General features: G+C 37.0%; 1 protein-coding gene across 1 annotated transcript; it reads left to right on the top strand.

The window, feature by feature from the left end:
• Window positions 1-11,449: 11,449 nt before the first annotated feature.
• Window positions 11,450-55,746, top strand: LOC308435253 (vomeronasal type-2 receptor 116-like; the record flags this gene model as incomplete). Its single annotated transcript, XM_080935933.1, has 7 exons — window positions 11,450-11,488; window positions 15,769-15,944; window positions 33,372-33,663; window positions 33,993-34,796; window positions 35,543-35,770; window positions 37,562-37,685; window positions 54,830-55,746. 7 exons carry the CDS (start codon window positions 11,450-11,452, stop codon window positions 55,744-55,746), a joined length of 2,580 nt encoding a protein of 859 aa, XP_080792059.1.
• Window positions 55,747-72,089: the final 16,343 nt, after the last annotated feature.

Genomic DNA, 72,089 nt, shown 5'->3' with positions numbered 1-72,089 from the left:
TTTAAAGAAGAAACAAGAAAAACACTCAAGGAACTCAAAGAACTAGAGGAAAACAGAACCAAAGAGATGAAGGAATGGAAGAGGGAATTTAAAAAGAAAATGGAAACAATAAAGAAAACGCTAAAAGAGACAACCCTAGAGGTAGAAAACCTAAAAAAGAAATCAGGAGTCAAAGATGCAAGCATTTCCAACAGACTCCAAGAGATGGAAGAGAAAATCTCGGGATCCAAAGGCAACATTGAAAACATAAAAAAAAAAAAAAAAAAAAAAAAAAAAAAAAAAAAACAGTAAGAGGAGATGTAAAAACCAAAAAGCTCCTAACCCAAAATGTCCAAAAGATCCAGGACACAATGAGAAGACAAAATCTGAGGATAATAGGAATAGAAGAGGGCAAAGAATATCAAGTAAGAGGCATATTAAATATCCTCAAAAAAATCATTAAAGATCCCTACCCTTAAGAATGAGATGACCATGAGCATAAAACAAGCCTAAAGAACTCCAAATACATTGGACCAGAAAAGAAATTCCACCTGACACATAATAGTCAAACCACCAAGTACCCAAAGCAAAGAAAGAATACTAAAAGGAGTAAGGGGAAAAGGTCATGTAACATATAAAGGCAGACCAAGCAGAATCACACCTGATTTCTCAACAGAGACTATGAAAGCTAGAAGACTGTGGACAGATATCATGCAGACCCTAAGAGAGCACAAGTGTCAGCCCAAGCTGCTATACACAGCAAAACTCTCAATCACCATAGATGGAGAGACTAAGATATTCAAGACAAAACTAAATTTACACAATATTTGACAACAAACACAGCACTACAATGAATTATAGGTGGAAAACACAATACAATCAATGAGAGGAACTACATCCTAGTAAAAACAAGAAAACTCCTAAGCAAAAAAATCTAAAGAAGAAAGTCAAGCAGGCACAATTCTACCTATAAAAGCAAAAAGAACAGGAAACAGCAACCATTATTCCTTAATATCTGTTAACATAAATGGACTTGGTTCCCCCAATAAAAAGATATAGGCTAACAGACTGGAAACATAAACAAAACCCAGCACTTTGCTGCATACAGTAAACTCATCTCAGAAACAAAGATAGACACTATCTCAAAGTAAAAGGTTGAGTAAAAACCTTCCAAACAAATGGCCCCTAAAAGGAAGCTGGAGTGGCCATTCTAATATTGAATAAAGTAGATTTTGAACCAAAAGTTTTCAAAACAGATAAGGAAGAACACTATTTATTCATTACAGGGGAAATTTGTCAGAAGGAACTCTCAATCCTTAACATATATGCTCCAAATACAAGAGCACCCTTATTCATAAAAGAAATCCTACTAAAACAATAAAAAATACATTGCACCCCACACAAAAATAGTAGAAGACCTCAATATCCCACTCTCACCAATGGACAGACATTGGAAACAGAAACTGAACAAGGACACAGTAAAACTAGCAGAGGTTATGAACCAACTGGAATTAATAACTATCTATAGAACATATCTGTCGCGTGCCTCACTTCCCGCCAGCAGGAAAAGGCATACAACAACAGGATTCTTCTGCAAACAAACTTTATTGTACAATACTCTGAGCAGGGGACCCACGTGGAAGTAAAATGCACTACTTATATATGCCCAGGAGACTCATGTCGCTACCTGATTGGTGCACCCTCCAGTAACTCATTAGCATGCCCCGAGAGTGGGCTGTGACGTCTGTGGCACATGCACACTATGTCTCTTGGACTCTGTTTGCTGAGTCATTGGCAGGAAGCCGGCGCCATGTTTGGGTGTGGCACAAACGGCTCTCAACATCTCCCCCTTCTCTCTTAAATAAAACATAAAACATGGCCAATCAACCATCAGGCTCTTGTTGGACCTTTAGAGTTCAAGACCATGATCAGCAATAATTTTGGGTAAGGCACCTTCCTGCGTGCAATGGGAATGAGCCCTGCAGGGTGCAAAGACTGCCTATGTGTAGGATACCCATTCCTGGTGCAATGCCTCAAAGGCTCAGGGTGCAAGGGCTATCCAGACACAGACTCAACATTTATCCTTAAGCATATCTTGTAATTTTTGGTAAGGCACCTTCCTGTGTGCAATGGGAACAAGCCCTGCAGGGTGCAAAGGCTGCCTATGTGTAGGATACCCATTCCTGGTGCAATGCCTCAAAGGATCAGGGTGCAGGGGCTATCCAGAGACCCATCATTTTTTCTTACGCATAATAAGCCAAACAGAGGGAGAGGTGCCCATTTCGAGTGCAGCAAGAGCTTGTGCTATGACCACTTTGTCACGTTATTGTTAAGTACGGAGTTTGCACACCATCTAGAGCAGAAACACAGTCTCTCCGTACAAAAGAATGCCAAAAATTACTTGATAAGGCAAGAGTTCTATAATCCCCTAACCCTGCTATCTCAGTGTCTAAGGGCAAGTACGGTACATCAAAGGTTTTAATGGTGTCAAACAAAGGAGGAAATAGTTTTCCATTAAGGCAAATGGGCATCGGTTTTGGAAACACCAACAGAATCTCCCAACTCGGTTCTGCTTGAATCGTCATGCAGGACAGGCTCATCAGAAGCAGGTGGAACAACTTCTTGTTCTGGTAGCACTCGACATGTTAGATGTTCTGGGATCCAAATAAGGCTTTCTTCTCCCTGTGGAAACACACAAATAGCTCCCCTGGATCGTATTAAAATAGAATCCGGGCCTTTCCAATTACCAGTGAGGACATCTTTCCATTTTACTAACTCTTTAGGTGGGACAGGCCATTGTCCATGGCGCTCGGCAGCTGAATGGGCATGAGCATCCAAATTTTTAAAAATTTAAGGTAAGAAGTATAGTAGAAATGGCCAGTTTGGGTGTAGGGGGCACATCTTCAATTTCCCCTTTTTGTTTGTTTAAATAAACCTTTAGGGTGTGATGAGCGCGTTCAATGATTCCTTGACCCTGAGGATTATAAGGCAATCCTGTCAGGAGTGAAACTCCCATGTGATGGCAAAATTGCTTGAATTTTTCTGAAGTATAGGCAGGACTATTATCTGTTTTTAACACTTTAGGTATGTCCCGTGCACTCCACGTTTCAAGACAATGAGTAATAACATGAGAAGCCTTTTCTCCCGATAAAGGAGAAGCAAAACTGACTCTTGAACAGGTATCAATGGACACATGTAAAAGATACTGAGATAATTGTTTAGGATAATTTGCAGCTTTAGTAAAATTTTCATACTGAATACTGGTCACACATAATCCTGAGAACTTCCATTGGCAGCCCAGCTGGGCAACCTGCCACAATATATCCATCCATTTTTGAACCAGATCAATTCTCTAAGGTATTATTATAAACAGTTCTTATATTAGGAGAAAAAGTAAAGGTCCTTAACTGCCCAATGTACTCCCCGAGATTGACAGCCAATCTAAGGAGGCAGGGCTGAATCTCTTCTTCTTGTACAAAAGGGTGACCACTTAGGTTGGGCTGGAATAGACAAATTACCCTTTGGCTGGGAAATAGGTCAGCAACCGGCAATCCAGGTGGCATCAGCCTATCCAGGTTTTTTGTATAATTAGCAGTGACTCTATAAGTTCGGACTGACTCTGCCAACTCTTTAACTTGCTTATGCTCGAGGCAGTGATCATCCTCGAAAAAGGGAAACATTTGCCTGAGGGCATGGCGTGTATCCGGTGAACAAAAGAACTCACACTTCCTCTCTGAATAAGGCGGAAAAGCAGAGACTGCTTTAAAAGCTTTCAGTTTCTATACGGTTCTCTGCCTCAGCTGAAACCACTCCGCCTCAAATTCTCCTGCCTCCTTTTCTAGATCTTCCTCCTCAGATTCAAATAATTTAGCCTCTAACTCTTTTTCTGCCTGCTCTAAAGCTTTTTGCTCTTTTAGCGGATACAAAGTATCCTCTCCGGGAAACTTGTACTTCCTTTCCCAGGGCACAATCCTCTCCTCTCCCGCGGGGCTGTCCAGGCAGTCCTTCTGCCTTTCGGTTTTCTTTCACTTTCATTTTGAAATTTGCTCCATTTCTGACTTGTTTTGAACATGCCTCTTGGAGCCTACCTGTTTTACTTTTTGTTCCTTGCGCGCTCCCTATTTCATTCCGCTCCGTTTCTGACCCACCCTTCTTGGTGCTGCGTGATAACTTTTTGTCTAGCTAACCTCCACAACAGCATTGTTACAACAGTTACCACAAATGCAAGCAATAATCCTTCTACTGCTGGAGAAAATCCAAGAAGAGACATGCCTCCATTTTTGGCACGCTGTCTTGGCGCCCCATAAAATCCAAAGAGGGACATGTCTCTCAGAGCTTACCTATTTACCTTTTCGAAGTTCTGAATCCACTTCAGTGAACTGAAGGGTCCCCTGGCGCTCCCGGATTTCGGCACCATTTATTGCGCACCCCACTTCCGGCCGGCAGGAAAAGGCGTGCAACAACAGGATTCTTCTGCGAACAACCTTTATTGTACAATACTCTTGATCAGGGGACCCACGTGGAAGGAAAATGCACTGCTTAAATATGCCCAGGAGACTCGTGTCACTACCTGATTGGTGCGCCCTCCAGTAACTCATTAGCATGCCGCAAGAGCAGGCTGTGACATCTGTGGCACATGCGCACTACGTCCTTTGGGCTGGAAAACAGCTCTGTTTGCTGAGTCATCGGCAGGAAGCCGGCGCTATGTTTGGGTACGGCACAAATGGCTCTCAACACATATCATCCTAAAACAAAAGAATACACCTTCTCAGCACATCACAGCACCTTCTCGAAAATTTATTTTTAAAAATTTTATTTTTAAAAGCAAAGATGAAAGTACAACTTTTAAGCATTTTTGCATAAAAGTATACGAATGCATTTTTGTCAGTACTTTTTTTTTTTTAAGGTTTGATGGTGTGCATTAAAATCTAACTAGTTACAATTAGCATAAAGTACATGTAAAACCGGAAAAATGCAGAATTAGACAAAGTTTTCATGGTGTATAAGGATTAAGCATAATGTTTTTTTCTTTTCTTTTTGTTTTCTATCCTTGAACTTCAAATTGTCTATTAGTTGTTTCTGGGGTGTTCAGAGCTTTCTGGGGTTAGTATCCAATTATCAGTGACTGCATATTATGTCTGTTCTTTTGTGACTGGTTTAACTCAGAATGATATTCTCTAGATGCATTCATTTTCTTACAAATTTCATAAAGTAATTGTTTCTGATAGCTGAGTAGTACTCCATTTTGTAAATGACAAGTATCTTTGTAGCCATTCATCTACTGAAGGACATCTGGGTTCTTTCCAGCTTCTCAGCTATCAGAAACAATGACTTAACCAAATTCTTAAGAAAATGGTTGACTCTAAGGAATATCATCCTAAGTAAGATAACCCAGTCACAAAAGAACAGACATAATATGCAGTCACTGATAGTGGGATGCTAACCCCAGAAGCTTGGACTGCCCCAGAAACAACTCACAAACTGTGTGAAGTTCAAGAAAAAAAAACATTAGGCTCAATCCTTACACACTAAGAAAAGGTTGACTAAATCCGGGTTACATCCTGTTTTGCATGTACTTTTTGCTCATAGTAAGATTTTAATGCAGAGTATCAAACCTTAAAAAAATGCTTCAAAATTTGTACATTTACCTTTGTTTTTTTTTTAAATAAATTCTTCAATTAAAAAAAAAACAATTTCATTAAGTCATTGTTTCTGATGGCTGAGTAGTATTCCACTGTATAAATGTACCACAATTTTTGTATTCATTCATCTGCTGAAGGACATCTGGGTTCTTTCCAGCTTCTGGCTATTATAAATAGAGCTGCAATGAACATTGTGGTTCATGTATCTTTGTTGTATGTTGGAGCATCTCTGGGGTAAATGCCCAGAAGTGGAATAACTTGGTCTCCAGGTAGTACTATGTCCAATTATCTGAGGAACTGCCAGAATGATTTCCAGAGTAGTTGTATCAGTTTACATCTCCACAAGCAGTGGAGAAGTGTTCCTCTTTCTCCACATCGTAGCCAGCATCTGTTGTCATCTGAGTACTGGATCTTGGCCAATCTGACTGGTGTGAGGCAGAATCTCAGGGTTGTTTTGATTTGCATTTCCCTGATGGCTAAGGATGTGGAGCACTTCCTTAGATGTTTCTCAGCCATTCAATATTCCTCACTTGAGAACGTTTTGTTTAAGTCTGTACCCCATTTTTGATAGGATTGTTTGATTCTCTGGTGTCTATCTTTTTGAGTTCTTTGTATACCTTGGATATTAGGCATCTATCTGATGTGGGGTTGGTAAAGATTTTTTCCCACTATGTTGGCTGCCAATTTGTTTTCTTGACAGTGTCTTTAGCCTTACATAAACTTTGCAATCTCATTATGTCCCATTTATCAATCTTTATTTAATCTTAGAGCTCAAGCCATTGGTGTTCTGTTCAGGAAAATTTCTCCTGTGCCTTTGAGTTCTAACGTTTTCCCTACTTTCTCATCTAATAGTTTCAGTGTACCTGGTTTAATGTGGAGATCTTTGATCCACTTACACTTGAGCTTTACACAAGGAGATAAGAAAGGGTCTATTTTCATTCTTCTGCATGCTGAGTGCCAGTTGGACCAACACCATTTGTTGAATAGGCTGTCCTTTCTCCATTGAATGTTTGTAGCTCCTTTGTCAAAAATCAGGTGACCATATACATGAGGGCCTATTTCTGTACCAGTACCATGCAGTTTTCTACACAATTACCTTGTAATATATCTTGAGTTCAGGGATAGTGATTCCTGCAGATGTTTTCTTGTTGTTGAGGATGGATTTCACTACTCTAGGTCTTTTGTTATTCCAGATGAAATTGCACATTGCTTTTTCCACCTCAATGAAGAACTGGGTTGGAATTTTGATGGGGATTGCATTGAATCTGTAGACTGCTTTTGGTAAGATGGTCATTTTTAAAAGGTTGATCCATCCAATCCATGACTATGGTAGATCTTTCCATTTTCTGAGATCTTCTTTGATTTCCTTCTTTAGAGGTTTGAAGTTCTTGTCATACAGGTCCTTCACTTGCTTCACTTGAGTCACACCAAGGTATTTCATATTTTTTGTGACTATTGTGAAGGGTATCTTTTCCCTAATTTCTTTCTCCACATGTTTGTCCTTTGAGTATAGGAAGGCTGCTGATTTGTTTGAGTTAATTTTGTATCCAGCCACTTTGCTGAACTTGTTTATCAGCTGTAGGAGTTCTCTGGTGGAATTTGTGGGGTTGCTTCAGTACCCTGTCATGTCATCTGCAAATAGTGATGTTTTTACTTCTTCCTTTCCAATTTGTATCCCTTTGATTTCTTTTGCTGTCTAATTGCTCCAGCCAGGACTTCCAGTACTATGTTGAATAGGTAGGGGGAGAGTGGGCAGCCTTGTCGAGTCCCTGATTTTAGTGGGATTGCTTCAAGATTCCCACCATTAAATTTGATGTTGGCTGTTGGTTTGCTATATATTGCTTTTATTATGTTTAGGTACGGGCCTTTGATTCCTCTTCTTTCCAAGACTTTTAACCTGAAGGGGTGTTGAATTTTATGACATGCTTTCTCAGCATTTAGTGAGATGACCATGTGGATTTTTTCTTTGAGTTTGCTTATATGTTGGATTACATTGATGGATTTTCACATATTAAACTTCCCTGCATCCAAGGGATGAAGCCTGCTGGATCATGGAGAATGATGGTTTTGATGTGTTCTTGGATTCGGTTTGCAAAGATTTTGCTGACTTTTTTTGCATCAAAGTTTATAAGTGAGATTGGTCTGAAGTTCTCTTTCCTTGTAGGGTTTTAGTGTAGTTTAGGAACGAGGGTTATTGTAGCCCCAAAAAGGAGTTGGGTAGTGTTCCATCTTATTCTATTTTGTGGTATAGTTTGGAGAGTATTGGTATTAGTTACGCAATAAATGTCTGATAATTCTGCACTGAACCCATCTGCACATGGGCTTTTTTTTGGGGGGGGGGTTGGGAGGCTTTTGATGACTGCTTCTATTTCTTTAACTGTTATGGAATTATTTAGATGGTTTACCTGGTGTGATTTAATGTTAGCATCTGTTATCTGTCTAGAAATTCATTGATTTCTTCGAGATTTTCCAGCTTAATTTAGTATAGGCTTTTATAGTATGATCTGTTGATTTCTTGAATTTCTTCAGTTTCAGTTATTTTGTCTCCACTTTCATTTCTGATTTTGTTAATCTGGATACTCTCTCTTTGCCCTCTAGTTAGTGTGGCTAAGGGTTTATCAATCTTCTTAATTTTCTCAAAGAACCAGCTCTTGGTTTCATTGATTTTTTGTATGGTTCTTAATGTTTCTACTTGGTTGATTGATATTTTCTCTGTGTTTGATTATTTCCTGCCATCTACTCCTCTTAGGTGTATCTGCTTCTTATTGTTCTAGTGCTTTCAGCTGTGCTGTCAAGCAACTAGTGTAAGTTCTCCTCAGTTTCTTTTTAGAGGCATTCAGAACTATGAGTTCTCCTCTTAGTACTGCTTTCATTGAATCCCAAAGATTTGGATATGTTATGTTGTCATTTTCATTGAATTCTAGAAAATCCTTAATTTCTTTCTTTATTTCTCTTTGACCCTGCTTTCATTTAATAGATTATTGTTTAGTTTCCATGTGTATATGGGCTTTTTGTTGTCTTTGTTGTTATTAAAGACCAGCCTTAAACCATGGTGATCTGAAAGGATGCATGGGAGTGTTCCAATAGTCTTATATTTATTGAGGCTTGTTTTGTAACTAATTATGTGGTCAGTTTTCGAGAAGGTGCTGTAAGGTGCTGAGTAAAAGGTGTACTCTTTTGTTTTAGGATGATATGTTCTGTAGATATCAATTAATTCCAGTTGGTTCATGACCTCTGCTAGTTTTACTGTGTCCTTGTTCAGTTTCTGTTTCCATGATCTGTCCATTGGTGAGAATGGGATATTGCGGTCTCCCATTATTATTGTTTGGGGTACAATGTATTTTTTTAACTTTAGTAGGGTTTCTTTTATGAATTAGGGTGCTCTTGTGTTTGGACCATATATGTTAAGGATGTAGAGTTCCTCCTTACAAATTTCCTCTGTAAAGACTAAATAGTGTCTTTCCTTATCTTTTTTGATAACTTTTGGTTGAAAATCTAGTTTATTCGATATTAGTATGGGCACTGCAGCTTACTTCTTGGGGTCATTTGCTTGGAAGTTTTTTTTCCCAACCTTTTACTCTAAGATAGTGTCTGTCTTTGTCTCTGAGATGAGTTTCCTGTTTGCAGCAAAACGCTGGGTTTTCTTTATGTATCCAGTCTGGTAACCTATATCTTTTTATTGGGGAATTGAGTCGATTTATGTTAACAGATATCAAGTAATAGTGGTTGCTGTTTCCTGCTATTTTTGTTTGGGATGTAGAATTGTGCCTTCTTTTGGTTTTCTTGCTTAGGAGTTTCTTGCTTAGGGAATCTTGTTTTTACTAAGATGTAGTTCCCCTCGTTGTATTGTGTTTCCCACCTATAATTTGTTGTAGTCCTAGGTGTATAGTCAGATACTCTGTAAATTTAGTTTTGTCTTAGAATATCTTATTCTCTCCATCTATGGTGATTGAGAGTTTTGCTGTGTATAGCAGCTTGGGCTGACACTTGTGTTCTCTTAGGGTCTCCACGATGTCTGTCCAGGATCCTCTAGCTTTCATAGTCTCTGTTGAGAAATCAGGTGTGATTCTGATTGGTCTGCTTTTATGTTACATGACCTCTTTCTCTTCCTGCTTTTAGTATTCTTTCTTTGCTTTGGGCACTTCACATTTTGAATATTATGTGTCAGGAGGAATTTCTTTTCTGGTCCAACCTATTTGGAGTTCTAGGCTTTTTTATGCTCATAGACATCTCATTCTTAAGGGTAGGAAAGTTTTCTTCTACGATTTTGTTGAAGATATTTACTGTGCCTCTTGGTTGATATTCTTCACTCTCTTCTATTACTATTATCCTTAGGTTTGGTCTTCTCATTGTGTCCTGGATCTTCTAGACATTTTGGGTTAGGAGCTTTTTTGTTTTTGCATCTTCTCTGACTGTTTTGTCTATGTTGTCTTCCGCCCCCAAGATTTTCTCTTCCATCTCTTGTAGTCTGTTGAAAATGCTTGCATCTGTGACTCCTGATTTCCTTTTTTAGGTTTTCTACCTCTAATGTTGTCTCTTCTAGTGTTTTCTTTATTGTGTCCATTTTCATTTTAAATTTATTCTTCCTTTTCTTCATCTCTTTGGTTCTATTTTCCTCTTGTTCTTTGAGTTCTTTGAGTGTTTTTCTTGTTTCCTCTTTAAAAGCTTCTATTTCTTTATGCTTTTCCTCCCATTCTTGTTTAAGGATCTCTATCATCATGTTGAGGTATGATTTTAGGTCTCAGTCTTCTTTTTCTCAAATGTTTGGCATTCTGCTGTTTGCTGTGATGGGAGAGCTGGGTTCTGGTGTTCCCACGTTGTCTTGGTTTCCCTCGAGTATGTTCTGTCACTTTCCTCTTGCCATCTTGTTGTCTGTGTTTATACGTGGTCTTGTTGTCAGTGATTGGTTATCACCTCTCCCTTGTACCTGGCCTGTGTCCCTTCATCTCCACATGTTCCTGGTGGCAGATAGCCTGAGCGCCTGTTCTGCATGCACAGTCTGCCGGCTGGAAACACACAACTCTGAAGCAAGGTTCCTGCTCCTCGGAACCAGTCGGGGGGGCACACTTTCCATGTGCTTGGCAGTGATCTCTCTGCTCCCCGGCTTCTCAGAATGCCTTCTCACCAGCCTGTATCCCTGGATCTCTGCTGTTTCTGCTAAACTAATCGTTTTAATTATATTTTTATACAGACTTTCATCAAAGAATTCAAAGCAGGAACTCAATCCAGGTGGGAATCTGGAGGCAGAAGTAGATGTAGGGGCCTTGGAGGGATGTTCCTTATTGGCTTCCCCTTCATAGATTTCTAAGACTCCACTGTCTTATAATATAGGACTGTCAGCCTTTGAGTGGCATTACCTGTAAATATCTGTGCTAAGAAAGTTCCCTACAGACTTGCCTGACCTCACTTTCCCTGTCTCATGGTGGAATTATCTGTGTTGAGGTACCACCTGGTTTGAGCCTCTGCCTTCCCTCAATAAACTATAAATAAAATGGAAGCATACTTGTCCTTCTCATGTTGCTTTGTCATGTTATTTCATCGCAGTAACCCTTGTCAAACTGGCAAAATTCAGTCCACTGAAAATGATGTTTGGATTGCAGTGTGATAATCACGGAAGTTATACTCACTGTTGATGGAATTGCTAACTGGTGCATCAATTGTGAAAATCTCTGCTGAGGTTTCTCAAAAAGGAAAAAAAAAATGTCTGCCATATGATCCAACTCTACTTCCTCTTGCCATATCTCCCAAATGGGGATAGGGAACAACCTACTTTAAATATACTAAAAAAGCCATGTTGATTGTGATTCTAACCTATTGAAACAATCTAAATGACCTTTAACCAAGGAAAAGATAATGAAAACATAATGGTAAGAAAACCAACATTGAAATATCAGTTAAGTGTATAGGAAATTAAAACATAACTTTACAGATAAATGGATGGCACTATATAAATCAGTTTATGTAACATACTGATTCAACTATTTTCAGCAGTTTAATTGACGGTTTATATTCAGCTATGGGTAGAGATTTGTGAGGTTTACACATTACACTTTGTGATGTCAACCAGATAACACACTGTACTAACATTGTGAAGATCTTGTTCATTAATCCATATTCTTCAAATTTCAGGAGTTCTTTAATCAAAAAGAATTAAATATTGGGTCTGGTCTTGGTAACCTATTTGAGAATTTATGTATTTATTTCCTTGTTTCAGAGAGCATGATGAGCTGTCTCCAGCAAATACCTAAGTCAGAATTGAACATTCTCAAATTCTAGCATCAAAAATCATGATCCACTGCCCCTCAGAAATACCTGCACTAATTTTAACATATACACTCACATATTCACCCACCACAACACACAAATGCACACACAAACTCTCCCACACAGCTAAATAAATCTGATAATAAAGCCTAGATTCTTAACATGGAACAAATAAAAATTGATGTGGTTAGCATTTCTTCTTATGGCAAATCTGTATAACTTTTATAATTCCTAAATAGCATATTTTCTCATTAGAAATATTATATTGGTGCTATTTACTACTAATATGGTTTTGCAGTGTTTATGATGAGAATGGAGGTGACTATAAATACAGCATGGATATTCTTATGGCATTGTTAGAATTAGAGTAATTCTAAAGAGAAACAATGGCTGTTGACAATTTGTCAATTTAAACAAACCTTCTATTCCTCAAATCCAAGTAGAAACAAAGGGGCATCCCACTAAAATCAGGGACTCCACAAGGCTGCCCACTCTCCCCCTACCTATTCAACATAATACTGGAAGTCCTGGCTGGAGCAATTAGACAGCAAAAGGAGATCAAGGGGATACAAATCAGGAAGGAAGAGATAAAAACATCACTCTTTACAAATGACATGATAGTGTACTTAAGTGACCCCAAAAATTTCACCAGAGAACTCCTACAGCTGATAAACAAGTTCAGCAAAGTAGCTGGATACAAAATTAACTCAAACAAATCAGTAGCCTTCCTATACTCAAAGGACAAACATGTGGAGAAAGAAATTAGGGAAGATACCCTTCACAATAGTCACAAAAAATATGAAATACCTTGGTGTGACTCTAACTAAGCAAGTGAAGGACCTGTATGACAAGAACTTAAAACCTCTAAAGAAGGAAATTGAGGAAGATCTCAGAAAATGGAAAGATCTACCATAGTCATGGATTGGAAGGATCAACCTTTTAAAAATGACCATCTTACCAAAAGCAATCTACAGATTCAATGCAATCCCCATCAAAATTCCAACCCAGTACTTCATGGAATTGGAAAGATCAATGTGAAATTTCATATGGAACAACAAAAGACCTAGAATAGTGAAATCCATCCTCAACAACAAGAAAACATCTGCAGGAATCACTATCCCTGACCTCAAGCTATATTACAAGGCAATTGTGCTGAAAACTACATGGTACTCGTACAGAAATAGGCATGTGGATCACTGGATTAGAATAGAAGATCCAGAAATGAGCCCTCATGTATATGGTCACCTGATTTTTGACAAAGGAGCCGTAAACATTCAATGAAAAAAGGACAGCCTATTCAACAAATGGTGCTGGTCCAACTGGCACTCAGCATGCAAAAGAATGAAAATAGACCCTTTCTTATCTTCTTGTACAAAGCTCAAGTGTAAGTGGATCAAAGATCTCCACATTAAACCAGATACACTGAAACTATTAGATGAGAAAGTAGGGAAAACCTTAGAACACAAAGGCACAGGAGAAAATTTTCTGAACAAAACACCAATGGCTCAAGCTCTAAGGTCAAAGATTAACAAATGGGACTTAATGAGATTGCAAAGTTTCTGTAAGGCTAAGGACATTGTCAAGAAAACAAAATGGCAGCCAACAGAATGGGAAAAGATCTTTACCAACTCCACATCAGATAGAGGCCTAATATCCAAGGTATACAAAGAACTCAAAAAGCTAGACACCAGAGAATCAATCAACCCTATTAAAAAATGGGGTACAGAGCTAAACAAAACATTCTCAGCTGAGGAATATCATATGGCTGAGAAACATCTGAGGAAGTGCTCAACATCCTTAGCCATCAGGGAAATGCAAATCGAAACAACCCTGAGATTCCACCTCAACATCAGTCAGATTGGCCAAGATCCAAAACTCAGATGACAACAGATGCTGGCGAGGCTGCGGAGAAAGAGGAACACTTCTCCTCTGTTGGTGGGGTTGCAAAATAATACAACCACTCTGGAAATCAGTCTGGCGATACATCAGAAAATTGGACATAGTACTACCTGAAGACCCAGCTATTCCACTTCTGGGCATATACCCCAGAGACACTTTAATACACAACAAAGATATATGCACCACAATGTTCATAGAAGCTCTATTTATAATAGCCAGAAGCTGGAAGGAACCCAGATGTCCTTCAGAAGATGAATGGATACAAAAATTGTGGTACATTTACACAATGGAATACTACTCAGCCACCAGAAACAATGACTTAACCAAATTCTTAAGAAAATGGCTGCATCTAGAGAATATCATCCTGAGTGAGATAACCCAGTCACAAAAGAACAGACATAATATGCAGTCACTGATAGTGGGAGGCTAACCCCAGAGGCTCGCAGTGCCCCAGAAACAACTCACAGACTGTATGAAGTCCAAGAAAAAAAGAAAACAAAACAAAAAAATAGTCATGCTCAATCCTTACCCACCAAGAACACATTGACAAATTCCAGGTTGTACCCTGTATTACATGTACTGTCTGCTCATTGTTAAAATAAAAAAAATATTCTTTACACACCAAGAAAACTTTGACTATTTCCAGGTTGCATCTTGTTTTACATGTACTTTATACTCATTGTAACTGGTGGGATCTTGATCACACTATCAAACCTTTAAAAAAAAAAAAAAACAAGTACTAACAAAAATGTATTATATACTTTTATGCAAAAAATGCTTAAAATATGTATATTTATCTTTGTTTTTTAAAATAAAGTTGTTAAAAATAAAAGAAACAAAGGGGCAAGAAAAAAAATAATGTACCAATATTTATTGATCATTACCATAAGAAAGTCATTGCCTATACATTTATGTGCAGTTCACACTTTACAGTTTTCACTGTGACCAAATTAACATGAAAATAAGACCAAGTCTACATTTTAACACAAAGTTATTTCACTAACCTAAAGCTGTCTTATAAGTTGGAAAATATTCTCTGGTTATAATTTTTTGTTTAATAATTTTATGTTGGATACAGATATTCTCAGCAGTCATTACATTCTTTGGAGAAATGTCGGAGGGGGTTTACTGATATATATCAAAAGAGAAAAGATCGTTGATAAAGTATAGAGAAGATACTGAGGACAAATTAATTCAATGTTCCAGCATGCATAAACAGAACAATATCAAAATAGGTCAAAAATAAGATGAAATTAATAACATGATTTCTATATCAAAATTGAGTTGCAGATCTAAAGGGATAAGTTCAACTTGACAGTTGGTTACTCAAGAATGAGAGGGAAAAGTTTCTGGAGCAGAAACCAAACATATTTATATGCAGATATGCATAAATCACAATTACAATTGTCTCTGAATCTTCAGAAACATACTTATCATAATATCATTAATAATAAACATGTCATTTTAATACAGCTTGTGAATATCTATATAGGCCTTTCTTTGCCTTCTCATCTGTTTTCAACCGAGACTTCCTCAGATGTAATATGTGTGCATTATCCTCAAGGGCTTTCATGTGAGTTTTGTTATAACTCATTTTTTCCAAATGCACAGAAAGGGAATCCAACCCTGGCATCATTCCGTGTTGGAGGAAATAAATGGGATTGTGTCTGAAGAAGAAAATAAGTCATCCTGCACAATAGCTTGTTTTTCAGTTGCCTCAGATGCAGTGCCTGAAGGAGACTGTGCTACAGAACTCCCAAGGGGTGAAGAAAAAAAATCCTTGAGATTATATCAGGATAAATAGATAAACCTATTCACTCCTAAACAACATTATAAACAGACATTCAAGCAGTCATAAAAAAATCAAATATATATATATTTGGTTATATATATATATATATATCACCACTCCAAGACTTATGACTTGGCAAAACAGCCTATTAATATAATGTTCTCCTGGCTTTTTATCTTCTGGTTTCTGCAGATGCAAACTGTCATATGGAGCCTTGTAACCCCTTCCTGCCTAACCAAATCAAAATATCAGTTACACCAGGATGGAGATGTGGTGATTGCTGCCTTTTTTCCTATTTTTTATTTGTTGCCACTAAATCTTACAGTAGATTGGAAAACATCTTTTAACACAGACAAGGATGAGTTAAAGTAAGTGTTTTGTATTGACCAGGTTTTTAACAAATATTCGTGTGCCCTGGGTTAAGTGTGGAATTAAACATGATTGCGTGCATTTACCATTATGAGTCTGCATATCTTCACTTCCCAGATCCTCTCACTAGTTTTGTTTTCTAGTTGACTGTTTTGTCCTCCAAGGTGGTAATAGAGAGAATTAGTTTGAGTGGGTTTTGTTCCATAATTGAAAGATGTGACTTGTCAACCTTTTTCTGTCAACAATTCCTCTAATTCCTAAGACTCTTAGCACACATGTGCTATCACTGTTCTGAAAGGTCTGTAGGGAGCAACTTAGCACAACATTTCAGGGAACTGTCGAATTTCTGTTATGAATCTGTTAGAGCCGATAATGCTTTTTTAAAATCTGTGGCTTTTTGGAATACCTCCCCAAGTTCTACTGTGATAAATGTTGCCTGCATCTCCTGCCTCTAATTTGGGTGCAGTAATGTCAGAATCAGAAATGTAACCTCCCCACTCCTATTTTGAATCCTTACCATTTTTAGAGTATGAAATGTATATATTTGCCCCACTTTTGATTTCAGACATTTTAACCAATTTAATCTACTCAAAACGTAAGATCACCTTATGCAGGTGCTTGTTTTTATGAATGTATTCTGACAAAAATATTTTCTAAGATTATGTTCACTCAAAGCTCTTCTTTAGATACCTACCCTTAACTCTGCAGGAATAATAGATCTAGGAGGACATATTGTTTCGGCTTTCTTTGTGGATTTAGAAATAAGCATATGAATTTATTTTTGAGAGAAATGAAGTGAATTTTATATCACACAGATATATCAGTCACTTTTTAAAATACATGAAATAAGATTTGAGAAGAAGAAAGGATTCTGGTCTGAACACATTAAACTAAAAGGACAAATTTAGGGTTCATTGTGAGGTCTCTTGATTGAAAGCTGTTGAAAGAGTAAGGTGGAATTTAGGAAATATAACCCCGCAAGACTTTGGTAACACTTGGGTATGGTGATGGGTCATGGTTCAAGGCAGAGGAGAAAGATACATCTTAGAATTAAAATATCATTAGATAGGATCATTTTTCACATTTTGTCAGAAATTTACATAGAAAACATGGTCAGAGGAAACCAAAATTGCACAACTGGATGAAATATTTCATGTGGATTCCTATATCACTGGGGCATGATTTTTCTTTTAGTTTTATAAGAAATAAGGCAACTGTTCAGTTTCACCATATAATTACTATTGTGTACTTTGCCCTATGTTGTTCCAGAAGTATAGCAGTATCAATCAGCCTATGTGGAACCCACCTGCAGTAAAACATTTAAATGCCTGGCTCGTTGATTATGAATGACTTGGCAGATGTTTTAACAGGTGACGAAGTGAGGTTATAAAATGCTGACTTAAATGTGGTTTTTGTATGTATGGTAAATATATATGCTTTTTTAAAACACTTTTAAAGTATCCAGTTATGTACAATATGGTATATATAAATATACAAACATTAATTTGCTGAAGTTGATTATCAGTTGTAGGAGTGTTATTTTGACAGTAGCTTATAATACTATCATATCATCAGCAAATAGTGACACTATGATTTGTTTCCAGGTTGTATTCACTTTGTGTCCCTTTATTGTTTAATTGATTGTGCTATAACTTTGATACTATAATGAGTACTCACTGGCAGAAACCAAACAGAGATGTCCCCTCATGGACTTTGTTAAAGTCATATAGGTACAGCTGAGCATTCTTGCAGCTAAACATCAGGCTGAACTTGGGGATCTCAATGAGGTTGCTAAAAAAGGTTGCTAAGGAGCTGAAAGGGGTTGCAGCCTCATGGGAAGATAACAACATTATCAAACAACTAAACTCTCCAAAACTCCCATGAACTAAAACACCAACCTTTGTGCACACATTGAGAGACTTATTGGTACAGTTGCATATGTAGCTGAAGATAGCAGTGTCTGGCATCAATGTGAAAAAAAACCTTTGGCCCAGGTAGGGCAGGTGTTCCCAATGTAGGAGGATGCCAAGGCAATGGGGTGGAGGGGGCGTTAAGGAGGGAGTGCACCTTTATGAAGGCAAATGGAGGGGAAAGGGGATGGGAGCTGGGCGGATAACATCTTAGGGAAATGCAAATCAAAATAACCCTGAGATTCTACCTCACACCAGTCAGAAAAGCTAAGATCTTAAACTCAGGTGACAGCAGATGCTAGCCAGTATTTGGAGAAAGCAAAACAACCTCCATTGTTGGTGGCATTGCAGCTGGAACCATCACTCTGAAAATCAGTCTGGCAATTCCTCAGAAAATTGGATATAGTAATACCTGAGGACCCAGCTATACCACTCCTGGGCATATACCCAAAAGATACTTCGACATATAACAAAGACACATGCTCCACTATGTTCATAGCAACCTTATTTATAATAGCCAAAAGCTGGAAAGTACACAGATGTCCATCAACAGAGGAATGGATACAGAAAATGTAATATATTTGCACAATCGATTATTACTCAGTTTTTAAAAATAATTTATGAAATTCTTAGGCAAATAGATGGAGCTTTTTCAGACTCTAATGAGATGATCATTCATGTTTTTCTTTGTGTTTGTTATATAGTGTATGACATTGATATATTTTTGTATATTGAACCATGATTTCATCTGTGGGATGAAGCATACTTGATCATGGGGAACAATAGCTTTCATGTGTCTTTGCATTTTGTTTGTGAGAAATACATTGAGTATTTTGAATAGATAGTCATAAGGCAAATTGTTCTGATGTTCTCTGTATTTGTTGGGTTCTTGTGTGGTTCAGAAATCAAAGTGACTGCAGTATCATAGTATTCTTTCTGTTTCTATTTTGTTAAATAGTTTGAGAAGTATTGGTATTAGCTCTTCTTTGAAGGTCTGTTAAAATTGTACACTAAAGCCACCTATCCCTAGGATTTTTTGATTGAGAGGTTTCTAATGACTGTTTCTATTTCCTTAGGAGTTAGTTTACCTAATCTTGATTTTACCTTGGTATGTGGTATCTGTCTAGAAAATAATTTATTTTACCTAAATTTTACAGTTTTCTTTAGTATGGTGTTTGGAAGTAAGATTTGATAACTTTCTCAATTTCTTCATTTTCCATTATTATCACTTCTTTTTTCTGATTTTGTTAATATGGATACTTTTTCTGTACATTTTAATTATTTTGGCTAAGGATTTTATATCTTGTTGTTGTTTTTTTTCTATTAACCAGGTTTTGTTTTGGTGATTCTTTGTATTACCCTCTTTGATTCTAATTGGTTGGCTTTATTCCTGGCTTTGGCTATTTAATGCCAACTACTTTTCATAGATATGTTTGCTTCTTTTTGTTCAAGTGCTTTAAAGCATGACATTAAGTACCTAGTATAGGATATTTCAAATTTATTTATGAAGACAGTGGGTCCTGTGTATTTTCCTCTTTTTTTATTTATTTAAGATACATTTATTAAGGTTGTAATTAACTATTTGTGGCTACATATACATACACACATATATATGTAACAATAATATAGGAAAAGATGCTATTAATTTGAGGGGATAGGAGAGAGACTAGGAAGGGCTGTAGGGAGGAAAGGGGGATGTGATACAGTTCTATTTTAATTAAAATATATTCTTTTTTGTTGTTGAGCTTCACACAGTCTGAGTTGTTTCTGGGGTGTTCATGCTTTCTGGGGTTAGTATCCCATATTCAGTGACTGCATATTATGTCTGTTCTTTTGTGACTGGATTATCTCACTCAGGATAATATTCTCAAGATGCATCCATTTTCTTAAGAATTTCGTTAAGTCATTGTTTCTGATAGCTGAGTAGTGCTCCATTGTGTAAATGTACCACAATTTTTGTATCCATTCATCTCCTGGAGGACATCTAGGTTCTTTCCAGCTTCTGGATATTATAAATAGAGCTGCAATGAACATTGTGGTGCATTTATCTTTGTTGTGTGTTGGAGCATCTCTGGGGTATATGCCCAGAAGTGGAATAACTGGATCTTCCAGTAGTACTATGTCCATTGTTCTGAGGAACGGCCAGACTGATTTCCAGAGTGGTTATATCAGTTTACAACGCCACCAGCAGTGGAGAAGTGTTCTCTTTCTCCACATCCACCAGCATTTGTTGTCATCTGAGTTTTGGATCTTGACCAATCTGACTGGTGTCAGGTGGAATCTCTGAGTTGTTTTGATGTGAATTTCCCTGATGGCTAAGGATGTTGAGCACTTCCTTAGATATTTCTCAGCCTTTCGATATTCCTCGATTGAGAAATTTTTAAGTCTGTACCACATTTTTAATAGGGTTGTTTAATTCTCTGGTGTCTAGTTTTTTGAGTTCTTTGTATACCTTGGATATAAGGCCTCTATCTGATGTGGAGTTGGTAAAGATCTTTTCCCACTGTGTTGGCTGCCAATTTGTTTTCTTGACAGTGTCTTTAGCCTTGCAGAAACTTTGCAATCTCATTAAGTCCCATTTGTCAATCTTTGACCTTAGAGCTTGAGCCATTGGTGTTCTGTTCAGGAAATTTTCTCCTGTGCCTTTGTGTTCTAAGGTTTTCCCTACTTTCTCATCTATTAGTTTCAGTGTACCTGGTTTAATGTGGAGATCTTTGATGCACTTACACTTGAGCTTTGTACAAGGAGATAAGAGTCTATTTTCATTCTTTTGCATGCTGAGTGCCAGTTGGACCAGCACCATTTGTTGAATAGGCTGTCTTTTTTCCATTGAATGTTTACTGCTCCTTTGTCAAAAATCAGGTGACCATATATGTGAGGGCTCATTTCTGGATTTTCTATTCTATTCATTTGATCCACGTGCCTAATTCTGTATCAGTACCATGCAGTTTTCAGCACAATAGCCTTGTAATATAGCTTGAGGTCAGGGATAGTGATTCCCACAGATGTTTTCTTGTTGTTCAGGATGGATTTCACTATTCTAGGTCTTTTGTTACTCCAGATAAAATTGCACATTGCTCTTTCCAACTCAATGAAGAACTGGGTTGGAATTTTGATGGGGATTGCATTGAATCTGTCGATGGCCATTTTTAAAATGTTGATCCTTCCAATTCATGAGCATGCGACATCTTTCCATTTTCTGAGATCTTCTTCGATTTTCTTCTTTAGAGGTTTGAAGTTCTTGTCATACAGGTCCTTCACTTGCTTTGTTAGAGTCACACCAAGGTATTTCATAGTTTTCGTGACTATTGTGAAGGGTATCTTTTCCCTAATTTCTTGCTCCACGTTTGTCTTTTGAATATATGAAGGCTACTGATTTGTTAGAGATAATTTTATGTACAGCCACTTAGCTGAACTTGTTTATCAGCTGTAGGAGTTCTCTGGTGGAAATTGTGGAGTCGCTTAAATACACTATCATGTCATCTGCAAATAGTGATGTTTTTACTTCTTCCTTTCCAAATTGTATCCCTTTGATTTCCTTCTGCTGTCTAATTGCTCTGGCCATGACTTACAGTACTATGTTGAATAGGTAGGGGGAGAATGAGCAGCCTGGTCCAGTACCTGATTTTAATGGGATTGCTTCAAGTTTCCCATCATTAAGTATGATGTTGGCTGTTGACTTGCTGTATATTGCTTTTATTATATTTAGGTACGGGCCTTGGATTCCTGTTCTTTCCAAGACTTATAACATGAAGTGGTGTTGGATTTTGTCAAATGCTTTTTTAGCATCTAGTGAGATAACCATATGGTTTTTTTTTTCATTGCGTTTGTTTATATGGTGGATTATATTGATGGATTACCTTATATTAAACCATTTCTGCATTCCAGGGATGAAGCCTACTTGATCATGGTGAATGATCCTTTTGATGTGTTATTGGATTTGGCTTGCAAGGATTTTGTTGAGTATTTTTCCATCAATGTTCATAAGTGAGATTGGTCTGAAGTTCTCTATCCTTGTAGGGTCTTTGTGTGGTTTAGGAACGAGGGGTTTTGTAGCTCAAAAAAATGAGTTAGGTAGTGTTCCCTCAGATTCTATTTTGTGGAATAGTTAGGAGAGTATTGGTATTATGTCATCAATAAATGTCTGTGAAAATCTGCACTGAAATTAGCTGGACCTGGGCTTCTTTTGGTTTGGAGGCTTTTGATGACTGCTTCTGTTCTTTAGAGGTTATGGGATTATTTAGCTGGTTTACCTGGTCCTTGTTTAACTTTTGTATCTTGTATTTGTCTAGAAATTCATCCATTTCCTCCAGATTTTTCAGCTTTATTGAGTATATGCTTTTATAGTAGGATCTGATGACTTCTTGAATTTCTTCAGTTTCAGTATTTATTTCTCCACTTTCCTTTATGATTTTGTTAAATTGGATACTCTCCCTTTGCCCTCTATTTAGTCTGGATAAGTGTTTATCAGTCTTGTTAATTGGTTCTCAAAGAACCAGCTCTAGGTTTTGTTGATTCTTTCAATGGTTCTTTTTATTTCTATTTGGTCTGTTTCTGCCTTAAGTTTGATTATTTCTTTCCGTCTACTCCTCTTGGATGTATCTGCTTCCTTTTGTTCTAGAGCTTTCAACTGTGCTGTCAAGATGCTAGTATATGCTCTCTTCAGTTGTTTTTTTTTTTTTTTTTTTTGAAACACTCAGAGCTATGAGTTTTCCTTTCAGTACTGCTTTCATTGCATCCCATAGGTTTGGAAATGTTGTGTTTTCATTTTCATTGAATTCTAGAAAATCCCTAATTTCTTTATTTCTTCTTTGACCTTGATATCGTTTAATATAGCATTGTTTATTTTCCATGTCTATATGGGCTTTTTGTTGTCTTTGTTGTTATAAAAGACCAGTCTTAGACCATGGTGATCTGAAAGGATGCATGGGAGTATTTCGATATTCTTGTATTGATTGAGGCTCGTTCTGTGTCCAATTATGTGGTCAATTTTCAAGAAGGTGCCACAAGGTGCTGAGAAGTTGTATTCTTTAGTTTTAGGATGATATGTTCTGTAGATATCTATTAATTCCAGTTGGTTCATACTCTCTGTTAGTTTTACAGTGTCCTTGTTCAGTTTCTGTTTCCATGATCTGTCCATTGGTGACAGTGGGGTATTAAAGTCTCCCACTATTATTGTTTGGGGTGCAATGTATTTTTTAGCTTTAGTAGGGTTTCTTTTATGAATTTGGGTGCTTTTGTATTTGGAGCATATATGTTAAGGATTGAGCGTTCCTCCTGACAGATTTCCCCTGTAATGAGTAAAAAGTGTTCTTCCTTATCTTTTTTGATAACTTTTGGTTGAAAATCTACTTTATTTGATATTAGAATGGCCACTCCAGCTTGATTCTTGGGCCATTTGCTTGGAAGGTTTTTTTTCCAAACCTTTTATTCTGAGATAGTGTCTGTTTTTGTCTCTGAGATGAGTTTCCTGTATGCAGCAAAATACTGGGTTTTGTTTATGTGTCCAGTCTGATAGCCTATATCTTTTTATTCGGGAATTGAGTCCATTTATGTTAATACATATCAAGGAATAGTAGTAGCTATTTCCTGCTATTGTTGCTTTGGTAGGTTGAATTGTGCCTGTGTGTCTTTCTTCTTTTGGTTTTCTTCCTTAGAAGTTTTCTTGTTTTTATTATGAGGTGGTTCCCCTCATTGTATTGGGTTTTCCACCTATAATTTGTTGTAGTGCTGGGTTTGAGGTCATATATCGTGTGAATTTAGTTTTGTCTTGGAATATCTTAGTTAGCCATCTATGGTGATTGATAGTTTTGCTGGGTATAGCAGCTTGGGCTGGCACTTGTGCTCTCTCAGGGTCTGCATGATGTCTGTTCAGGCTCTTCTAGCTTTCATAGTCTCTGTTGAGAAATTGGGTGTGATTCTGATTGGTCTGCCTTTATATGTTACATGACCTTTTCCTTTACTGCTTTTAGTATTCTTTCTTTGCTTTGGGTACTTGCTGTTTTGACTATTATGTGTTGGGAGGAATTTCTTTTCTGTTCCAACCTATTTAAAGTTCTGTAGGCTTCTTTTATGCTTGTGGTCATCTCATTTTTAAGGGTAGGTAAGTTTTCTTCTACGATTTTGTTGAAGATATTTACTGTACCTCTTAGTTGATATTCTTCTCCCTCTTCTATTCCTATTATCCTTGGGTTTGTTCTTCTCATTGTGTCCTGGATCTCCTGCACATTTTGGGTTAGGAGTCTTTTGGTTTTTACATCTTCTCTGACTGTTTTGTCTATGTTTTCAATGTTGTCTTCTGTCCCTGAGATTCTCTCTTCCATCTTTTGTAGTCTGTTGGAAATGCTTGCATTTGTGACTCCTGATTTCTTTTTTAGGTTTTCTACCTCTAGGATTGTTTCTTTTAGTGTTTTCTTTATTATGTCTATTTCCGTTTTAAATTCCTTTTTCCATTCCTTCATCTTTTTGGGTCTGTTTTCTTCTAGTTCTTTTAGTGTTTTCCTTGTTTCTTCTTTAAGGGCTTCTAATTCTTTATGCTTTTCCTCCCATTCTTGTTTAAGCATCTCTATCATCATCTTGAGGTAGGATTTTGTGTCTGAGTCTTTTTTTCTGGAGTGTTTGGTATTCTGCTGTTTGTTGTGATGGGAGAGCTGGGTTCTAGTGTTGCCAGGTTGTCTTGATTTCTCTGGGGTACATTCTTTCACTTTCCTCTTGCCATCTTGTTGTCAGTGATTGGTTCTCTCCTTTGCCTTGTACCTGGCCTGTGTCCCTGGATCTCCAATGTTTCTGGTGACAAATGTTCCAAGTGCCTTTTGTGCACCCTGGAAGCCATCGGTTGGGAACAGAGGGCCCGATGCTTCTGGGTTCCTGGATCCCCGGATTATGCCGAGCAGGCAGGTGCACACTTTCCATGTGCTCCACTGAGATCTTTCTGCCCCCTGGCTAGTCGGTATCCCTTCTCACCCGATTCTCGCCAGTCCTGTGTTGTCTGGGTCTCCGTGTATTTTCCTCTTAACAGTGCTTTTATTGTGTTCCATAAGTGTGAGTGTGCTGTTCTTTCATGGTCATTGAATCTAGAAAGTTTTTAATTTTTTCCTGTTAATGTTATCAGTGAGTAGAGAGTTGTTCAGTTTCTATGAGTATGCGGACTTTATGTTGTATTTAGTGGTGATGGTAATGGCGTTGGTGGTGGTGATAAGGATGGTGGTACTAGGGGTGTTGTTGGTAATGGTCTTAACCAAGCACAGCCTTTGTCCAAGGTGATTTGACAGAATGCATGGGATTGTTTCAATTTTTTGTATCTATTAAAGTTTGTTTTGTGTTTGATTATATGATCAACTATGGAGAAGGTTCTTGATGTGTTGAGATGTAAACCTATTCTTTTGTTTTGGGGTGTAATATTTTGTAGATAATGCTCTGTTAAATCCATTTGGTTCATAACTTCTCTGAGTTTTGTTGTATCTCTGTTTAGATTCTATTTCAATGACCTATATATTGGAAAAAGGGTTCTTGAAATCTTCCACTGTTATTATGTGAAGGTCAGTGTGTATTCTGAGCCTTAGTAAAGTTTCTCTTGTGGATGTGGTCGCCCTTGCATTTGGGTAATAAATGTTCAGAATTGGGAGTTCACCTTGGAATTTTACTTTTAATGTGTATAAAGTGTCTTTCCCCTCTCTTTTGATAAGTTTTAGTTGAAAGTCTATTTACTGGATATTAGAATGGCTACTCTAGCTTGTTTCTTGGGACCATTTGCTTGGCAAAATATTTTCCAGACATTTTCTCTGAGTTAGTATCTCTTTTTCAGGTGTTTCTTGTGAGCAGCAGAGTGCTGGATCCTGTTTCTGTATCCAGTCTATTAGACTACTTTTTAATTGGGGAATTAAGTTGATTGGTATTGAGACATATTAAAGACCAATGATGATTAGTAGACACTATTTTTGTTATTCAAAGTGATATTGTGTTGTGTATTTGCATGTGTGTGTGTATGTGTGTTTCTCTTAATTTGGGTTTGTTGTGAGATGATGAATTCAGTATCTTTCCTTAGGAGTAGTTGCATTCCTTGTGTAGGAGTTTTCATTTTATATATTTCTGAATTAATAATATATATATATTGTTTAAATTACACCTGTCACAAAATATTTGGGTTTGTCCATCTATGATGATTGAGAGTTTTGCTTAATATGATAGTCTGGGCTGACATTTGTATTTTCTTAGGATCTGTATGACAGCTGACCCAGATCTTCTGTCTTTTAGAGTCTCCGTTGAGAAATCTAATGTAATTGTGATAGCGCTACATTTATAAGTTACTTGACACTTTTGCCTCATCACTTTTAATATTCTTCCTTTATTCTGCGAATTCAGTGTTTTGATTAATATGTAATATGAAGATACTCTTTTTTTACCAAATATTTTTTTCTGTTTTTAACCACTTTATTTTAAAAAGCAAAGATAAATGTAAAAATTTTAAGCATTTTTGCATAAAACTATACGAATACATTTTTGTCAGTGCTTGGTTTATTTTTTAAAGGTTTAATAACGTGCAAAAAATCTTACTCATTACAATGAGCATAAAGTACATGCAAAACAGGATGTAACCTGGAATTGGTGTGTAAGGATTAAGCATAATGGTTTCTATTTTCTTTTTTTTTTCTTTTCTTGAACTTTATATACTCTGTGAGTCATTTCTGGGGTGCTCAGAGATTTATGGGGTTAGTATCCAATTATCAGTGACTGCATATTATGTCTGTTCTTTTGTGACTGGATTATCTCACTTAGGATGATATTCTCTAGCTGAATCCATTTTCTTAAGAATTTCATAGAATCATTGTTTCTGGTGGCTGAGTAGTATTCCATTGTGTAAATGTACCACAATTTTTGTATCCATTCATCTACTGAAGGACATCTAAGTTCTTTCTAGCTTCTGGGTATTATAAATAGGGCTGCTATGAACATTGTGTTGTATGTGGCTTTCTTGTATGTTGGAGCATTTCTGGGGTATATGCCCAGAAGTGGAATAACTGTGTCTTCAGTTAGAACTATGCCCAATTTTCTGAGAAACCGCCAGACTGAATTTCAGAGTGGTTGTACCAGTTTACAACCCCACCAACAGTGGAGAAGTGTTTCTCTTTCTCCACATCCTCGCCAGCATCTGCTGTCATCTGAGTTTTTGATCTTAGCCATTCTAATTGGTCAGAGGTAGAATCTTAGGGTTGTTTTGATTTGCATTTCCCTGATTGACTAGGGATGTAGAGCACTTCCTTAGATACCTCTCAGCCATTCGATATTCCTCAGTTGAGAATTTTTTGTTTAGCTCTGTACCCCATTTTTTAATGAGAGTGTTTGACTCTCTGGTGTATAACTTCTTGAGTTCTTTCTTTACATTCAATATTAGGCCTCTATCAGATGTGGGATTGGTAAAGATCTTTTCCCAATATGTTGGCTGCCATTTTGTTTCCTTGACAGTGTCCTTAGCCTTACAGAAACTTTGCAACCTCATTAACTCTCATTACTTGATCTTTGACCTTAGAGCACAAGACATGGGTGTTCTGTTCAGGAAATTTTCCCCTGTGCCGATGTGCTCTATAGTTTTCCTTATTTTCAATTCTAATAGTTTCAGTGTACATGGTTTAATAGTTCAGTGTACATGTTTCAGTGTACATGGTAGTTCTCTGATCCACTTACACTTGAGCTTTGTACAAGGAGATAAGAAAGGGTCTATTTTCATTCTTCTGCATGCTGAGTGCCAGTTAAACCAGCACCATTTGTTGAATAGGCTGTCCTTTTTCCACTGAATGTTTACGGTTCCTTTGTCAAAAATCAAGGGACCATATGCAGGAGGATTCATTTCTGGGTCTTCTATTCTGCTCAGTTGAGCTACATGCCTATCTCTGTACCAGTACCATGCAGTTTTTAACACAATTGCCTTGTAATATAGCTTAAGGTCAGGGATAGTGATTCCCACAGATGGTTTCTTGCTGTTGAGGATAGATTTAGATATTCTAGGTTTTTTTGTTATTCCAGATGACTTTGCACATTTCTCTTTTCAACTCTATGAAGAATTGTGTCAGAATTTCGATAGGGATTGCATTAAATCTGTAGATTGCTTTTAATAAAATGGCTATTTTTGCAATGTTGATCCTTCCAATCCATGTGCATGGAAGATTTTGTCATCTGAAATCTTTCTCAATTTCCTTCTTCATGGCATTGAAGTTCTTGTCATACAGGTCCTTCACTTGTTTAGTAGAGTCACACCAAGGTATTTCATATTATGTGTGACTATTGTGAAGTGTATCTTTTCCTTAATTTCTTTCTCTGCATATTTGTCCTTTGAGTAGAGGAAGGCTACTGCTTTGTTTGCATTAATTTTATATCCAGCCACTTTGCAGAACTTGTTTATCAGCTATAAAAGTTCTCTGGTGGAATTTTTGGGGTCACTTACCTATACTATCATGTCATTTGCAAATAGTGATATTTTTAATTTTCCTTTCTAATTTGTATTTCTTTGGTTTCCTTTTGCTGTCTAATTGCTCTGGCCAGGACTTGCAGTACTATGTTAAATAGGTAGGGGAGAGTAGTCAGCCTTGTCGAGTTCCTGATTTTAGTGGGATTGCTTCAAGTTTCTCACTGTTAAGTTTGATGTTGGGTAATGGTTTGCTGTATATTGCTTTTATTATGTTTAGGTATGGGACTTGGAATTCTGTTTTTTCCAAGTTTTTTAACATGAAGGGATGTTGAATTTTGTCAAATGTTTTCTCACCTTCTAGTGAGATGACCACATGTTTTTTTTTCTTTAAGTTTGTTTATATGGTGGATTATTTTTATAGATTTCTATATATTAAACCATGCCTACATCCCAGGGATGAATACTACTTGATCATGGTGAATGATTATTTTGATGTGTTCTTGGATAAGGGTGCATAGATTTTGTTTAGTATTTTTGCATCAATATTCTTAAGGAAGATTGGTCTGAAGTTCTCTTTCCTTGTAGGGTCTTTCTGTAGTTTAGGAAAGAGGGTTATTGTGGCCTCAAAAAAATGAGTTAAATAGTGTTTCATCTGACTCTATTTTGTGGAATAGTTTGGAGAGTATTGGTATTAGTTCATTATAATGTCTAATAGAGTTCTGCACTGAACCCATATGGTCCTGGACTTTTCTTGGTTGGGAGGCTTTTGACGACTGCTTCTATTTCTTTAGGTGTTATGGGATTATTTAAATGGTTTATCTGGTCCTGGTTTAACTTTAGTATCTGTTATCTGTCTAGGAATTCATACATTTCCTCGAGATTTTCCAGCTTTGTTGAGTATAGGCTTTTGTAGTAGGATCTGATGATTTCTTGAATTTCCTCAGTTTCAGGTATTGTCTCCACTTTCATTTCTGATTTTGTTAATTTGGATACTCTCTCTTTGCCCTCAAGCTAGTCTGGCTATAGTTTTATCAATCTTGTTAATTTTCTCAAAGAACCAGCGCCTAGTTTTGTTGATTCTTTGAATGTTCTTTTTGTTCCTATTTGGTCAATTTCTGCTCTGATTTTGATTATTTCTTGCAGTCTACTCCTCTTGGGTTTATCTCCTTTCTTTTGTTCTAGAGCTTTCAATTGTGCTGTCAAGTTGCTAGTGTATGATCTCTCCGGTTTCTTTTTGGAGGCACTCAGAGCTATGAGTTTTTCTCTCAGTACTGCTTTCATTGCATCCCATAGGTTTGGGTATGTTGTGTTTTCATTTTCCTTAACTTTTAGAAAATCCTTAATTTCTTTCTTTATTTCTTCTTTGACCATGCTATCGTGTAGTAGAGCATTGTTCAGTTTCCATGTATATATGGGCTTTTCTTGTCTTTGTTGTTGTTAAAGACCAGTCTTAGTCCATGGGGATCTGATAGGATGCATGGGAGTATTTCAATATTCATATATCTTTTGAGGCTTGTTTTGTGACTGACTATATGGTCAATTTTATAGAAGGCACCATGAGGTGCTGAGAATTCTTTTGTTTTCTGTGTGTTCTTGTGTTTTAGGGTGAAATGTTCTGTAAATGTCTATTAATTCCAATTGGTTTTAACCTCTGCTAGTTTCACTGTGTCCTTGTTCAATTTCTGCTTCCATGACCTGTACATTGATGAGAGTGGGGTGTTGCATTCTCCCACTATTATTGTGTGTAGTGCAATATATGTTTTGAGCTTTAGTAGGGTTTCCTTTATGAATATGGGTGCTCTTGTATTTGGAGCATATATGTTAAGGATTGAGAGTTCCTCCTGATAATTTTCCCTGTAATGAGTTGAAAGTGTCCGTCCTTATCTTTTTTGATAATTTTTGGTTGAAAATCTACTTTATTCGATATTAGAATGGCCACTCCAGCTTATTTCTTGGGGCCATTTTCTTGGAAGGTTTTTTTCAGCCTTTGACTCTGATATAATATCTGTTTTGTCTCTGAGATGAGTTTCCTGTATGCAGCAGAATGCTGAATTCTGTTTATTTATCCAGTCTGATAGTCTATTTCTCTTTATTGGGGGAATTGAGTTCATTTATGATAACAGTTATTAAGGAATATTGATTGCTGTTTCCTGCTATTTTTGATTTCACAGGTAAAATTATGTCTGTGTTTCTCTTCTTTTAGTTTTCTTGCTTAGTTATTTTCTTGCTTTTTCTAGGATGTAGTTTCCCTACTTGTATTGGTTTTTCCATCAATTGTTCTTCATCAGGCTGGATTTGTGTTCAGATATTTTATAAATTTATTTTTGTCCTGGAATATCTTGGTCTCTACATCTATGGTGATTGAGAGTTTTGCTGGATATAGTAACCTGGGTTGACATTTGTGTTCTCTTAGTGTCTGTATGATGTCTGTCCAGTATCTTCTAACTTTCATAGACTCTGTTGAGAAGTTGGGTGTAATTCTGATTGGTCTGCCTTTATATGTTACATGGTTTTTATTCCTTACTGCTTTTAGTATTCTTTCTTTGTTTTGAACACCTGTTGTTTTGATTCTTATTGTTGTCAGGAAGAGTTTCTTTTCTGGTTCAATCTGTTTGGGGTTCTGTAGGTTTCTTATGTGCTCATAATCATCTCATTCTTGAGGGTAGGGAAGTATTCTTCTATGATTTGTTTGAAGATGTTTACTGTGCCTCTTAGTTGATATTCTTCTCCCTCTTCTATTCCTATTATCCTTAGGTTTTGTCTTCTCATTGTGTCCTGGATCTCCTGGACATTTTTGGTTAAGAGCTTTTTGTTATTTGCATCTTCTCTGGCTGTTTTGTCTATGTTTACAATGTTGTCTTCTGCCCCGGAGATTCTCTCTTCCAATCTCTTGTAGTCTTTTGATTATGCTTGCATCTGTGACTCCTGATTTCTTTTTTAGGTTTTCCATCTCAAGGGTTGTCTCTTTTTGTGTTTTCTTTATTCTTCCTATTTCTGTTTTTAATTCCTTCATCTGTTTGTTTGTGCTTTTCTGTAGTTCTTTGAGTGATTTTCATGTTTTCTCTTTTAAAACTTCTATTTGTTTATGTGTGTCCTCCTGTTCTTGTTTAAGGGGGTTTATTCATGATCTTCACAAAGATCTCCATTGTCATTGTGAGGTATGATTTCAAGCCTGAGTTTTCTTTTTCTGGAGTGTTTGGCAATCCACTGCTTGCTGTAGTGGGAGAGTTGGGTTCTGATGTCTTGATTTCCATTGCTTAAGTTCTTTTGTTTTCCTCTTGCCATCTTATTATCTGTGATTATACATGGTCTGTTGTCAGTGACTGTCACCTGTGTCTCCTGTGGATCTGAGGGCCCATGAGCTCAGGAAGAAAATTGCTTCTGAGTGTTCGGTTTTTAGTGGGCAAGCAGTGAGTTCTGGTGGCAGTAACTCAGCTCTGTCTTTGTGGGCTCCAGTGTGGGATCTCTTGTAAGGCTGTTCTGGGAGCTCAGCCCTCTGCCCACAAGTTGAGTACTACTAGCAGGGACCTGGCTCTTTCTCTAGGCCAAAACGGACCCTTTTTCAGATAGCACAGTACTTTCTGCTCTCTGAGAACTCCCGGTGTGCTCTCCCTGGGCCTATGTGCCAGGCTCCCCTCTGGTCCAGGTGTAAGGGGTCCTGTAGAGTTGAACTTCTAGCCCTGCCTTTCCTGGGCAGGCCCCAGTTCCCACTGACAAGGGCCTGTGCCTTATTGTGGACCTGTGTGTTTAGTCTGCGAGCACAGGCTTTCAGGGAAAATCCCGAGTCCCTCTGCCAGAAGCCCGGCCCTTACTGTGGGCCGGAGGGGAACCTTTTCAGCGAGCTCTGCCTAGCTTAGCTCTCTCTGTGCTTTGGTTTCTCACAGTGCAATCTCACCAGGCTGGTGTCCCCGGATCTCTGCTGTTCCAGGTGGCAAAGGGCCTCTGCATTTGGTCCGTGCACACAGGCTTTCCAGCCAGATCCTGATTCCCTCTGCCAGAGGTCCAGCCCTACTGTGTGCTGGAAGGGCACCTTTTCCGAGAGCTCTTCACGGGCCTCTCTGTGCTTTGGTTACTCACAGGGCAATCTCACCAGGCCTGTGTCCCTGGATCTCTGCTGTTCCATCTGGCAAAGGACCTGTTAATAATATGGCATTTAATTAGGCAAATAAAGTGCATTTTATGAGAAAGCATTTTATGTCCCCAACAAAAAAGAATTTAAAAAATAAACACTATTGAAGGCTTTCTTTTGAACATCAGATGTTGAAAGTATAATTGTTTGCCTCTATTTATGTGTAGTTTTTTTACTTCCCAAGTATAAGTTATATTCTCTACAAGAAGTCGTTATTTTAAAAATGGAGAGATACCACAATGTATAAAGTACTTGCAAAATAAGTGAGGAACATGAGTTCAGATTCACAGAGCCCACATCACACTGGGAATGACAGTGCCCAGTTACAATAGAAGTATTTCTTTAAGGACATGGGAAGATGATACAGGAAAATTCCCAGAAGTGTTCCCTGCATGTGTAGGAGTTTCAACATAGACACATAATCTGAAGAAGGTTCAGATTAAAGTAAGTCTAAGAATTTATCATGCACATTTCATGCATAAGGGTTGACATGTATTCTCCAAAGACATGCATATCTAAACACAGCACAGACAAGAATCTTCACTTACAGCATACAAAAGTGCAATGTTTGCTACAAATGCAAATGCATAAAAGGTAACTGGTTTCCCAGATACATTGAATTCAATAAGTGAAATCTTTTATAATAATGTATCTCAAGAATAATATTTAATGGAAAAACAATTGTTTTTCATTGTTTTAGTAATTGGAAGAGCAGAAGAGAGGACATTTTGTGATAAATGCCCACCTCATTCATGAGTAGATTTGGTTTGTACAGCTGAAGATGGGAAAAAATTAAGCTCCCTTAGGTCTATAGTTAATACGTATGCCACTTCAGTCATTACACACCATTTTATATAAACCACTCATTGATTAAAGTAAATGTGTATTTCATAAAAATACAAGCTTTCAAACTGTAGAAACCATTGAACTGAATTTTTAGGCTTGATAGTTATAAGTTCCTGAATGCTTTAATACTTCTATGCAGGATGCGTGTACAAAACTACCAGCTTGTTTTGGCCCTGTTATTTGCCATTGAGGAGATCAACAAAAACTCTTATATTTTACCAAACACCTCTCTGGGATTTGAAGTATATAATCTCCCACATTTTGAAAGGAATGTTCTGAGAAGTGTATTTTATTGGCTCACAGGTTTGAGCATCTTCATGCCTAATTATGGGTGTAGAAACGAGAGCAAAACAGCTGCTGTACTTACTGGAATATTATGGAAAACATCTAAACTTATTGGGACAGTGCTGGATCTTTACAAATTTCCTCAGGTGAGTGATGTGATCCATGTGGCTTTTCTCACATTTAGCTGTGTGCAAAACATAAGGGGGATTTTATTTACTTAACTATCAAAGAACAACTATAGAGATAAAGGCATATCCATATATTTTACTTTCAAATACAGAAAAGAGGAAGAAGAGTGTATAGAGTAGTTTCAAACCTTGAGATACTTCAGTAATATTTGGGAAGCTCTCAGGAAGTGAGATGTGAATGTAGGAAGTACTGAGCACTTTACCTCTATTACTTCCATCTGTCCTTTAAGACTAGCACTGTATTTATTGCAATATTTCTCCTGTTTTAAATACTATATTCCTTTTAGCTTACTTTTGGGCCTTTTTATCATCTTCTAAACGACCGTATCCAGTTTCCATCTCTGTACCAGGTGGCCCCTAAAGACTCATCTCTGATATATGGCATTGCCTCTTTGCTGCTTCATTTCAACTGGACCTGGGTGGGACTCTTCATCACAGATGACCACAGAGGTTCTCAGTTTCTATCAGACTTGAGAAAGGAACTGGACAAAAATAAAATCTGCATAGCTTTTGTAGAAACAGTGTCAGTCATGGGGGAATCACTTTTTCTCTACTTCTTTGATAAGGCACATATTCTGGAATCATCAGCAACTGTAGTTGTTATTTATGGAGACATTGCCTTTGTATTGACTAGAATAATAATGATATGGGGCAAATATAAGACATGGAAAGTTTGGGTCACATACTCAAAATGGGGTGACCAAAATTTTTATGATTATAACATGATAGATTCATTCCATGGGAGTCTGACTTTTTCACATCATCATAATGAGATTTTTGGTTTCACAAATTTTGTGCGAGAAGCCACTCCTAACAAGTACCCTGAAGACTTTTATCTTCATTTCTTGTGGAACTGGTTTTTCAATTGCTCATTTTTGGATTTTAGCTGTAAAATCATTGAAAACTGTCTACCCAATGCCTCTTTGGAATTGTTGCCAGGAAATATTTTTGGAATGGTCATGACTGAAGAGAGTTATAATGTGTACAATGCCGTGTATGCAGTGGCCCAAACTCTTCAAGAGATGATTCTCAATAAAGTTCCAGTTGAAGCACAAGCAAACAAAGATAGGACTATGTTATTCCCCTGGCAGGTATATTTTTTCATTGAATTGTAACCTCAGAAATGACACCAGCTGCTGTTAATGGCCTAGATCTAGCTACTATAGATTGTACTTTTTATCTCAAAAAGCTTATGATGTACTATATATTTAAGCCTATATATATATATATATATATATATATATATATATATATATATATATATATATATATATGAATGCATGCCAATTTATATGCAAAGGATGAGTGGACATTTGGATGTTTTCATTTAAAATAATAATTCTGATATTGGTTGTAACAGCAGCAATATTTACCTTGGTAATATTTTAGCATGAAAACCCAGATTCTCCACTCCATTTCTCACAAATAAAATGCTAAAACTACATGCCAAATATCCCTGTACAATACTAGAATTTTGGTGGTCCCAAAACAACTCCTGAATATTCACCAAAATTAAGTAATCGTGTGCTCCACCCTGAGCCTCTGAAGAATAAAGAAAATAGAAGGAGGTAACTAGCTTTTTTAGAAGTTGAGATGTGTGTGTTGTGTATCCCTCAATCACGTGATAAGACGTGGGTGAGTAAAGTTTTTTGAAACAGGCATTTTAGAAACTAAATAGCAGTTATTTCCTCCTGAACCTTCCTTTTTTAGCACCATCCATGTTTGATTTAAAACAGTATTAACATCATAAATTACATTCAGTAAATTACTTCATATCTGTAGTTTTGTTAGAGCTCTATGGCTCTAACTTTATTAAAGGGTTTCACATATCTTTTAGCTTCATCCTTTTCTAAAGTACATTCAAGTGAAAAATTCAGATGGTGAACATATGTTTCTGGATTGGAAAAGGAAGACAGATTCGGAATATGACATTAACAACTTTTGGAATTTCCCAAAACGTCTTTCACTATTTGTGAAAGTGGGAACATTTTCTCCAAGTGCTCCCAAGGGGCAACAATTATTGATATCAGAAGATCTGATTCAGTGGCCCATAGGCTTTACAGAGGTGGGTGTTTTTATTATTTTAAAAATTGTAATACATGGAGATAATAAAACTATGTTTCCAGATAGAACAACAATTGGGTGCTTATTTGGGTCCCATCAATATACCCATAACAATCATTATAAGGAATTACTGATTGCTTACCCTTGTAGATTTGTTTCCCAATATTTTCTATTCTATATTTTTAACTTAGTGGCAGGATATAAAATAGTAATTTTTCATAATATTGTCACACAGCATATGGCAGGATGTTTATTTTGACCTTCAGTGTTTTACCTATTTTTTTCAACTTGACATAAAGTAGACTTACTGAAGAAGATGAATCTCCATTGGAAAACAATTTACAAAGTATTTGACTAAAGGCAAATCTGTCTGGTAGTATCCTAATAAAATACATCCATGGAGGGGCTCATGAATATGAGAGAATTAGGAGTTGTTTCTTAGTTTTTAAGAAACTAAATGAGAAAGCCAAGATTAGTAAGCCAGTAAAAAGAAAACCTACATGGTTTCCAATTCAATACTTTTCTCAAGTTTTCTACTTTAAAATCCTGTCCTTATTTTCACTGATGATAAATGGTGAGCTAGATGCATAAGATAAAATACCTCTTTCTGTGGATACCTTGCTATTGGCATGTTGTTTTAACATAAAGGAAATACTATGTAGAACAACAGGCTTAGACAGCTGCAGTCACTCTTTATGAGGCCTTTTGCTTTTACACTTATGGCAGACAAAACAGCAAAGTGAAGTGATATAGTATCTATTTTTCCCTACCTGTCTTGCTAGAATAATATAGTTGACAAAATTAAGGCATGTGGAGATGGATTTTGTTTTAATATAACAGTGTGCAGTGTGGTGCCAATTATATCACAGAAACATGACAGCACCCCTGGGAAACTAGGAAGATTTCATCCAAAATCAGAAAATTCAAGTGTAATGGCTGCTACTAACCCAAATTCCATTTCATTCAATTGCCAAACATAATAGCAGCAATTTTGAGTTTGTCATCAAAATGTATCTAATGGGATGTAAGTAACACATCTCAACATGCCCAAATATTTCTTTTATGGTCACTGTGGTATTTGAATATGCTTGGCCCAGGGAGTGCACTATTAGTAGATATGGCATTGTTGGAGTAAATGTACCCTTTTTAGAATTATGTCGTTGTGGGTATGGGTACCTCATCATAGGTACTTAAGAATCAGTCTTCTACTCGTGGCTTTCAGATAAATATGAAGAACTATCAGCTCCTCTAGTACCATGCCTGTCTGGATTCAGCCATGTTTCTACCTTGGTAACAATGGACTGAAACTTTGAACATGTAGGCCAGCCAAAATTAAATTTTATTCTTATAAGAGTTATTTTGTTTATGATCACTATTAACAGTAGTAAATCCCAAACTAAGACAATGACATTGATTCATATCAAGCTTATACTACAGATCACAGACACAATGGCAGATAAGTCTCTCTTCAGCAGCCAGGAAACTCAAGGACAGAACCAGTCAGAAGTCCCAACATGCCCTCCTTAAACACTTACCCAGTGACCCAACTTTCCCTTCCCTCATCCTACCTTCAAATTTTTCTACACATCTTAAAGATTTTAAAGTCTTGGGGACTATTTTGAGAAAGAATTAATTTTGTAGGTCATGCCACATGGAAATCACTTGGAATAACACAGAAAATATCTGGATTTTAAAACATAAAATTTAATTTATAAATGTGTTATATTGTGAAACACACCATTTACTTTGGCTTTGATGAAGAGGCAGTTTGTATTGTGTTAATGTTTTTCAGATGCCTCAGTCTGTATGTAGCGAGAACTGCAGTCCTGGATCCAGGAGAGTAATTCTGGAGGGCAAGGCTGCCTGTTGTTTTGACTGTGTACTTTGCCCAGAAAATGAGATTTCCAATAAGACAGGTGAATTAAAAATTTCATTTTTAAATCTGAAGAGTCTAATCTGAAGGGAAAAAAAAATGTATGTGAAACACATGGCCATTTCTTTATTTCAGTTTAGTGATTAAATCTTTCTGTTTTTCATTTTTGTTGATTATTTTATTTATTTAAATTTCAAATGCCATCCTCCTTCCCAGTTCCCCCACACACAAGCCCCCTATCCCCTCCTACCTCCCTCTGCCTAAATTTTACCTTTATTTTCTCTTAAAATAACACACACAACTGTTTCAATTTTTTGATCCATATTGGGCTTGTTGCATTTCAAACCCACTTTCACAGAGGAGAAATGAAAAAAAAATGATTTTAGCATGGGATTTAATTGACAATATTTCAATTTTTATTTCTTCATAATCTTGAACCAATATTTCAATCACAGTTATCTTGCATGCAAATACTGCGTGTTTTCAGCCTTGCTATATAATTCCCTCACATATGTGATTCACTGAGATAGTCAGGAAAGCCCCCCACTCAGCTTTTTTGTTTTGTTTATTTTTTGTTGTATGGCATAAGCAAACTTCTTTTTTTTTTCCTCTCTTACAACTTTATTTTTTTAAAAAGAAGGGGTACATATACAGATTTTAAAGGATTTTGGCATAACAGTATATGAATACTTTTTGTCAGTACTCAATTCTTTTAGAGGTTTGATAGCAAGCATTGAAATCCCACTAGTTACCATAATCATGAAGTACATGTAGGACAGAACGTAACATGGAAACAGTCAGTTTAGTCAGAGTATAGATTAAGCATAATGATCTTTGAATACCCAAAATTGCACAAGGCTACATTCTTGGCTCTTGGATTATTAATGATTTAAGATCCAGGTGTACTACACTCTGAGAGGGTGCTATACATTTATTTTTTCCTAAGAAGGATTGAGGATAAGCAAAATTCTATATGATCTTTCTTTCAAGGTTTACCTGCAAGTTAATCTCCACCACAGTGTTCACAGAAATAAGTTGCTTAAGATATTGTGATCTTTTCTCCTGTCTCTGCTCCTCTACTTATCCCATTATTTCCTTCCATGAGTGTTTTATTCTCCCTTCTAAGAGGCATCCACCTTCTTGCCTTCCTTCTCTTTGAGCTTCATAAGTTCTTGGAATTGTTCCTTAGGTATTCTGAGCTTTGAGGGGCTAGGATCCACTTATCAGTGAGTACATACAGTGCTCTTTTGTGACTGTGTTACCTCACTCAGAAAAGATCATCCAAAAAAAGCTTCACCTGGGAATCTATCCCATATGCAGCCACTAAACACAGGCACTATTGCTGATGCCAAGTCGTGCTTCCTGGCAGGAATATGATATGGATGCCCTCTCAGAGGCTCTGCCAGAGCCATACTGATACAGAGGAGGATGTTTCCAGCTAACCATCAGACTGAACATGGGGACCCCAATGAAGGAGCTAGAGAAAGGACTGAAGGAGCTCAAAGGGTCTGAAACCCCATGGGAAGAACAAAATTATCAACTAACCAAATCCACCACAGTTCCCAGGGATTAGAACACCAAGCAATGAGTTGTTCTGGAAAGACCCATGGCTCCAGGTACATATGAAACAGAGGATATTATTCTCTGGCATCAATGGGAGGAGAGGCCTTTGGTCAAGCAAAAGGTCATTGTTCCAGTGTAGGGGAATGCTGAGGTAGAAGAGGGAAGTTGGGAGAGGGAGCACCTTCATGGAGGCAATGGGAGGAGGGAGGGGATTGGTGGAAAGAGGATAACACCTGAATGTAAATGCAGAGTATTCACTTTAAAAAAGAAAGAAAGATATGTGAACAGTCTGTAATACAGAGAAAGTTATAAACTTATGGGATATAAATCTTCTAGCTAATTATTTGTCTTATGTTCTCAATTTTTCTCTCACTGCTGTTAACCTGAATACTTTACAAATACTATAAACAGCTTAACTTTTTCTAGCCTCGTGTTATTTAAGAAAATAAAAACATAATAAAAGCACTCCACCTTTAAATAATATTTACATTATTAAAATTATATAAGCTTGTTTTATGTCAAGCCTCTGTAGACTTTTTCCAGAAATTATTATATTTAATGATACAGAGCTACAAGACTTTATAATTGTTCTACTTGAAGCAAAGCTTTACAAAATAAAGTGAACAGCTGGTGCTGGAATTCAGAAACACAGAATAATGGCCACATACATGGAGCATTTTGAAAAAATGCCTGGTTGAGATACTGAATATCTCAATTTAAAAATCTAGATTTAAATAAGATGACTTCTTTTAAGAAGTGTATGTTGATTATGTATCTTTATTGCTATCACAAATTTTAGAATGTTCCTGTACATGTTTATTTTATGTATATTGATATGTAAGGACACTTTCAGGGAATGCGAATTGTACCACGGTCCTATTACACATACACCATTTTTTTTCTCTTTTTTTGAACAGCTTTATTTTTTAAAAAAAGGTAAATAAATGTACAGATTTTTAAAACATTTTTACATAACAGTATATGAATACATATTTGACAGTATTGATTTGTTTAAAACATTGATATCTTACTAGTTACAATGAGCATAAAGTACATGAAAAACAAGATGTAACCTGGAAATAGTCAAAGTTTTCTTGGTGGGTAAAGATTAAGCATAATGGTTTTTCATTTTCTTTTTTTTTTTTTTTTTTTTTTTTTTTTTTTTGTCCATTGTATTTCTTGAACTTCATATAGTCTGTAAGTCATTTCTGGGGTGTTCAGAGCTTTCTGGGGTTAGTATCCAATTATCAGTGACTGCATATTATATCTCTTCTTTTGTGACTGGGTTACCCCACACATTATGATATTCTTTTGATACAATCCTTTGCTAAAGAATTGCATAAACTCATTGTTTCTGATAGCTGAGTAGTACTCCATTGTGTAAATGTGCCACAATTTTTTTTATCCATTCATCTACTGAAGGACATCTGGGTTCTTTCCAGCTTCTGGGTATTATAAATAGAGCTGCTATGAACATTGTGGTGCTTGTGTCTTTGTTGTATGTTGGAGCTTCTCTGGGGTATATGCCCAGAAGTAAAATAACTCGGGCTACAGGTAGTACTATGTCCAATTTTCTGAGGAATCGCCAGACTGATTTCCAGAGTGGTTGTATCAGTTTACAACCCCACCAACAGTGGAGAAGTGTTCCTCTTTCTCCACAACCAGGCCAGCATCTGCTGTCATCTGAGTTTTTGATATTAGCCATTCTGACTGGTGTGAGGTGGAATCTCAGAGTTGTTTGACTTACATTTCCCTGATGGCTAAGGATGTTGAGCACATTCTTAGATAATTCTCAGCCATTCAATATTCCTCAATTGAGAACTTTTTGTTTAGCTCTGTGCCCCATTTTTTTAGTAGGGTTGTTTGATTCTCTGGTGTCTAACTTCTTGAGTTCTTTGTACAGCTTGGATATTAGGAATCTATCAGACCTTTTCCCAATCTGTTGGGTGCCATTTTGTTTTCTTGACAGTGTCCTTAGCCTCACAGAAACTTTGCAATCTCATTAAGTCCCATTTGTCGATATTTGGCCTTAGAGCAGGAGCCATTGCTCTTCTGTTCAGGAAATTTTCTCCTGTGCCTCTCTGTTCTAAGGCTTTCACTACTCTTCTGATGGTTAAGTGTACCTGGTTTAAAGTGGAGATCTTTGATCCACTTGCACTTGAGCTTTGTACAAGGAGATAAGAAAGGGTCTATTTTTATTCTTCTGCATGCTGGGTGCCAGTTGTACCAACACCATTTCTTGAAGAGGCTGTCCTTTTTCCATTGAATGTTTACAGCTTCTTTATTAAAAATCAAGTGACCATATATGTGAGGGCTCATTTCTAGATCTTCTATTCTATTCCACTGATGCACGTGCCTATCTCTGTATCAGTACCATGCAGTTTTTAACACAATTGCCTTGTAATATAGCTTGATGTAAGGGATGGTGAGTCCCAAAAGATGTTTTCTTGTTGTTGAGGATGGATTTCCCAATTCTAGAACTTTTGTTATTCCAGATGAAATTTTACATTGCTCTTTCCAACTCTATGAAGAATTGTGTTGGAATTTTAATGGGGATTGCATTGAATCTGTAGATTGCTTTTGGTAAGATGGCCATTTTTTCAATGTTGATCCTTCCAATCTATGAGCATGGGAGATCTTTTCATATTCTGAGATCTTCCTCAATTTCCTTCTTTAGAGATTTAAAGTTCCTGTCATACAAGTCCTTCACTTGCTTAGTTAGAGTCACACCAAGGTATTTCATATTTTTGTGACTATTGTGAAGGGTATCTTTTCCTTAATTTCTTTCTCCACACGTATGTCCTTTGAGTAGAAAAAGGCTACTGATTTGTTTGACTTAATTTTATATCCAGCCACTTTGCTGAACTTGTTTATCAGCTGTAGAAGTTTTCTGGTGAAATTTTTGGGATTACTTAAGTACACTATCATGTCATCTGCAAAGAGTGATGTTTTTACTTCTTCCTTTCCAATTTGTGTTCCTTTGATTTCCTTTTGCTGTCTAATTGCTCTGGCTAGGACTTCCAGTACTATGTTGAATATGTAAGGAAAGAGTGGGCAGCCTTGTTTAATCCCTGATTTCAGTGGAATTTCTTCAAGTTTCTCACCATTAAGTTTGATGATGGCTTTTGGTTTGCTGTATATTGCTTTTTTTATGTTTAGGTATGGGCCTTGGATTCCTGTTCTTTCCAAGACTTTTACCATAAAGGGGTGTTGAATTTTGTCAAATGCTTTCTCAGCATCTAGTGAGATGACCATGTGGTTTTGTTCTCTGAGTTTGTTTATATGGTGGATTACGTTGATGAATTTCTGTATATTAAACCATCCCTGCAACCCAGGGATGAAGCCTACTTGATCATAGTAAATGATTGTTTTGATGTGTTCTTGTATTCAGTTGAGTATTTTTGCATCAATGTTCATAAGTGAGATTGGTCTGAAATTCTCCTTCCTTGTAGGGTCTATGTGTGGTTTAGGAATGAGGGTTATTGTGGCCTCGAAAAATGAGTTAGGTTGTGTTCCATCTGATTCTATTTTGTGAAATAGTTTGGAGAGTATTGGTATTTTGTCGTCAATAAATGTCTGATAGAATTCTGCACTGAAATCAGCTGGATCTGGGCTTTTAGGTTTGGAGACTCTTGATTACTGATTCTGTTCTTTAGAGGTTATGAGATTATTTAGATGGTTTACCTGGTCCTGGTTTAACTTTAGTATCTGGTATCTGTCTAGGACTTCATCTATTTTTTTTCAGATTTTCCAGCTTTGTTGAGTATAGGCTTTTGTAGTAGAATCTGATGATTTCCTCAGTTTCAGTTGTTATGTCTCCACTTTCATTTCTGTTTTTATTAATTTGGATACTCTCTCTTTGCCCTCTAGTTAGTCTGGCTAATGATTTATCAATTCTTTTAATTTTCTCAAAGAACCAGCTTTTGGCTTTGTTGATTCTTTGAATGGTTCTTTTTGTTTCTATTTTGTCAATTTCTGCTCTGAGTTTGATTATTTTTTGCTGTCTACTCCTCTTGGATGTATCTGTGTCCTTTTGTTCTAGTCCTAGAACTGTGCTGTCAAGTTGCTAGTGTATGCTCTCTCCTGTTTTGTTTTGTTTTTTTGTTTTGTTTTGTTTTGTTTTTGTTTTTTGTTTTTTGAAAGCACTCAGAGCTATGAGATTTTCTCTCAGTACTGCTTTCAAATCATCCCATAGATATGGTTATGTTGTGTTTTCATTTTTATTAAATTCTAGAAAATCCTTTATTTCTTTCTTTATTTCTTCTTTGACCATAGTATCATTTAATAGAGCATTTTTTAGTTTCCATGTGTATATGGGCATTTTGTTGTCTTTGTTGTTATTAAAGACCAGCCTTAAACCAGGGCAATCTGATAGGATGCATGGGAATATTTCAATCTTCTTATATCTATTTATGCTTGTTCTGTGACTGATTATATGGTCAGTTTTGGAGAAGGTGCCATGAGGTGCTGAGAAGAACATGTATTCTTTTGTTTTAGGATGAAATGTTCTGTAGTCTATTAATTCCAGTTGGTTCATAACCTCTGCTAATTTCACTGTGTCCTTGTTCAGTTTCTGCTTCCATGACCTGTACATTAATGAGAGTGGGGTGTTGAGGTCTCCTACTATTGTTATGTGGATTGCAATGTATTTTTTGAGCTTTAGTAGGGTTTCTTTTATGAATATGATGCTCTTGTGTTTGAAGCATATATGTTAAGGATTGAGAGTTTATCTGACAAATTTTCCCTGTAATAGATAAAAAGTGTCCTTCCTTATCTTTCTTGATAACTTTTGGTTGAAAATCTACTTTGTTTCATATTAGAATGGCACTCCAGCTTGCTTCTTCTGGCAGCAAATGCTGGGTTCTGTTTATGTATCCAGTCTGATAGACTATGTCTTTTTATTGGGGTATTTAGTCCATTTATGTTAACAGATATTAAGGAATAGTGGTTTCTGATTTCTGCTATTTTTACTTTTAGAGTTAAAATTGTGTCTGTGTGTCTTTCTTCTTTTGGTTTTCTTGCTTAGGTAATTTCTTATTTTTACTAGGATGTAGTTTCCCTATTAGTATAGGGTTTTCCACCTATAATTTGTTGTAGTGCTTGGTTGTGGTCAGATATTGTGTAAATTTAGTTTTGTCTTGGAATATCTTAGTCTAGCCATCTATGGTGATTGATAGTTTTGCTGGGTATAGCAGCTTGGGCTGACACTTGTGTTCTCTTAAGATCTGCATGATGTCTGTCCAGGATCTTCTAGCTTTCATAGTCTCTGTTGAGAAGTTTGGTGTGGTTCTGACTTGTCTGCCTTTATATGTTACATGACCTTTTTCCCTTACTGCTTTTAGTATTCTTTCTTTACTTGGGCACTTGGTGTTTTTACTATTATGTGTCGGGAGAAATTTCTTGTCTGGTCCAACCTATTTGGAGTTCTGAAGGCTTCTTTTATGCTCGTGGTCATCTCATTCTTAAGGGTAGAGAAGTTTTTTTCTAAAATTTTGTTGAATATATTTAGTGTGCCTCTTAGTTGATATTCTTTGCCCTCTTCTAGTCCTATTATCCTTAGGTTTGGTCTTCTCATTATGTCTTAGATCTCCTTGATATTTTGTGTTAGGAGCTTTTTGGCTTTTGCATCTTCTCTGACGGTTTTGTCTATGTTTTCAATGTTGTCTTCGGCCCCCGAGATTCTCTCCTCCATCTCCTGTGGTCTGTTGGAGATACTTGCATCTATGACTACTGATTTCTTTTTTAGGTTTTCTACATCCAGGGTTGTCTCTTTTAGTGTTTTCTTTATTGTTTCCATTTCCATTTTAAATTCCTTCTTCAATTCCTTCATCTCTTTGGTTCTGTTTTCCTCTAGTTCTTTGATTTTTTTTAGTGTTTTTTCTTGTTTCTTCTTTAAAAGCTTCTATTTATTTATGCTTTTCCTCCTGTTCTCATTTAAGTATCTCTATCATCATCTTGAGGCATGATATCAAGTCTGAGTCTTCTTTGTATGGAGTGGTTGGCATTCCACTGTTTGCTGTGATGGGAGAGCTGGCTTCTGGTGTTGCCAGATTGTCTTGTTTCTCTTGGGTGAGTTCTTTCACTTTCCTCTTGTCATTCTTTTGTCTATGATTATACATGGTCTTGTTGTCAGTTATTGGTTTCTGTCTCTCCCATGTACCTGGCCTGTGTCCCTGGATCTCTGCTGTCCCCAGTGGCAAATGACCTGAGGGTTTGTTCTGCATGTGAGGGCCCTCTGGGTGGAAACCAAATCCCTACAGTAGTGTTCCTGCTCCCCTGAACCAATGAGGGGGGCGCACACATTCCGGGAACTCGGCCCAGACCTCTCTGTTCCCTTGCTACTCGCAGAGCAGTCTCACCAGGCCTGCATCCCACACACCTACACCTTTTACAAATCCTGTTAACCTTCCTCCTAAACAGTTTTATTTATACTTTCATGTTGCATCCTGTGGTGTGTGTGTGTGTGTGTGTGTGTGTGTGTGTGTGTGTGTGTAAATGCATGTGGACATCAGAGAATGACTTGCGGGAATCAGGGCATCTACCATATGAGTGGCTACCAAAGATTAACATCAGGCTTTTCTCCCAATTGAACCATCTCTTAAATTCTCTTTAATGATCTAAATGCCTCTTGTTCCTCAATGAGAATTTTTTTCCTCATGTTTGGAGAATTCATAATGTGATTTTTATTGAAACTACATAATACCTTTTAAAAATAGAAAAAAAAGGACAGGTAACAAATATATTAAACCTGCAAAACCTAAAGAAATTACTAATCAAATATAGTAGAAATAGTAAATCTTTATTTCAAGACAAATATTAAATCCTATACAACACAAATGCTGTTAAGGAGTAGATCAACATTCTTCCTATATTATACTGACTAGGAGCTAAACTATAATATCCAAAAACATTAAGATGGAACAGATTTTGGTACCATGATCATGTGACATTAACAAAAAAAACATATTGACAACAGATTTTCTATTTTTTTTTTTTTTGATTCAGATAGTTAAATTTTAATAATAGAAAATCAAATATAAATATTAGGGTACATGGCTGGCCACCAAATACAAAGTTAGTCTGCCATTTAACCTTGAAAATGACATCAATTTTGCATTGCCAACACCCAATTCATGAAAGGACTTGGAATTCTGAGTCATTGAAATTAGGATAAAGAAAAGCTTAGTGTTAATGGCAAGGGTATACCAAAATCAGTCTTCCACAGCAAGGCGTATTTTCTTTAATGCAATTCTACCTACTTGGAGAAAAAGTAAGATCCATGAAGATACTGAATTTGTTTTCTTTTTTCTTAGATATGAGGGGCAATGAATTGACGAGCCAAAAGTTTCCTGATGATTTTAAGATGAATAACCAGAACAGGAGTAAAACCTGAGATAAACGGTTTTTTTGAGGAAATCTAGTTGAAATCAAAGATTGCAATTTGTTTAAATTGTTAAGTCAGAGGTAATTCACATCTTGTTTATCGAGCTGTTGCTTGTCAAAGAAACTGGGACAAGTTTCATTCAAGGTACTTGTGGCTCCTCCCAGCACTTCTTGCCCACCTCCTGCCCTAACCCTCTTCAGGTTAGGGACTGGGCTTCACATCTCCTTCCCCATTCTCATCTCTGAAAACCCAGTCATTGCACGATGTCATCTCTTGCTCCTAGCTGTCCTTGGTCCACGACTCCTCCCTCTGTTTTTTGCCCTCCCTCCTCTCTCTTCCTCCTCAACCATAGCTACAATCCATCAAATCCTCATTTTCATTCAATGTTTTAGGGGGAATTACACCTGGCTGCTTCATAGACACCTTCAGCATTCAGTCACTATTTTTCTTTTTTTAAATACAACTTTATTTTACAAAACAAAGATAAATGTACATAATTTAAAATTTTTTGCATAAAATTATACAATACATTTTTGTCAGTACTTTTTTTCAGATTTTAAAATAATTTTTACATAAACCTATATGAATATATTTTTTAGTCAGTACTAGATTTTCTTAAAGGTTTGATAGTATGCATTGAAAACTTAATAGTTACAATGAGCATAAAGTCCATGAAAAACAAAATTTAACATGGAAATAGTCAAAGTTTTCTTGTTTTGTAAAGATTTTTTTGTTTTGTTTTGTTTTCTTTTCTTTATTTCTTGGACTTCATACAGTCTGTGAGTTGTTTCTGGTGCAGTGCCAGCCTCTGGGTTTAGCATCCCACTATCAGTGACTGCATATTATGTCTGTTCTTTTGTGACTGGGTTATCTCACTCAGGATGATATTCTCTAGATGCAGCCATTTTCTTAAGAATTTGGTTAAGTCATTGTTTCTGGTGGCTGAGTAGTATTCCATTGTGTAAATGTACCACAATTTTTGTATCCATTCATCTTCTGAAGGACATCTGGGTTCTTTCCAGCTTCTGGCTATTATGAATAGAGCTGCTATGTACATTGTGGTGCATATATCTTTGTTGTGTATTAAAGTGTCTCTGGGGTATATGCCCAGAAGTGGAAAGGCTGGGTGTTCAGGTAGTATTATGTCCAATTTTCTGAGGTATTGCCACACTGATTTCCAGAGTGGTTGTATCAGTTTGCAACCCAACCAACAGTGGAAAAGTGTTCCTCTTTCTCCCCAACCTCACCAGCATCTGTTGTCATCTGAGTTTTGGATCTAGGCCAGTCTGACTGGTGTGAGGTGGAATCTCAGGGTTCTTTTGATTTGCATTTCCCTGCTGGCTAAGGATGTCGGGTACTTCCTCAGATATTTCTCAGCCATTCGATATTCCTCAACTGAAAAAGTTTTGTTTAGCTCTGTACCCTATTTTTACTAGGGTTATTTGATTCTCTGGTGTCTAGCTTTTTGACTTCTTTGTATACCTTAGATATTACGCCTCTATCTGATGTGGAGTTGGTAAAGATCTTTTCCCATTTTTTTTGGCTGCTGTTTTGTTTTCTTGACAATGTTCTTAGCCTTACAGAAACTTTGCAATCTCATTAAGTACCATTTGTTAATCTTTGACCTTAGAGCTTGAGCCATTGGTGTTTTGTTCAGAAAAATTTTTCCTGTGCCTATGTGTTCTAAGGTTTTCCCTACTTTCTCATCTAATAGTTTCAGTGTATCTGGTTTAATGTGAAGATCTTTGATCCACTTACACTTGAGCTTTGTACAAGGAGATAAGAACGGGTCTATTTTCATTCTTTTGCATGCTGAGTGCCAGTTGGACCAACACCATTTGTTGAATAGGCTGTCCTTTTTCCATTGAATGTTTACTGCTCCTTTGTCAAAAATTAGGTGACCATATACATGAGGGCTCATTTCTGGATCTTCTATTCTAATCCATTGATCCACATGCCTATTTCTGTACCAGTACCATGCAGTTTTCAGCACAATTGCCTTGTAATATAGCTTGAGGTCAGGAATAGTGATTCCCGCAGATGTTTTCTTGTTGTTGAGGATGGATTTTGCTATTCTAGGTCTTTTGTTGTTCCATATGAAATTGCACATTGATCTTTCCAATTCCATGAAGAACTGTGTTGGAATTTTGATGGGGATTGCATTGAATCTGTAGATTGCTTTTGGTAGGATGGCCATTTTTAAAATATTGATCTTTTCAATCCATGAGCATGGGAGATCTTTCCATTTTCTGGAATCCTCCTCAATTTCCTTCTTTAGAGGTTTGAAGTTCTTGTCGTACAGGTCCTTCACTTGCTTCACTTGAGTCACACCAAAGTATTTCATATTTTTGTGACCATTCTGAAGGGTACCTTTTTCCTAATTTCTTTCTTCACATGTTTGTCCTTTGAGTATAGGAAGGCTACTGATTTGTTTGAGTTAATTTTGTATCCAGCCACTTTGCTGAACTTGTTTATCAGCTGTAGGAGTTCTCTGGTGGAATTTTTGGGGTCACTCAAGTACACTATCATGTCATCGGCAAAGAGTGATGTTTTTATCTCTTCCTTTCCGATTTGCATCCCCTTGATCTCCTTTTGCTGTCTAATTGCTCCAACCAGAACTTCCAGTACTATGTTGAATAGTTAGGGGGAGAGTGGGCAGCCTTGTCGAGTCCCTGATTTTAGTGGGATTGCTTCAAGTTTCCCACAGTTAAGTTTGATTTTGACTGTTGGTTTGCTGTATATTGCTTTTATTATGTTTAAGTATGGACCTTGGATTCCTGTCCTTTCCAGGACTTTTAACATGAAGGGGTGTTGAATTTTGTCAAATGCTTTCTCAGCATCCAGTGAGATGACCATGTGATTTTGTTCTTTGAGTTTGTTTATATGGTTGATTACATTGTTGGATTTCCTTATATTAAACCATCCCTGAATCCCAGGGATGAAGCCTACTTGGTCATGATGAATGATCGTTTTGATGTGTTCTTGGATTCAGTTTGCAAGGATTTTGTTGAGTATTTTTGCATCAATATTCATGAGTGAGATTGGTCTGAAGTTCTCTTTCCTTGTAGGGTCTTTGTGTGGTTTAGGTACGAGGGTTATTGTAGCCTCAAAAAATGAGTTGGGCAGTATTCCATCTGATTCTATCTCTTGGAATAGTTTGGAGAGTATTGGTGTTATATCTGCAATAAATGTCTGATAAAATTCTGCACTGAACCCATCTGGACCTGGGCTTTTTTTGGTTGGGAGGCTTTTGATTACTTCTTCTATTTCTTTAGGTGTTATAGGGTTATTTAGATGGTTTACTTGGTCCTGGTTTAACTTTAGGATCTTGGATCTGTCTAGGCATTCGTCCATTTCCTCCAGATTTTCCAATTTTGTGGAGTATAAGGTTTTGTAGTAGGATCTGATGATTTGTCGAATTTCCTCAGTTTCAGATGTTATGTCTCCACTTTCCTTTCTGATTTTGTTAATTTGTATACTCTCTCTTTGCCCTCTAGTTAGTCTGCCTAGGGGTTTATCAATCTTGTTGATATTCTCAAAGAACCAACTCTTGGTTTTGTTGATTTTTTAAATAGTTCTTTTTGTTTCTATTTGGTCTATTTCTGCCCTAATTTTGATTATTTCTTGACATCTACTCTTCTTGGTTATATCTGCTTCCTTTTGTTCTAGGGCTTTTAGCTGTGCTGTCAGGTTGCTGATGTAAGCTCTCTCCAGTTTCTTTTTGGAAGCACTTAGGGCTATGAGTTTTCCTCTCAGTACTGCTTTCATTGCATCCCATAGGTTTGGGTATGTTGTGTTTTCATTTTCGTTGAAATCTAGAAAATCCTTAATTCCTTCCTTTATTTCTTCTTTGACCCTGCTATTGTTTAACAGAGTGTTGTCTAGTTTCCATGTGTATGTGGGCTTTTTGTTGTCTTTGTTGTTTTTAAAGACCAGCCGTAGACCATGGTGATCTGAGAGGATGCATGGGAATATTTCAATCTTTTTATATCGAATGAGGTTCGTTCTGTGTCAAATTATGTGGTCAATTTTTGAGAAGGTGCCATGGGGTGCTGAGAAGAAGGTGTATTCTTTTACTTTAGGATGATATGTTCTGTATATATCTATTAATTCTAGTTGGTTCAAAGTCTCTGCTAGTTCTACAGTGTCCTTGTTCAGTTTCTGTTTCCATGATCTGTCCATTGGTTAGAGTGTGGTATTAAAGTCTCCCACTATTATTGTGTGGGGTAAAATGTATTTTTTGAGCTTTAGTAGGGTTTCTTTTATGAATGTGGGTGCTTTTTTATTTGGAGCATATATGTTAAGGATTGAGCGTTCCTCCTGACAGATTTCCCTGGTAATGAGTAAATAGTGTTTTTCCTTATCTTTTTTGATAACTTTTGGTTGGAAATTTACTTTGTTCAACATTAGAATAGCCACTCCAGCTTGCTTCTTGGGGCTGTTTGCTTGGAAGTTTTTTCCCACCCTTTTACTCTGAGATAGTGTTTGTCTTTTCTCTGAGATGAGTTTCCTGTATGCAGCAGAAGGCTGGATTTTGTTTATGTATCCAGTCTGATAGCCTATGTCTCTTTATTGGGGAGTTGAGTCCATTTATGTTAATAGATATCAAGGAATAGTTGTTTCTGTTTTCTGCCATTATTGCTTTTGTGGGTTGAGTTGTGTCTGTGTCTTTTTCTTCTTTTAGTTTTCTTGTTTAGGAGTTTTCTTGTTTTTACTAAGCTGTATTTTCCCTCATTGTATTGGGTTTTCCACCTATAATTCTTTGTAGTGCCGGGTTTGTGTTCAGACATTGTGTAAATTTTGATTTGTCTTGAAATATCTTCATCTCTCCATCTATGGTGATTGATAGTTTTGCTGGGTATAGCAGCTTGGGCTGGCACTTGTGCTCTCTTAGGGTGTGCATGATGTCTATCCAGGCTCTTCTAGCTTTCATAGTCTCTGTTGAGAGATCGGGTGTGATTCTGATTGGCCTGCCTTTATATATTACCTGACCTTTTTCCCTTACTGCTTTTAGTATTCTTTCTTTGCTTTGGGCACTTGGTGTTTTGACTATTATGTGTTGGGAGGTATTTCTTTTCTGGTCCAACCTATTTGGAGTTCTGAAGGCTTCTTTTATGCTCATGGTCATCTCATTCTTGAGGGTAGGGAAGTTTTCTTCTATGATTTTGTTGAAGATATTTACTGTGCCTCTTAGTTGATACTCTTCTCCCTCTTCTATTCCTATTATCCTTAGGTTCGGTCTTCCCATTGTGTCTTGGATTTCCTGGACATTTTGGGTTAGGAGCTTTTTGTTTTTTGCATTTTCTCTGGATGTTTTGTCTATGTTTACAATGTTGTCTTCTGCCCCCGAGATTCTCTCTTCCATCTCTTGTAATCTATTGGAAATGCTTGCTTCTGTGATTCCTGATTGCTTTTTTAGGTGTTCTACCTCTAGGGTTATTTCTTTTAATGTTTCTTTATTGTGTCAATTTCCATTTTAAATTCCCTCTTCCATTCCTTCATTTCTTTGGTTCTGCTTTCCTCTAGTTCTTTGAGTGTTTTTCTTGTTTACTCTTTAAAAGCTTCTGAATCTTTTTGCTTTTCCTCCCGTTCTTGTTTAAGTATCTCTATCAGCATCTTGAGGTATGATTTCAGGTCTGCGTCTTCTTTTTTTGGAGTGTTTGGCATTCCGATGTTTGCTGTTATGGGATAGCTGGGTTCTGGTGTTGCCAGGTTGTCTTGGTTTCCTTGGGATATACTCTTTTGCTTTCCTCTTGCCATTTTGTTGTCAGTGATATATTCTCGCCTTTCCCTTGTATCTGGTCTGTGTCCCTGGATCTCCACTGGTCCAGGTGGCAGATGGGCCGAGCCCTGTTCTATGCCTCAGAGTCACTGGGTGGGAACAGAAGTTCCAAAGTTCTGTTCCTGGTCCCTGGATCAGGCAGGTCGGAGGGTGTGCTCTGCGTGAGCACTCCGCAGAGATCTCTCTGCTCTCTGGCTGCCTAGATCTCCTACTCACCAGTTTTTCAACCTTTAGGAGCTGGCAGTCCACGTGGCAGATGGGCGGGGCTCCAGATTTTCTATTTTGACAAGAGAATGAAATAGTGTAAGTAAGATGAACACAAATAAAGTTGATGGCAAAAAGAAGTAAATGATATTTTTTCTATGTGTTTTAGGACAATATAATTAAAATTGTTTTTTGAAAAGAAACATTTAGAAACATAATGAAAATTACATCCCAAGTGAAATGTGAGGTTAAATAACATTAGTAACATATATATTTCTTACCTGTGAGTTCAATTGCAAGGATTGCCTTTAAATCTGTTCTAGAAAGAACAATGTAAATCTAATGTGAACTATTAAGTAGAAACTTTCCTGAGAAATGTTTCACTGTTGGAATTTTCTAAAATTTAGTAATTTATTAGCCATACAATTGTCTTAGCATGTAAAGGGACTTATATACTGAATTTGGCCTTAATTTGAAACTAGAATCCAAAAGTAGACAAAGGGATTATATCCTGTTATTTTTTAGCGCCATCACATGGACACTAGAATATGCAATACACCCTTACCACTAAATATGAAATGACCTGGAGAAAGATAACTAAAGCTTAAGCAACAATTTAGTGGTAGCTGATGAAGTTCCACATGACAATGTTCAAAGGGGAATATATCAATACATCAATCTTTCATACATATATCAACACACCAATCTTTCTTACATTTGATACAGTAATCACTATGGAAGAAAAACAAATGGCAAAATTCACAGGAAATATTGGAAATTATAAATTTGGAACTTTGCAATTTAGCTTGGAATTCTCGTGATTAAAATGTATGTTTCACCAATATTACAAACTATAAAAGAGCACCTTGGTAAAAAAAAAAACAAAGAACAACATTAGAATAGTCAATAATCACCTAAATTTTAGAAGCTAATGGTTCACTATGTCTTGATTATTTTCTTGATCTATTTGAAACTAACTGGATGATCCTTCAAGAACAGGCAATGGAGTCTTACTCAGCTATTAAAAACAACTAGTTCGTGAAATTCATAGGCAAATGGATGGAACTTGAAGGTATGATCCTGAGTGAGGTAACCCTGTCACAAATGAAAATTCACGGTATATACTCACTTATAAGCAGGTACTAGCCCACCAACACCCCCCCAAAAAAAAAAGCTCGGAATATCCACAAAAAAAAAATCCACAGAACTTATGAAGCTCAAAAAGAAGGAAGACCAGGATGTGAATGTCTCAGTCCTTCTTAGAAGGGAGAACAAAACAGGAGAAAATACAAGGTCAAATAGAGAAGCAGGGATTTAAGAAAAAAAATCTACAGAGACTGCCTCACCTGGAGAACCACCGCATATGCAGCCACCAAACCCAAGCACTATTGTTGATGCCAAGAAGTGTTTACTTGCAAGAACCAGACATGGACGTCTTCCTCAGAGGCTCTGCCAGAGTCATACAGATACAGATGAGCATGCTTGTAGCTAAACATCAGACTGAACACAGGGACCCCAATGAAAGGGCTAGAAAAGGACTGAAATAGCTGAAAGGTTTGCACCTTCATTGGAAGAACAACATCATCATTAGCCAAGGCACTGAGGTGGAGAGGGTAACTGGGAGAGGGAGCGCCTTCATGGAAACAAGTTGAGAAGGAGGAGGTAGGAGAGTGGGGGAGAAGGGTATAACATTTGAAATGTAAATACAGAGAATATCCAATAAAATTGAAAAAAGGAAGAAAAGAAAAGAAAACAACTGGTCTGCTACCTCACCATTTTGTCATGTTCTTGGTTAGTGATTGTTGTGGCTTGGGTTACAGCACTGTGGTGCTAAAACCTCTAACAGGATGGCCCTGAGATATATAACACAGGACCTTGAGAAAGGCAGTAGAGACTGGTAAGGAAACACCACACCACCATGACTCAGCCTTAGTTCTTACCTCCAAACCCGACCATGAGGTACCGCATGTTTTCCCTTAGTGCTAGATTTATAAAATGTAACGTGAAAAAGAAACTTTCCTATATAAGCTGCATTTGCTCACGGAATGTCTGAAAGAAGTAGAAAGTTGGTAAATTAATCACCTTAGAATACTCATTTATTTCTGTCTATATGACAAGGTAATGTGGTTTTAATAGCAATACAATGAGTTATAAATATAAAATGTATATTATATATATACATATATATATGTAAAAGCATAAAAGGGTAAAAAAAAATTTGACATGAACTCATGACCACCTGCATTTCTAACAGGTATGGATCAGTGTATAAAATGTCCAGAAACTCATTATGCAAATGCAGAAAAGACATACTGCCTGCAGAAAATTGTGACCTTTCTGACCTATGATGATGCCTTGGGTAAGGGACTCACACTCATATCCCTGGGATTCTCTGCACTCACAGCTTTTATCATTGGGGTCTTTGTAAACTACAGAGACACTCCAATAGTGAAGGCCAATAACAGATCTCTCAGTTACATCCTGCTCATCACTCTAAGCTTCTGTTTCCTCTGCCCTTTGTTCTTCATTGGCCGTCCTAACACAGTCACATGCATCCTGCAGCACAACTTATTCGGACTTCTGTTGACTGTGGCTCTATCCACTGTGTTGGCCAAAACCATCACTGTAGTTATGGCCTTCAAGATTACTGCTCCAGGGAGAAAGGCAAGATGGTTGCTGATGTCAAAAGCCCCCAATTTCATCATTCCAGTTTGTACATCAATGCAAGTTATTCTCTCTGCTATATGGCTAGTAACATCTCCTCCATTTGTTGACATGGACACTCACTCTGAACATGGACATATCATCATTCTATGCAACAAAGGCTCAGCTATTGCTTTCTATTGCACCCTGGCCTACCTGGGAGTCATGGCCTTCTGTAGTTACCTCATGGCTTTCTTGTCTAGGAATCTACCTGATGCATTTAATGAAGCCAAGTTCCTGGCTTTCAGCATGCTGGTGTTCTGCAGTGTCTGGGTCACCTTCCTCCCCGTCTACCACAGTACCACAGGGAAGGTCATGGTAGCTATGGAAGTCTTCTCTATCTTGGCTTCCAGTGCAGGAATTCTAAGTCTAATCTACATCCCTAAGTGCTACATTATTTTATTCAAGGCACATAGAAACACAGTTTATCACATTAGGGATAAAACTCATTATAGGAGGAAAAGGTAATTAAGATATACTTCACATGATTCTACACCTATACAAAAATGTGCTAATTCCTCTACCGTTATAACATTTACATATAAGGTTATAGTAAGATGTTCCAAAGTTGGCTCTGTGTGTACACTTCCTTCTATCCAATACCCTGAGTTTGATTCCATAAAATGACATGGTGAAGTAGCTAACAAACTTTCTGAGTTTGAATTACTGCTTGTCCATTGCTCAAAGTTAATGAACATGTGTAATACATCTTTTTGAAAATATTATAGTTTGAGATGTGATTGCATGCACTATTAATATTTTCACTAACTTTTGACATTATTTTTTTCTAAGTTATATTTCAGAACCACGCATCTACGCACAAGAAGAGACAGTGATTCTTATGCTTTTCCTCTTCCTTTTTATTTCAGATTCTTATGTTAAAGACTTGAACCACTGGTGTTTTTAATTACAGTTCATTTCTTGTTCTCTCAGTGCTTCCCATGCAATGTGTATCTGAGGGTGTGGTTTCTGGTCCTTTTAAATGTGATGAATTGCAGTGTGATTGTTTCTCAAAAATGAATCTGAAATACAGTTGTGGAACTGCATTGTGAGTTTTTTTAATACAAACAGTGTGCTATAACATTAATCTTTTTTTTTTCTTAGTAAGACTTGATATAATTAGGGATGGAAAAAGGTAATACTAGTTGAAGAAAAAAGTGTATCTTGCACAAATGAAAAGAGCAGGGTAATATTACATACACATTCTTTGGTATATAAAACAAAACAACAACAGAGTACACAAAAGTTTTGACCTCAAGGTAAGTTTTCTGAAGCTTGGATTAAGTCATACAAAATTAAGAACTCAATACTTTACTTGAAAGTTTGGAGTAAAACAATTTGTCAGATTATCAGGCCCCTGAAGCATTAGTGTGGCTCCTGCCTTATAAAGGCTCTAAGCTCTTCCTTCTTTTTTTAGGGTGTGTTTAGTATTTATTTGCTACAATTTGATAGTTTTCTAAGTAATACCTGCTGTAGGTACTACTTAATAGATAACTGTAGCACACATGTCTAGAATTAAAAGAAACTTGGTTTTATTTTTTTTTTTTTTTTGTCTTCAAAACAAGATTTATTTTTTTTAACATGAAAATACATGGAAAATACATTGGTCTCTTATCTGTTACAAATAAGACTCAAATTATTAATCATAACAAGAAGTGTTACTTGAGATATTTCCATCTACACAAAAGACTAACAGCTTATTATTTTTTTAAAGATTTTAAACATTTTATGCTTAAAATTATACATTTTTGTCAGTACTGTTTTTTCAGACATTAAAATAAATTTTACATAAGACCATGTGAATATGTTTTTTAGTCAGTACTTGATTTTTTTCAAGGGCTTGACAGTATGCATTGAAAACGTACTAGTTGCAATAAGCGTAAACTACATGCAAAACAAAACGCAACATGGAAATAGTCAAAGTCTTCTTGTTTTGTGAATATAGGTATAGTTTTTGTTTTCTTTATTTCTTGGACTTCATACAGTCTGTGAGTTGTTTCTGGGAGAGTGCAAGCCTCTGGGGTTAGCATCCCACTATCAGTGACTGCATATTATGTCTGTTCTTTTGTGACTGGGTTATCTCACTCAGGATGATCTTCTCTAGATGCAGCCATTTTCTTAAGAATGTGGTTAAGTCATTGTTTCTGGTGGCTGAGTAGTATTCCATTGTGTATATGTACCACAATTTTTGTATCCATTCGTCTTCTGAAGGACATCTGGGTTCCTTCCAGCTTCTGGCTATTATAAATAGAGCCGCTATGAACATTGTGGTGCATATATCTTTGTTGTGTATTAAAGTGTCTCTGGGGTATATGCCCAGAAGTGGAATAGCTGGGTCTTCAGGTAGTACTATATCCAATTTTCTGAGGTATCGCCAGACAGATTTCCAGAGTGGTTGTATTAGCTTGCAACCCCACCAACAGTGAAGAAGTGTTCCTATTTCTCCGCAGCCTCGCCAGCATCTGCTGTCATCTGAGTTTTGGATCTTGGCCAATCTGATTGGTGTGAGGTGGAATCTTAGGGTTGTTTTGATTTGCATTTCCCTGATGGCTAAGGATGTCTAGCACTTCCTCAGATGTTTCTCGGCCATTCGGTGTTCCTCAACTGAAAATGATTTGTTTAGCTCTGTACCCCATTTTTTAATAGGGTTATTTGATTCTCTGGTGTCTAGCTTTTTGAGTTCCTTGTACACCTTGGATATTAGGCCTCTATCTGATGTGGTGTTGGTAAAGATCTTTTCCCATTCTGTTGGTTGCCGTTTTGTTTTCTTGACGATGTCCTTAGCCTTACAGAAACTTTGCAATCTCATTAAGTCCCATTTGTTAATCTTTGACCTTAGAGCTTGAGCCATTGGTGTTTTGTTCAGGAAATTTTCTCCTGTGCCTATGTGTTCTAAGGTTTTCCCTACTTTCTCATCTAATAGTTCCAGTGTATCTGGTTTAATGTGGAGATCTTTAATCCACTTACACTTGAGCTTTGTACAAGGAGATAAGAACGGGTCTATTTTCATTCTTTTGCATGTTGAGTGCCAGTTGGACCAGCACCATTTGTTGAATAGGCTGTCCTTTTTCCATTGAATGTTTACTGCTCCTTTGTCAAAAATCAGGTGACCATATACATGAGGGCTCATTTCTGGATCTTCTATTCTATTCCATTGATCCACTTGCCTATTTCTGTACCAGTACCATGCAGTTTTCAGCACAATTGCCTTGTAATATAGCTTGAGGTCAGGGATAGTGATTCCCGCAGATTTTTTTTGTTGTTGAGGATGGATTTCACTATTCTAGGTCTTTTGTTATTCCATATGAAATTGCACATTGATCTTTCCAATTCCATGAAGAACTGGGTTGGAATTTTGATGGGGATTGCATTGAATCTGTAGATTGCTTTTGGTAGGATGGCCATTTTTAAGATGTTGATCTTTCCAATCCATGAGCATGGGAGATCTTTCCATTTTCTGAGATCCTCCTCAATTTCTTTCTTTAGAGGTTTGAAGTTCTTGTCATACAGGTCCTTTACTTCCTTAGTTAGAGTCACACCAAGGTATTTCATAGTTTTTGTAACTATTGTGAAGGGTACCTTTTCCCTAATTTCTTTCTCCACATGTTTTGAAGATTCTTTACCTTTGAAAACTATTCAGAGTACAGGCATATAATTCAATTCACAGACTTTCCTAACCCAAAACAGCTTGTTTGATCCCGCCATCACATGACTTGTGCATGGTGACTTTACTTCAGTGGTTCTTAACATCATTAACGCTGTGATCTTTTAATAGAGTTCCTCATTTCGGTGAACCACGACCCTGCTATTATTTTCATCACTACCTCTTAATTATAATTTAGTTACTGTCATGAATAATAACATAATTATCTGATATTCACAATGGTCTTAGGTGACCCCTTTGAGAGGGTCCAGTGACCCCACAGGGATCACTACCCACAAGTTGAGAACCTATGCTCTACATATATTGACAAGGCATTCAGAATTTCAAAGGTATACTCAGTTCCAAAGCAAAGGAAAACTTCTTCCACTCAGCCTTCCTATGTTCTTTCCTTCCTATATTGTCAGTCTCTCTCTTTCTTTTTATTCTTGTACATGACTTTCTACCTTCCCTCCAATAAAAACTAGATTTCGAGTTACTCATCACTAATTTTTACCATCTCCATCTTTTTTTTTGATTTTCTGAGATATACTTTTTGTTAACATCTTTATTTCACAAAACAAAGATAAATGTACAGATTTCAAGCATTTTTTGTGTAAAATTATACAATACATTTTCGTCAGTACTTTTTTTCAGATTTTAAAATAATTTTTACAAAAATCTATATGAATAGTCACTACTTGATCCTTTTAAAGGTTTGACTGTATGCATCGAAAACCCAATAGTTACAATGAGCACAAAGTACATGCAAAACAAAATGTAACATGAAAATAGTCAAAGTTTTCTTGTTGTGTAAAGATTTTTTTGTTTTGTTTTGTTTTCTTTATTTCTTGGACTTCCTACAGTCTGTGAGTTGTTTCCAGGGCAGTGCAAGCCTCTGGGGGTTAGCATCCCACTATCAGTGACTGCATATTATGTCTGTTCTTTTGTGACTGGGTTATCTCACTCAGAATGATATTCTCTAGATGCAGCTATTTTCTTAAGAATTTGCTCAAGTCATTGTTTCTGGTGGCTGAGTAGTATTCCATTGTGTAAATGTACCACAATTTTTGTATCCATTCATCTTCTGAAGAACATCTGGGTGCTTTCCAGCTTCTGGCTATTATAAATAGAGCTGCTATGAACATTGTGGTGCATATATCTTTGTTGTGTATTAAAGTGTCTCTGGGGTATATGCCCAGAAGTGAAATAGCTGGGTCTTCAGGTAGTACTATATCCAATTTTCTGAGGTATCGCCAGACTGATTTCCAGAGTGGTTGTATTAGCTTGCAACCCCACCAACAGTGGAGAAGTGTTCCTCTTTCTCCGCAACCTCGCCAGCATCTGTTGTCATCTGAGTTTTGGATCTTGGCCAATCTGACTGGTGTGAGGTGGAATCTCAGGGTTGTTTTGATTTGCATTTCCCTAATGGCTAAGGATGTCGAGCACTTCCTCAGATATTTCTCAGCCATTCGATATTCCTCAACTGAAAACGTTTTGTTTAGTTCTGTACCCCATTTTTTAATAGGGTTATTTGATTCTCTGGTGTCTAGCTTTTTGAGTTCTTTGTATACCTTGGATATTAGGCCTCTATCTGATGTGGAGTTGGTAAGGATCTTTTCCCATTCTGTTGGCTGCCGTTTTGTTTTCTTGACAATGTCCTTCGCCTTACAGAAACTTTGCAATCTCATTAAGTCCCATTTGTTAATCTTTGACCTTAGAGCTTGAGCCATTGGTGTTTTGTTCAGAAAATATTCTCCTGTGCCTATATGTTCTAAAGTTTTCCCTCCTTTCTCATCTAATAGTTTCAGTGTATCTGGTTTAATGTGAAGATCTTTGATCCACTTACACTTGAGCTTTGTACAAGGAGATAAGAAAGGGTCTATTTTCATTCTTTTGCATGCTGAGTGCCAGTTGGACCAGCACCATTTGTTGAATAGGATGTCTTTTTTCCATTGAATGTTTACAGCACCTTTGTCGAAAATCAGGTGACCATATACATGAGGGCTCATTTCTGGATCTTCTATTCTATTCCATTGATCCACATGCCTATTTCTGTACCAGTACCATGCAGTTTTCAGCAAAATTGCCAGAGGCTTGCACTCCCCCAGAAACAACCCACAGACTGTATGAAGTCCAAGAAATAAAGAAAACAAAACAAAACAAAAAAATATTTACAAAACAAGAAAACTTTAACTATTTCCATGTTACATTTTGTTTTACATGTACGTTAGCTCATTGTAACTATTAAGTTTTCAAGGCATACAATCAAACCTTGAAAAAAATCAAGTACTGACTAAAAAATATATTCATATAGTTTTATGTAAAAATTATGTTAAAATCTGAAAAAAAATTACTGACAAAAAATTGTATAATTTTAAACAAGAAATGTTTAAAATCTGTACATTTATCTTTGCTTTGTAAAATAAAGTTAAAAAAAGAAACAAATATCACTGTTTTATTCTCCAATGTATTATCAGAATTCTGTAATCTTACAATTTTATAGAATATTTTTATATTCATGGAATCAAAATTATTTTGCTGGTATTTTTTTCCATAAAATAAAGAACAAAATTGGTGAAAAAAAAAGAAAAGAAAATGGATGCAACTACAGAATATCATCCTGAGTGAGATAACCCAGTCACAAAAGAACAGACATAATATACAGTCACTGATAATGGGATACTAACCCCAGAAAGCTCTGAACACCCCAGAAACAACTCACAGACTGTGTGAAGCTCAACAACAAAAAAAAAGAATATATTTTAATTAAAATAGAACTGTATCACATCCCCCTTTCCTCCATACAGCCCTTCCTAGTCTCTCTCCTATCCCCTCAAATTAATAGCCTCTTTTCCTATATTATTGTTACATATATATATGTGTGTGTGTGTTTATATGTACCCACAAATACTTAATTACAACCTTAAAAAATGTATCCGAAATAAATTAAAAAATAAAATAAAATAAAAAAGAAAATATTGAAGGTTTTTGATGCCAGACTCTCTAGTCAGTCTTTCCATTTCTGGTCAGTGAATATTGGATTTTGAATGTTTTATGAGATAAATTATCATTCTTATCTCTGTAAAAATATTAGTAATATAGCATAATTGTTTTACTTTTTAGATTACTTGTATAACAAAAACAATTCAAATTGTCTGACTTAAAAAAAATTGTAGGAAACCAAGAACACAACAAAACTACCTTTTACCACTATCAAGTAGGCGTCTGCTTAGGAATACGAGATTGATTCAATATACAAAATTCCATTAACATAATCTACTATATAAACAAACATAAAAATCACATGATCATCATATTAAATGCTGAAAAACCTTTTGACAAAATACAACACCCATTTATTTTATAAGTATTAGAGAGATCAAGTACTCAAAGTCCATATCTAAACATAATAAAAGCAATATAGAGCAAGCCAACAGCCAATATCAAATTCAGTTGAGAGATATATGAAGCAAGTCCACTAAAATCAGGGATAAGCCAAGACTACCCGCTCTCCCCACAGCTATTCCATACACTACTTGAAGTTCTAGCTAGAGCAATAAGACAGCAAAAATATATCAAGGGGATACAAATCGGCACTATTTGAAGATGATAAGATAGTATACATAAGCAACCCAAAAATTCTACCAAAGCTTCTATAACTGACCCACAACATTAGCAAAGTGACTGGATATAAAACTAACTCAAAAAAAAAAAAAAAAAACAGTAGCCTTCCTTTATACAAATGATAAACTGGCTGGAGACAAAAATAGGGAAACAACATCCTTCACAATAGTCAGAAATAATATAAAATATTCTGGTATAATTCTAACCCAACAAGTGAACAATCTGTGTGTCAAGAACTTCAAGTCTCTTAAGAGAAAAATCAAAAATGCCTCATAAATGGAGAAATCTCCCAAGGTCATGAATTGAGCATAGCATAGCATTAACACAGCAAAAATGACCACCCCACCAAAAGCAACCTACTGATTCAATGCGATCCCAATCAACATTTCAACAAATGCTTCAAAGATACAGAAAGAGAAATTCTCAATTTCATATGGAAAATAAAAAATCCAGGATAGCAAAAACAATTCTTAACAATAAAAGAAATTTTGGGGAAATAACCATCCCCAACCTCAAGATGTACTATAGAGTAATGGTGATTTTAAAACTACATGATATTAGTACAGTGACAGACAGGTTGATCAATGTAATATGATAAAGACCCAGTAATAAACCCACACACTTATGGACATTTGATATTTGACAAAGAAGTCAAAAATAATATACAATGGAAAAAAGAATGAATCTTCACTAAATGGTGCTAGCCTAACTAGAAATCTGTATGTAGAAAAAAATAGATCCAAATTTGTCACTTTGTGCAAGTTTCAAGTCCATGTTGATCAAGATAACTGAATCTAATAGAAAAGAAAATATGAAAGAGCCTCAAAGTCAGTTGCCCAGAAGAAGCAGGAGGGAGGGGGCATTTCCTAAACAGGACCCCAATGGCTCAGGCTCTAAGAACAATAATTGATGAATGGGACCCTGATGAAACTGGAAAACTTCTGTAAGGTAATAAACATAGTCAATAGAAGAAATTAGGGGAAAAAAACAAATCTCCCCTAATCCAGTATCTGTTAGATGGCTCATATACAAATATATAAGGTATTCAGGAAGCTAACCCGCCAACCCAAGATTCCACCTCACACAAACAGAATAACTAAGATAAAAACTCAGATGACAGCACATGTTGGGGTGAATGGGGAGAAAGAGGAACACTCTTCCATTGTTCCTGGGGTTGCAAACTGATACAACCACTCTGGGAAGTAATCTGGTGGTTCGTCTGAGAGTTGGAAATAGTTCTACCTGAAGACCCAGGAATACCACTCATAGGCATATATCCAAAGAATGAAAGAGGGTCTGGTAGGTAGTTCAGGAGAGTGCTTGCCTTGGCATGCAGAAAGCCCAGGGTTTCATCCCTGCATCCAGAACTTGACAGATGAAGACAGGAAGTGCAATTCAGGTCATCCCCATGTCTTTCCTGTAAATAAATGAATAAATAAATAAATAAATAAATAAATAAATAAATAGATGGATGGATGGATGGATGGGTAAATAAATAAATAAATAAATAAATAAATAAATAAATAGATGGATGGATGGATGGATGGATGGATGGATAAATAAATAAATAAATAAATAAATAAATAAATAAATAAATAAATAAATAAATAATGAGCAGAGGAAAAACAAAAATGGCCTCTCTAAATCTGGACCACAGTCGAATCTGGTCTCCATCTGGGCCCTGGAGCTAAGGCTGTTCCTTCAGCCCTCCATACCCAAATCCTGCCCAAAGACAGCTGGTCTCCCAGGAATGCTGTCATTCCTAAGCTCACAGGTGAGATTGCCAGTTTTGCCAAAGAAGTAACCTCCAGAAATAAACAGGACACAAGAACCACAGAACAGGCAGAAACAGGATTTTTTCCATTTCCATCTGCAGCCCAGAGCTAACCCTGTGACACAGCTCTCCATACTCAAATCCTGCCTGGAGAGAGCTGGTCTCCCAGGAGTGCTGGCACACCTAATATCACAGGCTCACATGCCCACAGAAGAGACAAGCTCCAGACAGGGCAAGACGAACTAACACCAGAGATAACCATTTAAGGAGAATCAAGCACAAGAACTTAAGCAACAGAAACCAAGGCTACATAGCACCATCAGAACCCAGTTTTCCCACCACTACAAGTCCTAGATACCTAAACACAGTGGAAAAGCAAGATTCAGATTTAAAGTAACATCACATGATGATGATAGAGGACTTTAAGAAGAACAGACTCAGAATCTACCCACAGAAGGCTGAGCTCCCAGAACAGCCTCACAAGTGCTCTTCCACTGGAGCCCACAGAAATCCTGATACACAAACCCACCGGCTATCTGGGGAGGGAACACTTGGAGCCCAGTTAGCATGGTGCTCTCTGGGAAAGGGTCCTTTCTGGACCAGAGAGAGGGTCAGATCTCTGCCATCAGGACTCAGGATCTGCCCACAGAAGGCTGAGAACAGCCTCACAAGCATTCTTCCACTGAACCAAAGGTGAGCCTGACACACAAGCCCACCAGCTACCCGGGAATGGAAAGCCGGGAGTTCTCAGTGTTCAGGAAGCATGGTGCTCTCTAGAAAAGAGTCCTTTCCAGCCCAGAAAGAGGGCTGGGTCTCCACCATCAGGAATCAGGACCTGCAGGCAGAAGGTTGTGCTCCCAGGACAGCATCACAAGAGCACTCACACCTGAAAACACAAAGACAGAACCAAGTCACCACGATCAGAACACACTGCCTGCCCAAAAAAGAAGTCGAACACCCAGGAACAATTGAAATAATCCCTTGCATCCTATCAGATCACCATGGACTAAGGCTGGTCTTTAATAACAACAAAAAGCCCACATAGACATGGAAGCTGAACAATGCTCTATTCAATGATAACTTAGTCAAGGAAGAAAGAAAGAAAGCAATTAAGAATTTTTCATAATTTAACAAAAATGAAGGCACAACACACCCAAATTTATGGAATTCAATGAAAGCAGTACTAAGAGGAAAATTCATAGCCCTGAGTGCCTCCAAAAAGAAACTAACAACTTGACATCACACCTGAAAACTCTAGAACAAAAAGAAGCCAATACACCCAAGAGGAGTAGACGGCAGGAAATAATCAAACTTAGAGCTGAAATCAACCAAGTAGAAACAAAATGAACTATACAAAGAATCAACAACCAAGAGCTGGTTCTTTGGGAAAATCAACAAGATCGATAATCCTTTAGCCAGACTAACTAGAGGGCACAGAAAGAGTATCCAAATTAACAAAATCAGAAATGAAAAGGAAGACACAACAACAGAAACAGGAAACTCAAGAAATCATCAGATCCTACTACAAAAGCCTATACTGAACAAATAATGAAAAATCCAGAGAAAATGGACAATTTTCTAGACAGATATCAGGTAGCAAAGTTAAATCAGAATCAGAAAGATGATCTAAATAGGCCCATAACCCATAAAAAAATAAAAGCAGTCATCAAAAGCCTACCAACCAAAAAAAGCCCAGAACTAGATGGGTTCAGTGCAGAATTCTATCAGACCTTCGTGGAAGACCTAATATCAATACTCTCCAAATTATTCCAAAAAATAGAAACAGAAAGACCACCATTCAACTCATTCTTCAAAGCCACAATTATACTCATACCTAAACCACACAAAGACACTACAGAGAAAAGGAATTTCAGACCAATTTCTATCATAAACACTGATACAAAAATATGCAATAAAATTCTTGCAAACTGAATACAAGAATATATCAAAACGATCATTCACCATGATCAAGTAGGCTTCATCCTGCTTGATGCAGTGATGGTTCAATATATGGAAATCCATTAATGTAATACACTATATAAACAAACTCAACAAAAAAAAACAAACAAACAAACATGATCCTCTCATTAGATGCCGAGAAAGCATTTGACAAAGTTCAACACCCCTTCTTGTTAAATATCTTGGAAAGATCAGGAATTCAGGGCCCATACTTAAACATTGTAAAAGCATACTAGTAGCCAACATTAAACTAAACAGTGAGAAACTTGAAACAATCCCACTAAAATCAAGGACTAAACAAGGCTGCCCACTCTCCCCCTACCTATTCAATATATTACTGGAAGTCCTAGCCAGAGCAATTAGACAACAGAAGAAAGTCAAAAGTATACAAATTGGAAATGAAGAGTCAAAATATCACTAATTGCAGATGATATGATAGTGTACTTAAGTGACCCCAAAAGTTCCACCAGAGAACTTTTACAGCTGATAAACAACTTAAGCAAAATACTGGATATAAACTTAACTCAAAAAAATAAGTACCCTTCCTCTACTCAAAGGATAAACAGGTTGAAAAAGAAATTAGAGAATCAACACCCTTCATAATAGTCACAAAGAATATAAAATGCCTTGGTGTGACTCTAACCAAGCAAGTGAAAGATCTCTATGACAAGAACTTCAAGTCTCTGAAAAAGGAAACTGAAGATCTCAGAAAATGAAAAGATCTCCCATGCTCATGAATTGGAAGGAGCAACATAGTAAAACTGGCCATCTTGCCAAAAGCAATTTATAGATTCAGTACAATTCCCATCAAAATTCAATTCTTCATAGAGCTAGAAAGAGCAATTTACAAATTCATCTGGAATAACAAAAAATCCTAGAATAGCAAAATTTATTCTCAAGAATAAAAACACTTCTGTGGGAATCACCATCATCTCAAGCAGTATTACAAATCAATTGTGATGAAAACTGCATGGTATTGGTACAGAGTTAGGCAGGTAGATCAATGGAACAGAACTGAGGACCCAGAAATGAACCCACACATCTATGGTCACTTGACAAAGGAGCTAAAAACATACAATGAAAAAAAAGACAGCCTATTCATGATATGGTGCTGATTTAACAGGCAGTCAGCATGTAGAAGAATGGAAATCAATCCATTCATATCTCCTTGTACAAAGCTCAAGGCCAAGTGGATCAAAGACCTTCATATAAAACCATGTGCACTGAAACTGATAGAACAAAAAGTGGAGAAGAGCTTAGAACACATAGGCACAGGGGAAATTTTCCTGTACATACACCAATGGCTTATGCCCTAAGATCAAGAATCAACAAATAGGACCTCATAAAATTGCATAGTTTCTGTAAGGCAAAAGACATTGTCAAGAGGACAAAATAGCAACCAACAGTTTGGGAAAGGATCTTTACCAATCCTACACCTGATAGAGGGCTAGTATCAAATATACACAAAGAACTCAAGAAGTTAGACTCCAGAGAATCGAATAATCCTATTTTTAAAATCAGGTACAGGCTAAAGAAATAATTCTCAACTGAGGAATACCAAATGGCTGAGAATCACCTAAAGAAATGTTCAACATCCCTAGTCATCAGGTAAATGCAAATCAAAACAACCCTGAGATTCCACCTCCACACCAGTCAGAATGGCCAAGATCAAAAATTCAGGTGACAGCAGATAGGACTCCATTTTTGGTGGGAATGCAGGCTTGTACAACCACTCTGGAAATCAGTCTGGCAGTTCCTCCGAAAATTGGACATAGTACTACCTGAAAACCCAGCTATACCACTCTTTGACATATACCCAAAACACCCTCCAACATATAAAAAGGACACATGCTCTACCATGTTCATGGCAGCTTTATTTATAATAGCCAGAAGCTGGAAGAACCCAGATATCTTTCAACAAAGGAATGGATATAGAAATTGTTGTACCTTTACACAATGGAATACTATTCAGCCATTAGAAACAATGACTTCATGAAATTACTAATCAAATGGATGGAACTAGAAGCTGTCATCTTGAGTGAGGTAACCCAGTCACAAAAGAACATATATATATATATATGCACATATGTATACTAGCCCAAAAAAACTCTGAGTACCCAAGAAACAATTCACAGATCTTATGAATCCCAAAAAGAAGGAAGGCCAGAATGTGGATGCCTCACTTCTTCTTAGAAGGGAGAACAAAACACTCATGGGAGGAAATACAGCTACAAATACAGTAGCAGGGTTTGAAGAAAAAGATCATTCAGAGACTGCTTCACCCAGGGATCCACCCTATATGCAGCCACTATATCAAGCCCTATACCAAGCACTACTGCTGTTGCCAAAAAGTGTTTACTGGCAGGAGCCAAATATGAATGGCCCTGCAGAGTCTCTGCCAGAGTCATGCAGAGACAGTTGAGGATGCTTGCAGCTAACCATGGGACTGAACACAGGGACCCCAGTGAAGGAGATAGAGAAAGGACTGGCAGAGCTAAAGGGGTTTGCAGCCCCATGGGAAGAACAAGATTATCAACCCACCAAACCCTTCAGAGCTCTCAGGGAGTAAAACACTACCCAGTGATTACATATAGAGAGACCCATGGCTCCAGCTGCATATGTAGCAGAGGATTCAGTACCTGGCATCAGTGGGGGAAGAGGCCTTTGGTTCAGTGTATGCGTGTTTTCCCGTTGTAGGGGAATGCCGAGGCACTGAGGTGGAGAGGGTGGTTAGGAGAGAGAGCATCTTCATGGAAGCAAGGGGAGGGAGATCAGGGATGGGAGTGAGGGCAAAGAGATAACATCAGAAATGTAAGTACAGGAAATATCCAATAAAAAATAATGTGAATAACAAATGAAACTTCCTTTTAAATAGTAAAAAGCCTCTATGTTCAGGATTGAGTGATTAATATATAGAATCTATGCCTAGGGCTCATTTGCTGCTATATTTATTTAACAGTAGTTTTGCCCTTTAGGAACATGGCCTATCTAGCCACTTCTAGACTAGACTTCCTTTTGGGAAATATCAGATACCTGTTCCGACTCAGAGTCTTGGCCTTAAATGATATAATGATACGGTTATTACTCCTCTAGCATCTGTGCCGTTCCTACAACAGTGTCATCAGCCAGGTCACTTGGTTCCCATGGTTCCTAGTAGGGTGCCCATGATAATTACTTCTATACTCTGGTGCAGTACTCGCCACTATAATAAACACTGGTTATAAGTGGTGACGCTGGTATTTGGGTCTTAGGCCATGTGGAGTATGAGATAAGTGAACTGTTTAAATGACAGAACATCACAGAAGAAAATCTCCAAAAGCTAAAATCCAGAGATGTCAATCCTGATACCGGTGATCCACAGAATATCACAAAGAAGTAAGCCAAAACTAAACTCTCCATGACATTTTCTAGTTAAGACCTAAAAAAATACAGCATAACCAAAGTATATTTAAGTTTTAAAGGAGAAAAAGTAAGCCACATGCAAAGGCATAGTCGTGAGAATGATATCTAACTGTGTATCATAAATGTTTAAAGTACAGGCACCTAGGAAGATGTAGTTGAGTCAAGAGAAACCACCATCTTTAATGTAGTATAATTAACAATCCTACCTACTGAAAAAGAAGGAAAAACAAATACTTAACGTTATAAAATAGGCTTTTAAAAATCTATCAAGCCAGCTCTACTGGATATTATAGAAGGATTGATTCCATCTAAGGAGAAGGATCAACACACTGAAAGATGCAAGGAGAATTCAACAGGAAAGGACCTAGACAGCTACAAAACATCAAAATGAGAGATATTAAAGACAGTTCCTGTTGTGTTTATTTTTGTAGGTGGCTTTGTGTGTCTGTGGATCTCTCCTTTTGGCTTCATTGTGAGATGCTTAATATCTTGTCTTTTCTTTGGTGTAGGTACCTTCCTTGTGTTGGAGTTTTCTTTCTAGTAACCCCTAAGGACTTAGAAGCAGTTAGTAGAAGTCTCTTAACCACAAAACCAGGACCGGATGGTTTTAGTGCAGAATTCTAACAGACCTACAAAGGACACCTAATACTAATACATCTCAAACTATTCTACAAAAGAAACACGGCCCAGTTATTTCTATGAAGCCACAGTTACACTGATACCTAAACCACAAAAAGACACAACAAAGAAACAGTACTGCAGATCGATTTTCCTTATGAATATAGATGCAAAAATACTCAATAAAATTCTCACAAACTGGATCCAAGAACACATCAAAACAATTACTCACCATGATCAAGTAGGCTTCATCCCAGGAATACGGGGATTGTTCAATAGACGGAAATCAATCAATGCAATCCACTATATAAACAAACTCAAAGAAGAAAAGCACATGATCCTCTCATTCTCATTAGATGCTGAAAAAGCCTTTGACAAAATACAGCACCCACTCATGTTAAAAGTATTAGAAAAATCAGGAATTCAAGGTCCAAACCTAAATATAATAAAGCAATATACAACAAACTAATAGCCAACATCAAACTAAATGAAGAGAAACTCAAAGCAACCCCATTAAAATAAGGAACAAAGGCTGGAGAGATGGCTCAGTGGTTAGGAGCACTTACTGCTCTTCCAGAGGTCCTGAGTTCAATTCCCAGCAACCACATGGTGGCTCACAACCATCTGTAGTAGAATCCGATGATCTCTTCTGGTGTGTCTTAAGACAATGACAGTGTACAGTGTATTTACATAAAATAAATAAAAAGATCTTTTTTGTTGTTGCTGCTGTTTTGAACTACTTTATTTGGGTACAGAAAACAGTTCGTTGCTTTCCTGTATTGATATATGCACATTTCAGAGAACACTGTACAATTACTTACAGCTGAAAGAATTTTACTTTAATAAAGATGATACACATTATACAGTACATTGTGCGAGCTTGTGTGTTACTTTCATATATATATGTATGTATATAAATATATATACATACAACACACACACACACACACACACACACACACACACACACACACACATATATATATATATATATATATATATATATATATATATATATATATATATATATATCAGGAAACTTGGAATGATTTAATGAGAATATTAACCTTCTTTGTCCTGGCTGTTCAGGTGCCCATGGATTTGATATGGTGTGCATCATGAAAACACAAAGTGGGACAGGTGATCATAGCACACTCACCTACCTGTTCATGGATGCTGTTTGAATTTCTTCTTCTCCTCCTCCTCCTTCTTCTTCTTTTTCCTCCTCCTCCTCTTTTTCTTCCTCTTCCTTTTTCCTCCTCCTCCTCTTCTCCTCCTTCTTCTCCTCTTTTTCCTCCTTCTCTTCCTCCTCTTCTGTTGCTTCTTTTCTTTCTTCCTTCCTTCCTTCTATCCATAGGTTCTCTCTACAGAGATCTGGCTGTAGAGAACTTACTATGTCCTGGAACTTACTATGTAGACCAGGCTAGCCTCAAACTCACAGAGATTCTGTCTCCCAAGTGCTGGGATTAAAGCGCCTCCACAAATGGCCTATAGATGTTTTATCTTTCTTATGTTTGCTTTCTCTTTTTTTATTGGACATTTTCCTTACTTATATTTCAGATGTTGTCCCCTCATGGTTTTCCCCTCTGGAATCCCCCTATCCCATGCCTCCTCGTCGTCTCTGTGAGAGTGTTCCCCCACTCACCCATCTCCTTGCCCCAGGAATAGCCTGGCAGACAAAGATTTTTATACTTCTGAAGCTATTATCACTTTCTAGGGGCAAAAGGACAACTGGCATTTAAATTACGAATGACTAAAAGTACTGTGGCATGTCCAATACTAAACTTGATC

Source organism: Micromys minutus (genome assembly GCF_963924665.1).
Source record: "Micromys minutus genome assembly, chromosome: 22".
Classification (NCBI taxonomy): domain Eukaryota; kingdom Metazoa; phylum Chordata; class Mammalia; order Rodentia; family Muridae; genus Micromys; species Micromys minutus.
The sequence above is the reverse complement of the archived record's forward strand: the minus strand, read 5'-3'. Positions and strand labels throughout refer to the sequence as shown.